At 39.4% G+C, this 70,725-nt stretch overlaps 4 protein-coding genes across 7 annotated transcripts; 2 read left to right on the top strand and 2 right to left on the bottom strand.

Moving 5' to 3' along the window:
- The first annotated feature begins 11,164 nt into the window (after positions 1-11,164).
- On the top strand, positions 11,165-35,339 carry LOC100694685 (beta-1,4 N-acetylgalactosaminyltransferase 2). 3 transcript variants are annotated; one of them, XM_019358285.2, is made up of 13 exons: positions 11,165-11,230; positions 11,438-11,464; positions 25,866-25,993; positions 26,791-26,946; positions 27,144-27,250; positions 27,921-27,958; positions 30,223-30,289; positions 30,624-30,737; positions 30,939-31,025; positions 31,194-31,375; positions 32,336-32,479; positions 32,999-33,227; positions 33,315-35,339. In XM_019358285.2, the coding sequence occupies exons 1-13, from the start codon at positions 11,228-11,230 to the stop codon at positions 33,506-33,508; spliced, it is 1,476 nt and encodes a 491-aa protein (XP_019213830.1). In that variant the 5' UTR covers positions 11,165-11,227; the 3' UTR covers positions 33,509-35,339. The 3 variants fall into 3 exon arrangements, with proteins under 3 accessions (XP_019213830.1, XP_019213829.1, XP_019213828.1); XM_019358284.2 differs by lacking the exons at positions 11,165-11,230; positions 11,438-11,464 and adding an exon at positions 11,495-11,678 and having other exon boundaries at positions 26,803-26,946; XM_019358283.2 differs by lacking the exons at positions 11,165-11,230; positions 11,438-11,464 and adding an exon at positions 11,495-11,678.
- Positions 35,340-36,034: 695 nt separating this feature from the next.
- Positions 36,035-39,076, bottom strand: LOC109202028 (uncharacterized). Of its 2 annotated transcripts, none has more exons than XM_019358287.2 (4): positions 38,138-39,076; positions 37,675-37,833; positions 37,540-37,596; positions 36,035-36,718 (listed from the first exon to the last, which is right to left on the bottom strand). In XM_019358287.2, the coding sequence occupies exons 1-4, from the start codon at positions 39,033-39,035 to the stop codon at positions 36,471-36,473; spliced, it is 1,362 nt and encodes a 453-aa protein (XP_019213832.1). In that variant the 5' UTR covers positions 39,036-39,076; the 3' UTR covers positions 36,035-36,470. The 2 variants fall into 2 exon arrangements, with proteins under 2 accessions (XP_019213832.1, XP_019213833.1); XM_019358288.2 differs by having other exon boundaries at positions 37,540-37,593; positions 38,138-39,075.
- A 1,123-nt stretch (positions 39,077-40,199) lies between these two features.
- LOC109202029 (N-lysine methyltransferase KMT5A-A) lies at positions 40,200-45,588 on the bottom strand. Its single transcript, XM_019358289.2, has 5 exons — positions 44,751-45,588; positions 44,505-44,667; positions 44,192-44,384; positions 41,948-43,362; positions 40,200-40,270 (listed from the first exon to the last, which is right to left on the bottom strand). Exons 1-4 carry the CDS (start codon positions 44,851-44,853, stop codon positions 43,234-43,236), a joined length of 588 nt encoding a protein of 195 aa, XP_019213834.1. The 5' UTR covers positions 44,854-45,588; the 3' UTR covers positions 40,200-40,270; positions 41,948-43,233.
- A 7,067-nt stretch (positions 45,589-52,655) lies between these two features.
- On the top strand, positions 52,656-55,938 carry LOC112846717 (uncharacterized). The gene is made up of 2 exons (XM_025906628.1): positions 52,656-53,376; positions 55,766-55,938. The coding sequence occupies exons 1-2, from the start codon at positions 52,656-52,658 to the stop codon at positions 55,936-55,938; spliced, it is 894 nt and encodes a 297-aa protein (XP_025762413.1).
- Positions 55,939-70,725: the final 14,787 nt, after the last annotated feature.

Genomic DNA, 70,725 nt, shown 5'->3' with positions numbered 1-70,725 from the left:
CTGTGTGTGACGAGAGCGTTGCTGTGGAGAGCAGATTTGGAGATCACTGGCAAGGGCAACTTTGGGAAGGGCAAACCCACACTTCTCCCATGTGGACCCCAAGCGGGTTTGGCCACACAGAGCAGTTTTATTCATATGAGATCCAAGACAGAATTCTGAGAACCCACAGTGGGATCACAATAAGAAATCTGTCCCATAACCTAAAAAACTTAAATCTACTTTATTTTTTAAATTTTAACTTACTGCATAGTAACCTAGTGTAAGTCTCTCCTTCTCCTTGTTTAGGATTCTGTAAACAAAATAAAATTCCCTCCATCCATTACTTTAGTAAAAGTAAAATATATATATATATGAATGATAATACTTGAAACTGCAATAAAAAACCTTAATAACTTTATTATTTACCTTCCCTTTCTGGGCTTAACAACATGAGCACCTGAAACTAAAATTGTCTTAGTCATGGTGATGGGTGCCTGGCGTAAGAACACGTAGAACAGCATGTTCAGGCAGAAGCCAAGTGTCAGCAAACATGGCCTGGGGATTAGTCTCTGATTGTTGTGGTGAAGAGCACTGACTGTGAGAGCCTCATTTCTTCCTGGGAGCTGAAGCCTCTGGAGCTCGTGCAGTGGATGCCTCTGATGAGCATACACTTCCTCAGAAAGAATACTTGAATTTGCAGGGTTCATGTTTAGGTCACATTCTTCTGTCACAGAGCGTGTGAGGCAAGCAGAAAGTGGACCCAGACAGAACTGAACTCAAAATCACAGCTTTTATTTTACTGGCAAAAGGAAGGAGAGAACAAAACTAATGAACACAAACAGACCAACAGAGGCTGTCAGCCAGAGATTATTTGTCAGGAGTTGGGCTTGGCCCCTTACTTCACTGGAACTAAGCATACAAGTATTTTCACTGACTCCCTTTTTTAAATTTATTTGGAACAATGTATCACACATTACTCATTGTTTTTAAACCGATTTATTTTATATTTGTACCTGGCAGAGAATAATTTGCTCCACTTACACATAACAACATGTGACTGTGGCGAGGTGTGATGTGTGGCTCGGCTACAAGGGACGGGTGGTGCAGTGGGTTCAGTGGGCACTGCTAGGGGAGGCTGGCTGACGCATTATTTCAGTCATCATTATTTCTTCTCTATGTCGGTATCATGCTGGGACACGGAGGAGGACAAAGTAAAAGAGGCAAGAACAGCCAGAGAGGAGGGCTGAGTCAAACAGCACAGAGCTGAAAAGCTAAACCACAGAAATCGCCGGTCCAAAGGAAGAGGCTCCATGGCACATCACCACTGTGATAGCCACTGCCGAAGGTCCCAGTGGCTATAAATGCTGAGCCCCACTCACTGGGAGCAGCAAGAACATCGAGAAAGGAGTGCTGGAGGTGTGGGTAGCTGGGACTTGTCCACTTTCATTTCACCAGAGTGCATGTGGGTATCGCGTTTTATTAGTTCTGGTATATTATTCAACACAATATCAACACAAGTAGTGCCGCACAGGTGCTGTTTCAGGTCATTTCCTGAGTCAGCATCCTGAAAGAGATATTGACTCACTCAGGCATATAAATCATGTCTCGCAATTTGAAGACTTGAAGAGCTGCTCTGCATTTTTTCAATTAAATGTTAACCTATTACTGAACTTTATTACCAGTAACTCATTAAAAGAGCTCAGTGAAGCGGAGATGGGATTGTTAAACTGCAGAACATTAGAGCAGAGTTTTTCGTAAGTCTCATTCGGCAATTTTATCCAGTAATGGCATGAATAATTAAATGCTCTATATAAAAAAGTGAGGTTACTGGATTCCATTAATAGATTAAATTTTTACTCAAGTTTACTCAAGTTTGAACTAATAAAAAAATGAGTTGAGGGCAGAGCCGCCCAGTCTTTGCTGGATTGTTGCCTTGCGAACAGTTTGGTTGGGAATTCCCCGACACGGAGTGATGAGCCGACCTTGTGTGGAATAAGAGAGAGGATTAAAAATGTAATCTATTAATGGACTCCCTGGACTGAAACTGTTGCAACTTTTTTAACCCTTTCAGACTGTTGTTGTTTATTCAGTGTAAATAAATTCACTGTTTTTGACTTGGAGCCCTCCTTTTGAGTCCACTAATTGGCCATATATGTCTGGGGCAGGAGCAACAAAAGTAAATACAGGAAAAAGGTGCTGTGTTTTGAACTACAGGAGAAACAGAAAATTTATATTCATTTCATAGCTAGCTGATAGCAAGTACAGACTGTTGCACACCTTTCAGGATCCCCCAAAGCCAGTATGACTACAGAAAGTCTTTTAGCTCAAACTTGCAGCGTACACTTAATAGTTGGTTTGGATCAGTGTCGATCAAGTTCCCACCTGCAACGAACTGCACTGTGGTTCATTTGGAACAACACCGAGACAGCTGCGCTAAAGGATCAAACAGATCACCGATTGCCCCGTGCGTGGGGCTGGATGGCGCTAACGTGTTAATGAGCTAACCGCTCTAACACGTTGACACCGTGCAGCCCCACGCATGGGGCAATTCGTGCCAACTCGCTAACAGAGATTTGCCGTGTTAATGCGGTTATGGCGTTAACGTCATTTTAACAAGATTAACACTGCCGGCACTAAATTAAATCAAACACAGTTTGAGGCCTATACTATAAAGGTGGATTGTATTTCATCCATATAACTTCAGGGTTAGCCCAGGGTTTTCTGTACTACAAGGTGGTTCACTTCTTCATGGGGTAAATTGCCATGTTGCGAACCTAGCCTCCCTGGGAGCAGGTTAAGATCCAGATTAGAGAACAACAGGTATTAAATCACTGCCAACTGAACAATAAATTCTCCAGAAAATAGAAACACCATTCCTGAAAGGTCGCCAGGACCGATTTGCGCTGGGCCTAGAAAAACTGAATTCATGTTTTTAATAATTTTGCTTCTATTTAGTACAAGCAAACACACACATACCTATAAAAATAATCATAATGATGATAAAAAACTCATGTATATCTAATGTTTCATAAGTATTTTTGCTGTGAATTGTGAAAAACAATTTAGACTATCTATCCACTTAAACACTTTTTTAGGCAGGGTACTGTACTTATTTAATGATTATTATAAAGAGAGAGAGAAACCGACTGCTGGGTGACCCCCAATGACTCATTAGGAGATTGACTGTGCTGTAAATTCATTAAATTACCTCAGCAGAAACCACTTTCAAAGAGAATAATACAACAGACAGAAATTTCTAATCAAGTGAAACAGCCTTACACATGTTAACAGAGAGAAAATAGTATTTGCTGAAGTACACTGTTCATTACAGACACAGTCATTCTGTTGTTGGTATATATTGTTAGTAAAAAGTGTTAAATAAAAGAGCTGAAATTAGGTCATTTGCATTCTTTAAACCAATATTTTTGTTTTGCATTGTATCAGCAATAAATCACCACAGTATAACCATCTGCCTAATATTGTGTAGGTCCCAAAACAGCTCCGTTCTTTTGACACAATACCTTTTTAGGCATCCCGCAGTGTCTAGTACTACAATGCTATCAGTTTGGTTCTGTGGATTGTGGAGTTTGACATTCATGGACTGGCCTTGGTCCAGCACATTGCACAAATGTTTGATCAGCTCAGGAACAGATTAGGGGTTTGGAGACCTCACCAATGCCTTGGATTTTTTTGTTGCTCATTGTGGTCCTGAGCAGTTTGTCTACACCAAGTTTATTTGGAGCTTATGTCAAAGCCAGATCCCAAGTTTTCCAAGAAAACTGCATTGTAATTGTCAGGGCAGGTGGGACGGACTCAGGCGCAGACTGAGGAATACAGTTCTTTTTTTAAACAACACCAGGTGCACTATCTACAGGTGGTGTGTGTTTTTGAGTGTGTGCCAACACTTCAAACTGCCAACACTCACGCACAGGGGCTTAGCCGTCCTAAATCCAAAGTTCAGGATTCAGGATGGGTTCGGCAACGAAACGAACGTTAATACCAAAGCAAGCACTAGGAGAAACAGAAGTTTGCAGAGCCGGGCTTTCACTAACATGAGTTACTCAATAATCCAGCGACGAGTAGTTCCCTGAATTATGAATAGGCCAGCAAACAGAGTGATGAATCACAGGTGGGTGATTAACTGCAGGTGTGTGGACCAAAGGCAGGAGCCCAACATGACCTCCACCCAGGCAGAGCAATAGGAGCGAGAGAGAGAGAAAAAACCAAAAGCTAGAACAAAACATTTGTAGCCGCGCTGGGCTGACGGGGGACACACAAGAACCATGACAGTAATTAGATTATTAGCAGATTTGATTTCAACTGTGATTTTAATTTTGTGGATGATCTGTGCTTTTTCTTCCTAGCTTGTTTCCACTATGTCCAACTATCTTAAAACTCTCTTAATATATGGTTTAATTGATTACACTCAATTGTTAAAAGTCTGCTTTTGGGAATAAGTCAGGTGAGAAGGCAACATGGGTAACAGTAAAATACATTTGGTTAAGTCTGCTTTGCGTCATTTGGTTAAAATACATCCTAACTTTATTATTTGTTCTCTCAGAGATTCTCACTGATTACCATCGTAAACTCAGAATCAACTTAGGAAAGAAATGTCAGCAGTTTGATGAAGACAAAATCTTGAAAGCAAACGTTGATCAATGAGACCTACACTGAACACAGTATCACAAAGGAAACATCTGACAAGTACAAAATACAAAACTTCAATATAGAAGATATCTTCCTTTTTACTTCCTTGGGCTGGCTATTTGTATATAGCTCAACACAAACCATGATCAGAGGACTCTTCTGTCTCGCTTTAGTAGAGGCTGCACTTGCTCAGGGTGGGAAGAATCGGATGCTGCTGCTGATGTGTGTGTGCTGGAATATCATAAATTTTGATTGCTTTTCTTGCATTTTGCTCCATCACAGGTAAAGTTTGGATGTTTCTTGAAAGGTCCACATACTGAACAGGGAGATTCTGTGAGAAATATGGAGGGAATGTGTTGAGAGATTTTTTAGGATTTGGGGATTTTTATTATGTTATGCTTAAAAGTACGTTTCATTATCTAAATGTGTTTGCTCTTTTCAGTATTCAGCTTAAACTCTGCAACTCTGTGCAGACTCCTAAATGGGGAAGTTACACAGGAAGCCTGCAGTTCTATTTTCTCTCTTCCTGTATGTGCTCTCTGAATAAAGACTCTTTCTTTTTATTGCACAGTGCGAGTCTCCCTGAGTCTCGACCGTGTACACGTTAAACCTGTCTGAGCGTTTTATTCCGACCTGAGTTGCAATACACTGACAGAATGAAAGGATCCACATCATTTTCTTTCGCATAGTTCAGGCGATCCAGTAACAGATGTGACCCACTGTTGTCGAAACATAGCAGGGTGGGTTTCCCCTTTGTCAACAAAATGTTCCATCTCCATCCCACCAGATACTTCATACAGGCCCATTTGAAACTTTTAAAAACTGTATTTCAACGTAATCTTTTCCACAATGTCTAAGAACATGGCATCATTCCCACAGGCTTGGTGATCAAATGGAGTGAGTAGGGTGTCATTTGAGAAAGCCAAATAACCAGTTTGGCTTGTTTAGTCTCACTCAAGGGCTCACAGGGCTTTGAGATTGTGACTTTCTGTGCCACTGCAAAGTGGTATGCAAGCTTATGGACTTTTGGATGCAAAACCGTAGATATCAGAAGTTTTAAAGATGTAGTTTTCCAGCTGTTTTTCTAGCTCCAAAAATATTTTTTATACTCACAAAATGATCACTGCAAAACTGACAGCTTGTCAGGTGAAATGTGTGATATTAACAGCATTTCAAAAGGGCCTGTAATGTGACAGTAACAAGCAATGTGACAACCAACCAGTGAAACAACCATCCACAACTGACCTTTTGATAAACATTTTAAGCTAGCTACGTCATACCTTTAATTTGCAAGTGAAAAATGATCAAACCTAAAGGGAATTGCTTTGATTTGAATCTGTGTCTAATATTTAACTGACTAATACTCTGTAAGCTTGTAATATAAAATCAATAACAACACAACAAATTATTCTGACCCAAGAAAACTGAAAAATACCTCCTTACTTCAATCTTTTGTGTGTTTCACAAAATGATCACTGCAAAATGGACAGCTCATGTGACAACCAAAACATGTGGCAACTCGCCCTGAACTCGCCCTGGTTTACGCTAACTCCTTATGACTGTGACTGTTGCTGCTATGACTGTTCATTTATTTCAAAAGGCAGTGCACAAGTTTCACAAGAGGATTTCACAGTCCCATTGTTTTGATTCTCTTTCCTACTGGTGTACACACACACACACACACACACACACCTACACACACACACACACACACACACACACACACACACACACACACACACACAAATTACTTTTGTGTAATCTGACTGTTCTCTGCCTGATTTGCACACATCTAAAATACAGCCTTCTCAGACAGGATCAAGTAATTAATTATTTCACAATTAAACTTTGATTTTACTGTTTGTTACACAGTGTGTTCGTAGCTAAAGGTTCAGCTGCTGTGTTTCCAGGGAGAGTAAAGAGTGCGAGATGGGTTCACTCAGAGATGTCACGTCTGACAGGGCAGAAGGAATGAGAGAAAGGACCCAAGTGCTGGCACTGACGAAGGACTTATTGTTAATTTTATTTACAGTGGGACGAAAATGAAGTAAAAACAAAAGCTGAACATGGCAGTGGCACAAACTGGGTGAAACTAAAAAGTGATACAAAGGAAGAAAAAGCCTGGGAAAAGAAAACTGAGACATAAAACATAAAAAAATTGACATGGGACACAGGGAAGGCATAAAGACAGAAAACTAAGACTAAACATACAACACACGGAGAACATAATTAGGGCTTCATGAAGAACACAGAGGAGGCACAGAACAGGACAGAAACCTAAAATCCAGGAGCTATAAATATAATACAAGCAGAAAACCATAATACAAAGAATAAAACGTAACCCCCAAAACACGAAAAACTGGGTCGTATACCCAGGACCATGACATTAGGGAAGGAAAGGGGATCAGCCAAGATAAGCTCTGATTCTTTTCCCCATGCTGAGGGGTTCCCCAAATGCCAAATCTCACTTTAACACCTCGCTGTCCTGTTTTTCCTGTTTAGGTGTACAGGCATTTTTTAATCATTGTAAGGTATGAGATACTGAAAAACAAAACAAAACAAGAGCTAAAGGGACCAGAATGTTAAGACTTATGAATTTGTCTTAGAATCCTCCAGTTTTTAAGATTTCTTCAGCATTAAAGTAATCTGGTGCTATTTGCTATTTGCCCTGCATCCACTGCTACACACCAAAAAATAATTGCTGATAGATAATTTGGCTGACTTTATATTGCAAAAAAATCCAAGAGAGTCCAAAACACTGCTGAAATGAGTGAAAAATTTGATGAGGAAAGTTTCAGGTCCATCATGAAAATTGCAGAAATGCATATTCACCTCAAGAACGAAGCAAATAAAGTGGCCGATCTCATTAATAAAGAATGGGGTAAGAAGAACAGCTGAATATCTGCTGAAAACTCTGCTAATGTCAGCTGTCATTCATCTGCATAAATGACAGCTGAAGCCTGACACAGCAACATCTACTGAAAGAAGAACAGTCAGCTAACCTGAATAATAACAACAAATGACGAGGATGCCGCTTTCCAGTTTCAGTTCATTAACAAGAACTCTTTTATTTAAGCAGAAAAAACAAATGATCCTAAAAGACTGGAGGCCATACAAAAAAGTGTCAACAACAAAATAAATCCCAAATATTACTCACTTCACCCTCAGCCCCCAGCCAGTCACGGCAGATGGCTGTCCCTGCCTGAGCCTGGTTCTGCTGGAGGTTTCTTCCTTTTAAAATGGAGTGCTTCCTTCCCATTGTTGCCAAGTGCTTGCTCATAGGGAATCACCCAATTTTTGGGCTTTTTCTGTAAAAGAGAAAACCCAAATGATTGGGTGAGAGTTTAAAGGGCTGGGAGGTGAAAAGTGATTTGGCACTATACAAATAAAATTGAATGGATTTGAATCAACCTGTGTTAAATAATAGAAAACGTGCTTTTACCTTTATGTACCTTTACTTCTGTGTATCTCTCCTGGTATGAAGACTGCTCATGCAGTGTTGACTGTTTTGCAAAAGCTTCTTTCAGTAAATTTCAATTTCATCCAGTGTTTGTATTGTTATGGAATAATTCAACTCTTAACCCGACTAACACAGAATAATGACCAGAATATGTGTACTAAAGTATAAACAGCGAATGGTAAAACATATTCAGTATCAATATGATTATTGATTTTGAAGCAGGTTTTAATCAGGTTGCACTTCAGCATGTGACAATAATTAAATTGTTACACTTTAGCTGTGGCTCATTGTGAAAGTAGCCTTTCATCTTACCTGAATCTTTAAATCTCTCCCTTCCTAATTATGCCCCTCCATCTATTTTTTTACCACGTTAATTTCATCTACTTCATCTATTCCTCACTTCTCCACAGCAGGTGCGAGCAGCAGCAGCCTCATGTGACTGCGGCCTGGTCACAAGCTGTTATTAGTTGATGCTGGTACTACTGTTCACGATGCAGCAGCACTAATAGCTGATATTGTCACGACTGCAAAGTGTGTGTGTTTAAGGAAAAGACCCAATACACAGACATGGAAGAAAAACAAAGTAAGGTTAACAAAAGGCGAGCCATTATTACGGCTGATAACAGGAATACAAAAACAAAGCAAGGCAAACAGGAGCGATAACTAAAACTAAAACCTAAACTGGGAAAACGAAACTGTGGTAACTAAACTAAGATAACTATGACAACAGACATGAACGTGATTCTGACCAGGAACGTGCGACAAACTATGATGAAGAAGAAACAAGAATGTAAATCATGAAATACATGGAACATGACGTGACGTGGTGGGAGGAAACACAGACGACCTGACAAAGACTGAAAGAAACACACAGGCTAAATACACACAGGTGATCAGGGGACGAGGAAACACATGGGGTGACTGGAATGAACATAATGACACCACAGGGGAAGTAAAACGAAGCACATTCAACATAGAAAAGCTTGACAATATGGAACACACAGCATGACAACTAACACAAAGGACCTGGGGGAAACATAACCGTGAATAAAACTTGAAGCAAACTAATAATAATCCCAGAATTAACATTATCTCAAAATACGAGCTAAATACACATTCGCATTGACGCCCTGCAGCCCCACGCACGGGGCGATCCGCGCTAACTCACTAATGGAGATTTGCCGCGTTAATGCGGTTATGGTGTTACCGTCATTTTAATGAGTTTAACGCTGACAGCGCTAGTTTTATTTATAAAGCGCCAAATCACAACAACAGTCACCTCAAGACGCTTCAGAATCAGAGCAACTTTATTAATCCCAGAGGGAGTTGTCATAGCAGCAAATATACAACAAACATAAAGCACTCATATAAAATAAGTGTAGAAACAGATATTGATAGATAAATACTAAGATTAATAGATAATAGGTATAAATATCCATATAAATATACAAGTATCTGTGCAAATATATGTCGTGGAGTACAAAAGTGACAGGGTGCATTGACATGTGATTAATTCTGTTCCACATGTGTGGACCTGACCCAAGTGGATTAATTAAAGAGTCTGATAGCAGCAGAAGAAACAACCTCCTGTAACATTTCCTCAGACAGCGAGGTTGAAGGAAGCTGTTGCTAAAAACTGCTCTTCAGATTGTCCAGTGTGTTGTGGAGGGGGTTGGAGTCATTGTCAATGATTGCCAGCAGTATCCAGCATTCTGTCACTGTTCACCTCCTCCAGGGTGGCGATGAGTTTGTTCAGTCTGTTTGCCTCCTTTGCCTTGATGCCTGCGCCCCAGCACGTCACAGCAAAGAAGGTGGTGCTCACAACAACAGAATGATAAAATGTTGTAACGTAAAATCCTACAACAATAGAAGGTTCTGTGGGTCCCTTCTATGACTGTTAGTTCTTGCCATAGTTTTATATTGGATTCAGGTCAGGTGTTTGGCTGGGCCATTCTAACAGCTTTATTTTCTTTCTCTGAAACCACCTGAGAGTTTCCTCTGCTGTGTGTTTGAGATCGCTGTCTTGCTGAAACATCCACCCTTGTTTCATCTTTATCATTCTGGTAGAGGGGAGCAAATTTTTATCAAGATGTCTTGGTACCTTTTTCCATTCATCTTTCCTTCAGTTATATAAAGCATGCCAGTGCCCTATGCTGAAAAACAGCCCCACATCATGATGTTCTCCAAACTTCACTGTTGGCATGTGGGGTAATCTGCAGTGCCTTTTGACCTCCAAATATCATGTTTATTATGGCATCCAAACACAGACTATAGTCCTATATAGGCATCCAAACAGCCTGTGACTATAGTCACAGGCTTGTCTAAATGTTGCTCAGCATTTTTTTTTTCTTTAGCAATGGAGTCTCGCTGCTGGTGAGGGTGCATACAGGCCATGGTGGTTGAGTGCATTACTCATTGCTTACTTTGAAACATTGCTGACTCATTCTCATTGCTGATTTCAGGTCTTTCTGTGAGCTCTCCACAGTTGGTCTGTCTGTGTCAGGCATGTACATGTCTCTCTCAGTCTGATTTTGTAATACATTAACCAACTGTTTTGCCAACACTCAGCCTTCATTTTCCATTCATATTTCAAACCCCCTGTAGATTATTATCCATGTCACATACTGCTCAATGCTTTTAATTCAGCTGATTTTTTTGCTATTAATGTATTTTAATATATTTATTATAGTTGTACTTCTAATCAACTGTCTTTTTGGTTTCTTTGTTTTATCATAGCTATGTGGTCCTCACAGGACAGCCACCACAAACATATGCTTGGATGCTGGACATTAAACAGAATACAAGTATTTAAAATGAGCTCAATCATAAACAGCAGCAATATTAATCCATTTAACACTGATGGAGAACATTTTTCTACAGAATAACTATTTTTACTTTTGGTATTTTATGCAAAAATTATTCAATAATACAGTTTTATGTGTTAACTTTAGTGTGTACTGTTGTACTGTACTAAAGGAATGCTTTGAAAAATTCCTTCACCACTTGTCATTGTCAGCTGATCTTTAGTAATACGGTAGATATTTATTTAACTGTTGAAGTAATAACATGTTACAGTTCTTCAGTCAGGAAGAAACGCAGGAAGGTGAAGATTACCATGTAGAGTGCAGATGGGCAGTATAAATGGTATGTTTTATTCTGATCCTATTTATTTTGAACTGATAAATCACAGAGGAAGCAGTTTTTGTTTGTGTGTGTATGAGTTGATGGGGTGATGGCATCTCTGCTTGTCTTTCTGTAAAAGTCATTTGGATATGTATTATTTTGGATTTCACAGTCTACTGTTGCTTTTTGATATTTCTTGACTGTAATTTCTACAAACTCTTTTTACAGTGCAACAAGGGGAAGTCTGTGGTGCAGGTAGGCTGTACATTACACCTTAGCACAAAGGAGGGTATTTGATAGAGGTGTGCAGGCAGGTAGCACTGACACTCCCCTAACGGGTTTGTCGTCTGTCTTCAAACAAGTGTTGCTGGACATTTAACATGTTTGGATTTGCTTTTGTCTGTACATGATTGAAATTACCTGTGGTCAGGCTTGGAGACTCAAACACACCCTGCTGCCAGTGGGAAAGGTCTGTATTAATTCTGTATCTTTCACAAGGCGGAAATTTCTCATAGTGGAAAGCTGTGTTTACGCTTTAACACTAAGGCTATTTGACTGAGGTGCGCATGCAGATAGCAACAGCACTCCCCTCAGGCTCTGTCTTAAAATAAGTATTAGTGGATATTTGACATATTTGGATTTGTTTTTCTACCCACATAGTTGAAAGCACCTGTGTTCAGACTTGGAGAATTAAAGGCAAAGAAAAACGCTGCTGCTTATCAGGAAAGGTGTGTATTATAAGCCAACTTTTACTTTACTGAGAAGAAACTGGTGTTAAAGTACGTCTCTATGTTCACATTGTGAACTGAACATGTGGCTGAATATGAGGTATTCTTGTAAGTCTTGTTGTGACAAGCAGAAACATGTTGTTTTCTATGATTTTTAGGCTTCTGTTCCTCCATGTAATGCATTTTGTAAGTGAGAGAGGAGGGAACTGCTAATATGCTGATTCTGATCTTGTGAAAAACATTCGTAATCGGTTTAGGATTAAACAAGAATAGTTTTATGTCTATTGGTCTTGTAGTCAGAACTGAAACTAGTATTTCTTGACTGCTTGACAACAAAAACGAGGGTTTAAGATTACATTACATTGTCCTTCCCCAATGGAGAGGAATATATTTATTTGTCAATGACTCATCATTTTTTTTAAATAATTGTGTTGACCTCAATATTACATGATTGTTATGTATCAAATTTTACATCCACACAATAAGCAGAATTTGAAAATCCTTATCTTCATGTGTTCTTCACCCTTATTTTGTCTTTCTCTGAGGAGCCAGGCAGAGGAGCTTTTTTTTGTCTTTCTCACTGATTCTCCTCCCTGTTTAAAAAGAACAGGATACCTTACGCTGTAGGCAAAAGCAGCCCCATCTTAAACCAGTTTTTCTGGCTTTAATTGGAACCCGTTACAATTTTTCCGTTACAGATATTGTATGCAAGTTCACAGAATTTTTAGTGTAGGTTACTTACACTCATGGTTAAGTAATGTAATAATTACTTATTCTAAGTCAGATGTACCCTTGAGTTTGAAAAGACTTGTTCGAATTGCTATTTTAAAAAAAGTAATCTTGTGCTTACTTAATGTCGAATTTGTATCATGGTTTTCTCCAGTGTTCTGAATTTCTACCACAAGGTGTGTCCAGTGGGGCAGAGTGAATGTGCATACTTGGCGAGGTGAGGGAGAGGCCACTGATTTGTTTTTATATAGGAGCAGAGAGATTGAGCATGTCAGCAGGCAGGTGAGTTGCAGAGGTGAATGTTCTGAAGAAGGGTTGAAGGATACGGTTAGGTAACAGGTAGAGGATTCTGCCAAGGAAGTTTTACACTGAATTCAAAGTCAAAGAAGTTACTACAAAGAAACAGTGAGTTATCAGGAGAGACACAACTAAGAGTGATTTTCACACATAGAAGAAAGACAGGTGGGCGCTCAAGCTGGTCCTTTACTTTTATGTTCTAGAAAAAGAGTTTCAACCTTACCGAGGTAACAGGCTCTGTGAACCTAACCTGCTCGCTGGCAGGTGTACTTCAACAAACTTTGAGTCTCTCGCTGACTCCTTCCCTCCTGCTGCATCTGAACCAGCTGAATGACATACCCATTGATTTCCTTATTTATAAAGTAGCTGTTAAAGCTCAGAGAAGAGTGAACTGATATTGAGAAGTTTATATTTTTACACAACTAAAATCCTAATTAGACATAGTTTGCTACTTTGTGTACTTGAGTACTTTTCTAGTCTGTTGCAGCTGGGTCTTGGAGATCATGCGAGCATCTGGGCAACAATGAGACTGAAATGACTTTTAAGACTTGAAAATTGAACCAGACATATTTTAGGCTGAGGTTTTAAATGCAGGAGACTAAGAGTCTGTTATGAACATTTGATGCTAGAATTTTCAGTAGTTATCAATTCAATTCAATTCAATTTTATTTATATAGCGTCAAATCACAACAAAAGTCGCCTCAAGGCGCTTCATAGGTACAGAGAAAAACCCAACAATCATATGATCCCCTATGAGCAAGCACTTTGGCGACAGTGGGAAGGAAAAACTCCCTTTTAACAAGAAGAAACAGAACCAGGACCAGAAGCAGAACCAGGCTCAGGGAGGGGCGGGGCCATCTGCTGCGACCGGTTGGGGTGAGAGAAGGAAAACAGGATAAAGACATGCTGTGGAAGAGAGACAGAGATTAATAACAGATATGATTCAGTGCAGAGAGGTCTATTAACACATAGTGAGTGAGAAAGGTGACTGGAAAGGAAAAACTCAGTGCATCATGGGAATCCCCGGCAGCCTACGTCTATTGCAGCATAACTAAGGGAGGATTCAGGGTCACCTGGTCCAGCCCTAACTATATGCTTTAGCAAAAAGGAAAGTTTTAAGCCTAATCTTGAAAGTAGAGATAGTGTCTGTCTCCCGAATCCAAACTGGAAGCTGGTTCCACAGAAGAGGGGCCTGAAAACTGAAGGCTCTGCCTCCCATTCTACTTTTAAATACTCTAGGAACAACAAGTAAGCCTGCAGTGTGAGAGCAAAGTGCTCTAATAGGGTGATATGGTACCACAAGGTCATTAAGATAAGATGGGGCCTGATTATTTAAGACCTTGTATGTGAGGAGCAGGATTTTGAATTCAATTCTGGATTTAACAGGAAGCCAATGAAGGGAACTCAAAACAGGAGAAATGTCCTCTCTTTTTCTAGTCCCTGTCAGGACTCTTGCTGCAGCATTTTGGATTAGCTGAAGGCTTTTCAGCGAGTTTTTAGGACATCCTGATAATAATGAATTACAGTAGTCCAGCCTGGAAGTAATAAATGCATGAACTAGTTTTTCAGCATCACTCTGAGACAGGATATTTCTAATTTTAGAGATGTTGCGCAAATGGAAGAAAGCAGTCTTACATATTTGTTTAATATGTGCGTTGAAGGACATGTCCTGGTTAAAAATGACTCCAAGGTTCCTCAACATTTTCAATCTCAAAATGTTTTCCACCAAAATCCCTTAAATCAGTTTCAGTGGAACCAGAACCAGATCAACCTGATGCTATTATATCATATCTTCAACGGTTCAGCAAACCATGTCTGTGCTGGTGTCAAGTGCACAGTAGGGTGGATACAAATCAGATAAGGATTATATACAAATCAGATCTGGCCCAGATCCAGTTTAAATCCAGTCATTTCCCAAGTTATCACATCTATTCAAAATCGCTTCATTTTCCCCTCTCAGAACAAATTCTAACATCTAATATTTAAAATATATTTAAAAGCTCTGATATTTCTCATAACATGTGATGATGACTTTCTTTCCCTGTGCGCGAGTAGGGAAAGAAGGTGTGAACATAGTCACACTGTAAAATCTAATTAGTTCACAGAACTCAAAAAAACTATGTAAACTCGTTGCCTTAAAAAAATTGAGTAAAGTTTTACTTAAGATGATTAAGCTAGGGCAACTTACCCATTTTGAGTACACTGTACAGCCTCATTAGTTCCCAGAACTCAAAAAAATTGAGTAAAGTTCACTTAAGATGACTAAGTTAAGGCAACTTATTCACTTTGAGTATAGAGTAAAAACCTATGTAGTTTCCAGAACTCAAAAAAAATATGCAAACTCGTTGCCTCAAAAAAACTAAGTAAAGCTTAAGATGACTGTTAGGACAACTTATTCATTGCAAGTCTGCAGTATTAAGAATAACTTGATATTTCTGACTGTACATTACTAATTGTTTACCTACTGACAAACATTTTAAGTTCAACTAAATGAAAAAACAATTTGTGGTAACCTGATTATGACTAAAAATAATTAACAACACTTTTTGTAATGATGTTAAAATCAGCCCAACTTTTATTTTCAAACACAACAAAGTATAACAGCCAACATACTGGACACTGTTCTGCTGAACAACAAACAATTATATTGCCATCACTGTTATAATCTTACAATGAAACAAAGTCTCAGATTTAATTATTCTGAAAATAAGTTTAGGCCTACCTAGAGCTGGGCGATATAAGATTTTTTCATATCATGATATGTTTTTTTCATTTCAGACGATAACGATATATATCACGATATAAGCCAAATAACTATATTTGTAAGATTTAAATGTGCCGTTGCTCACAAGTAAAATGTGAAATAATTAGCAGCTTGTTTTGATTTAAATATTTATTTCCCATAATAAGTTCAACAGGGTAGATGTACTTAAGGAACATGAGACTTCAGTTTCAGATAAATAAAGGCAAATATTGCAAACTACACAAAAGGCAGCCGCTAAAGCGTTTAAGTTTTAAAATAGAACAAACAAAACAGACTACTAAATTGTCAATTCCACTTAGAAACAAAATATTAATTCTAAAAATAAATCTTAGTTTGTTTTATAGAAGAACAGACAAAATTGAGTAACTTGTATAATATTGCTTTGGAAGCGCTGTCTGAGAGAAATGTTTATGTCCAGGGAGTTGGTAAGGAGGATCCATTACCCTAATTAGCTGCTTGAATCCTTCATTTTCGACCGTGTTTATTGGTAGCATGTCTTTAGCAAGACAGTAAGCTATGGCATTCATTATGTCGCTATGTCTCTTAGCTTTTTTGTCATATGGTAAGACGCTGGAGAAAGCCGACTCAGTTGACTGTTGCTGCTTCACAGGGATCCCCCTGGTTGTTTTCAATGACGAATTAGCGCTTTCAGTCAGAGATTGAGCGTGCTCTAGTGGGTGGCACTGCTTCAGGTGATAAAAAAAAGGTTTGTTGTATTTCCAGACTTTGTGGGAACATGCTTTCGGCACAATTTACAGTGCGCGCTTTTTTCAGTGTTTTTTGTCAGACTTCAAATAGGCGAAATACCTCCACACTACGGAACTTCTCTGGCCTTTCCTTTCGACAATCTCTCCGGCATTGGAACGGTCATCTGTTCTCTTCGGTAACCTGGTCACCCAAGCTCTCGGTTGATTTTTCTCTAGTCAGCACACTCATTTCCTCCATTACACGGCGGCTGGCTGCTTCCCAAACAAATACACATGTGCAGCTTGGCACTTGTGCTGTACGTAACAAGTTACGTGACGTGACGCTGCGGCTGTGATTGGTTCGGCTCTGCGCTACTTAATTTGGATTGGCTGTTCTTCTTTTTTTTTTATATAAGAGAGGAAGAGAGAGAGATGAGGTCTATCGCAATAGTTTCATTTTTCTATCGAGAAAAGTTATTTCGCAATACATATCGTTATCGTTCTATCGCCTGGCTCTAGGCCTACCACAAGTTTGTTTTGTACTTACTTTATTTATATAATCAAAATGAAATATATTCATTGTTCTGTCACAAGTGCAGTCTCTAATTTAAACAACACATTTGTTTTCCATTCCAACACATGAGCTGGAATGTTGTATTATTTTAAGGATGGCTTGTTTCCAGTCCAGGCATTACTGCCTGAATGACTGTCATGGATCGAGGTGATCCAAATGTAGGTGCAGAAGAAAGTCTTTAACTTCCCTTAAGTACAGTGGCAGTGGATGTGGGTTGGAGATGCAATGAGCTTGAACCTGCAGGCGACCATCTTCACTGACCACACCATCTGTGACGGAGGACTCATCTCTCCTGGTGTCCTGCAAGCAAACAATCATATTTTTTGGAACATGAACTTAATTGCTTTCTTAAAACATTTTTTCTGCATTTGGTATAAAACAGACTCCAATTTAGACAATCTCAGGCTCCCTCCCCACCGGAGAGGTGACATTCAATGTCCTACTTGTCAGTCTAGATAGCCCTGACCACCACCCAACATACAATAATGTCATGAAAGCATCATTTTAAAAAGGGCTATGCAAACATGGCCAATAACTTTCATTCTAATGATGTGCAAAATGATTTGGGCACAAAAATTTTGCTGTTAGAAAACTTGCAGACTTCACTATATACAGTGTAGACCCTCTAAACCAGGGGTGTCCAAACTTTTTTCACTGAGGGCCACATACATACAAATATAGTAGGGGCTGGGTCACTTACTAGAAATTAGGTATATAACCTTAACTGTAGCATAATTAAAGTTAGAAAAATCATTTAAAAGTGGTCAAATGTGTTATATTGTTGAATATAATTAAAGACAAAACTGCCTTCATCACAGCTTTCCATAAATGGATCTTTATTGATTTATTCAGAAAAAGCTTTGGTAGCTCATTCTCAGACCAGCAGCAGATTTCTTCTTGGACAGAAGATTTACAGTACAGAGAAAAAACAAAGGGGAAAATGGGACGGGTACATTTCAAGCTTGTTATTTAAGTTCTTAGGCTTAGCAACACACCTATTAACGGTTGTTTGAAACGGTTATCAACATTAACAGACTGAACTGGACTTAACGACTGCGGGCCGCCGGACTTTGGACACCCCTGCTCTAAACTAAGTTTGGGGGATGTGATCTTTCAAGAAATGCAGACCAAACTGTTGTTGTTTGTTTACTTACACAGCATGTCTTGTAGAATTAACTGGAGTCACCAGAAACAGCATAGTGCAGTCATATCTCAAGTCTAATAACAGAAGACAGGAAAAGATCAGTAAAAAAACAACTTCCCCAAACCAAAGCACAAATAAAACGATAAATAAAACAGGCGGATCTAAAGTATGATTAAAGTTCAGCCTTGTTAATATAAATGTCACTGACAGTTGCTAATATATTGGAAAACCAAAATACTTACCACCAGTGTTGAGCAAGTTACTTTGAAAAAGTAATTCAATTATAGTTACTTCTTCAAAAAAGTAACTGAGTTAGTAACTGAGTTACAATATTCTAAAAGTAATTAATTACTTGGAAAAGTAACTATTGCGTTACTTTTAAAAAAAACAAAGAACATTTAACCCTCTGGGGTCCAGGGTATAATTGGCCATTTTTTTACTACTCTTGATTTTCTCTCCACATTTTACCTTTAAAAACTATTTGCTTTGCCTTGTTTGGTATCATTCTTTTTAGCACAACCTCACGTGCCTGAATTTACAGTTATGTTCTCATTTTGTCATACTGTATAACCAGAATTGATCTAAAATCAGACAAAAAACATAAAATCAGAGTAGAAAAAGTTATATTTTTACTGTAACAACCATAAACATGTTTAATGAATCATATTTCATAACTTCAAATGCAAATATTAATTGTCAATTTTAAAATCATATGCACAAGTTTTGCAAACAACAAAGTTATTTGCATCCATTTACCTTATACCCTTTTTTTAAATAACCATTTCAAACTATTTACAGAACAATCAGCTGTTCTTCGATAAGATGCCACACAAATTATTTGTGCCACTCCAAAAACTAGTTTGTGTCCACTATAAAGGAGAACATCACAGCCTGATACCTGCAGGTCTCACAGCAGCAGGTGTATCACTGCTGTTTCTACCTGGAGACAGCAGTCGCCTCATTGTTCTGACACACAACACAAAACTATCCACAACACTACACACTAACTACACAAGACAACACATTAACTACACACTCCAAACACGCTAAACGTCACAAATCTCACATCTCAAAACTCTCTCTCTCTCTTTTTCTGTTCTCTCTCTCTCCGTCAATCTTAAAACTTCCCCTGTTTTGTTTTGTTTTTCTGCTCATAAGCAGAGAGTGCTTGCTAGCGCTAACGTGGTGAAACTATTGAGGAAAAAACGCCGCGTATATATTGTTTATCATGACTCTGGTTTTACGTGGCCTATCAACACAATTTAAAAACTGGTATATATCACCTTGTTGCTTTGTCTTTAAGTGGTCATGTGATTGACTTACCACGACTACTTTATTCTTCCTCAGTCAAACAGCAGCACTGATGCGATTGTTTTACCCCCTGAGCTCCAGGTGTTGTGCTAGACAGTGATCGTGATTGCCGTCCGCGGGAGCGCGCAGCTGCTTAAAGCTGTAGCGTCCAGATTACTTACAGCTACTTCCGTGCAGCTGATATAAGATGCGGTAAGCTGAACACAGCTTCAACCGTCTGTTTGTTGAAAAATAGTAACGGACCGTGTTTTCTTGTTAGTAACTGTAACGCCGTTGTAACGATAGGAATAGTAATTAGTTAGATTACTCGTTACTGAAAAAAGTAACGCCGTTATTCCCATCACTGCTTACCACTGAGTTGATGTCTTTCTGTCCAACAGCAGGAGTGCTGGTCCCGAGCCTCAAAGACAGTAAGAAGCAAGCAGAGGGAGAAAAAACAGAAAAGTTTTTAGAAGCTGATTTGATCCTTAATGGCTGTGCAATCATTATAACTTACAACACAGAGGGTCAATGTAGACCCCATACAACCAAATTAGACTAACACATATAGTATTAAAAACATCATCTACTACTGTGTCTGAATGTGTGGTATTGGCACTGTCAGCTTAGGCCTAAAGAGGTATGTGTTTAAAAAAAGACCACCTAATTTAAATATAATCATTACATGCTTGTTAAAAGTTAACTTCCAATATATAAAGTTTCTAATAAGCAAAATGACCAGATCTAACATGTGGCAGGCTTTATATGTAACATAATGTTTCTTATGATTCAACTGTGGAATTTAACTTAGTTCTTTAGAAGGACAAGCTACATTACTTTATTCTCAAGTATAAAGCCAACCTAGACTTTAACCATTTAACTTTTAACCACTAATCTGGATTATAGCTTTCACAACAAAACTTGTTTTTAAACACATTTTTTTAACAAAATAAATACTATTGTTATTATTATTATTATTGTTTAAAATGTAATAAAACAGAAAAGTCGGTTAAATATAAAGGTAGTTTGCTTAACTTGTTATAGAAAGGCTAGATTTGACATTAATAGATGCCACAGATGTTCAAAAGCTGACACAAAGCATGAAAAAAATAGAGTCTCTGAAAACGGAGCATTTTTGCAAATATGTGATGTCTTGATAAAGCGAGCAGATATTTGAACTTTACACAGCTACATTCTCGCCTGAAAATATCTTAAAAGTTTATTTTGTGACCCAGAAAAAGTAAGATTTAAAAGTTTTTTAGCCGTGCTTCTCCGCCATTGCCGTGCTTACAAGTACGCACAGGCTCCGACAACCGCGGCTGACAAATGCGATCCTCCTTTTCCCCAGACTACCCTTTCTGGGTCACAAAATAACCTTTTACGATATTTTGTATTATGTAGCTGTGTAATGCTCAAATATCTACTTAATTTATCAAAATATCACATATTTGCAAAAGTGCTTCCACGTTTTCAGAGAGCTCCGTTGTCCACCAGCATGATAGCTGACCGGGAGGTCAAGGGTCGATAGAGCCGGCAAGCACAGCCAACTCCTGGCATATTGTTTTCAACCCCCTGCGGTCTTTTGCTACTCAGGTTAAACATGATATTTATAGTTAGTTAGTTATGGCTATGGATTGAAAATATCCCCCACACCCCACCCCACCCATAACGGCTGCACCTCCCGAAGAATTTTGTCTGGGCTCTTATCTCACTTTTTTTTATTTCAAACAATCAACAGAAAATTTCACAGACATAGTTTTATGTAAGGTTTTGAAGGCTGTGGTGTTAATTTTTAAGTAACATGAGCCCAGCGGCAGCAGCAACGCTAGGCTAACACTAACTAGCTAGCAAGATTATAAACCTGGTGCTAAACTAAGAGAAGCCACAAAATCAGTTTGAATAAGAGTAAACATTTACTCACCAAGTGAGTGTATCAGGTAAAGATCCACAGCAATGACAACAATAATATCTTGAGCTGAAGCTTCTCCAGGTTTGATCAACATATTCCAGAAAAAATGCACCGTGAACATGCGGACTGATCCATGCAAGGGAGGAGGACGGTAGTGGCGTGGCATTTTCAAAGCACATCTTTCATCTTTCATTTCAAAATTAAGTTCAGACTACTTAATATTTTTAATTAAACACAATATTAGATTTTACAGTGCAGAGTTGATTAAACTTACTCAGCTATTCTGGATCAAAAAACTAAGAATTGCTGGTCTCAGAGTTAATTAACCCAGAGGTGATTTTTAAACTCAGAGTTTGTTGATCATGCTTGCTGGAATAGCGCCCCGGAGATGTAATGGCTCACTAGTACAGCCCAGAGGTGATATGCAAACACCGAACAGAATAAATGAGGAGAACTCAGACAGTGAATAAAACGATATAGACCGTAAAAACAGTCTCTAGGGATCGTATGATTTTTTAAAACTGTGACATCTATACACCAACCTTTGTCTTCAGTCTGCATAGAGCTTTCAATGTGAACAAACGACATAACACTAAACACAGGCATAAGACCCACAGTAGACATGAATAATAGATACAGGAACAGACATTACCTGAAAGATGAGACAGAGGCTGAAACAGAGAACAAAGAAATCAAGAAGAGGAACCGAATTACAGGAATTTTCTCTGCTTTGGCTTTTATTCAGATTTTTTGCAGAACTGAATAACTGAACTGAATAATTGAACTGAACTGAACAATTAAATAACCATAAAGTAAAACCATCAAAACAAGAATCCAAAACTGAAAAAACAAAAACCATATACAATAACACTTTATTTCTACAGACACTTTCACAAGTATTTGGACAGTGACACAATTTTGGCAATTTTGCCTCTGCCCAGTACAATATTGGATTTGAAACCAGACTTTTAGTTTCAATATAGCAACAAAAATACTTCACTGTTTAGGAATTACAGTCATTCTATACATAGATGTCTGTTCCCTTGTTATTAATCGACACATTAAGCTGATCAGAAACACACAGTTGATCCCAAGTGTTGAAATAAAATTTGGCAAAAAGAAAACATCTCTCTGGTTCAGCAATACCAGGAGGCCAATTACAAGAATAGCATAGTGTCCACCAGTGTTGGTCAAGTTACTTGAAAAAAGTAATCAGTAACTAATTACTGATTACTTCCCCCCAAAAGTAATCCCGTTACTTTACTGATTACTTATTTTCAAAAGTAATTAATTACTTAGTTACTTTTTAAAAACAGAATTTACAACCTGAATAGGTGATAAAGTTATAGATCTTTCAGTCCAATTCTACTTTTTCTGCATAATCCATCATACAAAATGTAATCAAATGGAAAAGTCTCTTTTTAAAACTTGTTTTATTAGTTTTAATCTTTTAACTTGATGCATCAAGCAAAAATTAAATTATATGCAACATTATCTGACTGGAAGAAATTTGTTTAACATTTAAACCTATTTTCTGCACATTCCAGCACATAAAATAAAATATTTTTTTGTGTTTACACTCAGTCTTTCAAATAAATGCAAGTGAAACACAGCAGAAAATAAATAAAGTCAAAGACTAGTTGCTCTATTTTCACCTGTAAAGCAGGACTGGGGAAGGCGGAGGTTTGCCCTGGTGCAGGTGTGCCACAGCGGTCAGTTGAAGACTCCACGAGTTTCTCTGTGAATTTCCCATTACAGTCGTAGTGCACTCGGTGCTTGCTTGGAAGTTTAGGGGTTTTTTCGTTGTAAAAAGAAGTTTTCTTCCCACGCACAACGGACACTAATGTTTTTGTCACTTTTTATGGAATCAAACTCAAAATAAGGTCAATACTTCCACGCTTTAAACTCTGCATGCTCATACTCTCTCCTGCACTCGATATATTATCCATTGTTGATCTGCAGACAGCTGTTGTCACGAACGTCGCACTCGCTTACGTCACTATCATGAGACATTCTCGCAAAAAACTCACGGTTTTAGTAACGCAGTAACGCAGCGTTCCTACGGGAAAGTAACGGTAATCTAATTACCGTTTTTGCAATGGTAATCCCTTACATTACTCGTTACTTGACAAAAGTAATCAGATTACAGTAACGCGTTACTGCCTATCTCTGGTGTCCACATCATTAGGGGCCTAACTGGGCCTCTATTTCTATTTTTTTTCCCTTTGAGATTGTTGACTAACTTAACTCCATCCTGGCTCTCTACAAACTTTAAATCTGTTTGTGCATTTATGTGGAGAGTCTACCATATAATCTGTTTAAAGCATCTTGCCTTAAATAAAAGTGGGTTATTAATCCCTTCAGCACCAATCAAATTCTGTGTAACCCTGGATAGGATACTGAAAAGAAAAGAAAGCTTACTGCACTCATAGCATCTGCTTTGAGTCCAATATAAAGGTAATAATAATAATAATAATAATGATGATGATGATGATGATGATGATGATGATGATGATAATAATAATGATAATAATAATAACAATAATAATGCATTTTATTTATAGGTGCTTTTCAAAACATTCAAGGAAAACTTACAAGTAAATTAATAACAAAATAACATATGCATGTAATAAGTATCCATAAAATAACAGTTGAAGACATCATAGAATTAAAGTCAAGCAGAATAGGCAAACTTAAAAAGACATGTTTTAAGGCTGGCTTTAAAGATAGGGACAGAATCAATGTTGGGAATGTGGCATGGGAGAGAGTTGCAAAGATGAGGAGCCACTTAGCTAGAAGCTCTAAAGCCTGTGGTATTTAGGCAAAAGCAAACAGTATAATAAAAGTAACAGAAGATCCCAGAGTAATGGAGGGAGTGATGATGTGCAGACGATCAGAAAACATGCAGGTGTGAGATAATGGAGAGAACTGAAAGTAAGAAACAGAATCTTTAAAGTAATGTAATATTTTACAGGAAGCCAGTGAAGCTGTTTAAAGGCAGCAGTAATATGCTCTAGGGTTTGTAACAGCTCCATTTTAGACAGCTGAGGTCTATTGACATGTTTGTGTGGTAAGCCAGAGAGAGAATAGAATTACAATAATCAATATGACAGGTAGCATGCAATATGAGTTTCATGTGGTTATTTCAGGACTGTCACACCAATATACTGAATAAAACTAAAAAGATCTGTTTTTATATTATTGTGAAGCACTTTATGGTTTTTATCCTGTGAAGAATGCTATATAAATAAATTGAATTGAATTGAAAAAAAAAAGACTATGGTGATGTAGTGCATGCTTTTGAAATGCCCCTCTTAATAAAATTTATATTCTTCTAATTAAAATTATAGTTTCAAATAATCACAGAAAAACACAACTATTGTGATACAAAAGCTATAGGAAAGGATAAATATCAGTTTGACTTGAAGTCACAGAAAAAATGGAATGCAACTTAAAACTTTTAACCTGAAATATTATTAGCACTTGATCTGAATGGATACAGTAATTGTGATCATAATACAAAACTGCAATATAAAAAAGTTAGATTTCATGTGAGTGAACATGGTTTCTGCAATTCCACTACCCATAATGCTCACAAGGACAAACCCAGATATAGATTTAACTTAAGCAATATGAAAGCCTTTATTCTTTCATACTGACAGAGCAAAGCACACAACCTACAGTGGCCCAAGATGCTGCTGTATCTGGGCATCAGCAGCTGGCACTGCTCTGTGAACCACTTTGCCCCATCCTTCTTGTTAATATAGAGCAAGTTGTTATAAGGTTAAAGTCAACCAATGAAAATCCCATTTGACTGAAATGCTACATGCTTAACAAATCCTTATCTGTCAATTACCTTGGCCACACCTATCGCTTCAGATAAATCATTTTTCAGGTTTCATGACTGAATTTATGTTTCTTACTAGCTTTCACTTTGTCCACACAGTAATCAGATACCTTGAGCAGAAGTGAAATTCAATTCAATTCAATTCAATTCAATTCAATTTTATTTCTCCAGCACCCAATCACAACAATAGTTTTGTAAGGTAGACTCTACAATAATACATTCCAAGAAAAAACCCAACAATCATATGAGCCCCTATGAGCAAGCGCTTTGGCAACAGTGGAAAGGAAAAACTCCCTTTTAACAGGAAGAAACCTCAAACAGAACCAGGCTCAGGGAGGGGCGGGGCCATCTGCTGCAACTGGTTGGGGTGAGAGAAAGAAGACAGAATGAAAGACATGCTGTGGACGAGAGCCAGAGATTAATAACAAGTTTGATTCAGCAGAGAGGTAGAGGCAGAGAAATAATCAAACCTTAAAATAATCTCTAAAACTCTTTGGCAGCGCATCCACAAATTCAACTTCTGGCACATCCTTCTATACCTCATAGTTTAGGATTATTCATAAAATCATCACTCCATGCTATCGCCACTGATTTTAATGTGTTTAAGCAGTTACATTTTACAGATCATTAAATGTCCTGACAGCTAACCTTCTGTAACATGAGTGCTTTTGTGTGTCTGTCTCCACAGATGTTTTTCAACAGATTTCAGCTGCTTTCTGCTGTTTGCCTGATGATCCTGATGGCGTTCTATTTCATAGATTTTAGTAAATATCTTGGAGAGCCACCCAACATCACTCCCACTACACCAGAACGAAGGTATAACCAACTCTGTGTGTGTCTCTGTGTGTGCATATGAATTCAGCCTGTCTCTCTTTTATTCTATGTAACATTTAAAAGTTTTTTTTTTAAAGAATTTATATAAAATTGTTTATAATGATCAAAGAAACATCTCCAAGCACTCCTTTTTCATAGTCATATTAATAGTTTCAACAATGATGAAAGCAATGATAGACAGGCACAGGTAGCCAATATCAATACTATGAAATGCATTTTTTATAACCTGCTTTATCTTGCATGTCCATTCAAATGTATTTGCCAACCATATCAAGTGCCTCAAAATGTCTTTGCATAGTTGATGATGGAGAATTATATAGGAGGTCAATATGTCAAAAGTTGCACTATGTGCTTTATGACGCGAAAGAAAACATGATAGGATGCTGAGAGAGAAACTATTGTATTTTATGAGGACAGAGAAGCATGCATATGAAGACAGTGGGACACTGGTGAGGTGTGCGATTGGAGTGACTGAAGCATTCAATGTGGAGATAGGAATATATTAAGGATGAGCTCTGAGGCCCTTCTTGTTTGCAATGGTGATGGACAGGCTGATAGATGAGGCCTGCCAGGAGTCTCCGTGGATTTGTATGTTTGCAGATGACATTATGATCTGGGGTTAGAGAAGAGATCAAGTTGAACTTCCTTATGTTGGGTCTTTAAAAACTGAACATCAAACTAATCAAACACTGATTTGAATTATAATATATTATAGAATGGAGTGGTAACCACTCAGGATGTCTATATAACAGCCATTCTTCAGTATCTTTATCTTACAGCCATGTTTCCAGGTCACCTGTGACCAGACACCTTCCTCTACCTGGTCCCTGCACCTGTCATCAAGGCTCAACGATCCTAAAAGATCACCTCCCTAAGGAGCAAAGTGAGGAGCTGAAGCAACGACGAGCTAGGGAGTTTCAGCAGAACAAAAACAGGTACCAGCTCCATGGATGGAATGTTGGAAAATGTTATTTTCCAAAACATCAGCATGTCAGGAATAGAACAGCAGTATAAAAGTTGAGGGTTGTGACCATTTAATCACAAATGACAGAAATTAAATAGGTTTATTTTATGTTAGTAGTCAAGAAAGTAATCTTTGTTTACCTCTGCTCACGCCTCGTCTCTTCAACAGGACAACCTCAGTACTGGCCAGACTACTGTTTGCCTTGCCTAACTCTCCTCTGCAGTATCCTATCCAGGGTTACACAGTGCAGCCTTTGACCTCCACTGTCATACCAGGTATACTGGGCTCAATATGCAGAGCACTTTGTTATTGTTTACTGTTATTAAATTGATTAAATTGATCGTGCACAAATTGATCCCTTTGTGCACGATCAAACATGGCAAACTCATGTTTATTGTGCTCCCCCACACATATGCATTTGTCTGGCTGTACCCTTTCCAGCGAGCTCATTCCCACTACTCTCCAAACCTTGCACACTTCTTCCGGGCCCTGGCAGATTCTGAATTAAGGCATGGTTCGCATGGCTACACAGACACAGTCAAATGAATCTCACTTTGATTTCCAAATCTCTTTTTTTATGCAACCTTGCTGGTTACATGAGATTGTGGAGTTTTCCATGCTCTCCTAAAATGTACACTGTACCCTGGGCCTGTGTCGGTTTTCTCCAGATTTTTCAGCTCCTTCCCACAGTCCAAAGAAATGCTCGTTAGATTATCAGGTGGTTCTTAATTGGACATGCATGTGAGGTAAAGTGCTTAAAGTATAGAGTCTAAAGCACTGTATGAATGTGTGAAATACTTCTTAGAAAACATACTCTATAAATCTGAATACCCAAGATCATTTGCCTTACCAAATCTACTTGCTCTGCAAAGTTTAGTCTTATTGAAAAGTCTAAACTTGAGCTAATTATATGTCTTTTCATAAAAGAACTGTTTTCATTTCCAGCTTTAGGGCTGCATGCAGAAAAAAGAAACAGTTACAAGGTTGGTGTGACATCATAAATGTGGGATTTCTCACCCAGATTCCACTATGGAAGCTTATTTCCACCACAAAAAAACAAAAACAAAAAAACCTACAACCCAACAAACAAAAAGAAAAACAAAAAAAAAAAAAATGATGCCATCTATGAGTAAGAATGATGGTCTTAAAGTCAAATTTGTCATCTCAAAATTTTGAAGTTAGGCATTTTTTGTCACTGTTCTGGGTCAGTTTGGACCCAGTATTTTGAGTTTGTTATATTTTGGTTTACTTTTGCATTATGGATTGTTCCTTATGTTTCTCTGGCACTTTGTGTTTCAGTTATCTTGGTGTTTTGGATTTTCTCATTTTGTGGTGATGGTGGTGATAATGATTATTGTTATTGAGTTCCATGTTTCTGTTTATTGGTATTTAGGATTTGTGTTCTCATGTTTTGTGTGGGTTTAGTTCCATGTGTCATTTTCTGTCTGTCTCTCAGTGTCAGGTCTGCGTCTTGGTGTAGTGTTCTCATTTCCTGTTTTATTGTGAAGGTCCGCGTGAGTGTGTTCAGTTTTACCCCTGTCTCGTCTTGTTGATTGTTCCCAGCTGTGTTCCCCACCTGTGTGTAATCTCCTTGTGTTTCTCTGTGTGTATTTAAGTCGCGTCTTCTGTGTTTGTAGTTGCTGGTCCGTCTGTGTATCCACCCTGCGTCATCTGTGTGTCTCCCTGCTGTCTACCGTCATCCACCTCTGCTCGCCGTCTTTCATGTTCGTGTTCAGGTTCCTCCTCCGTAGTTTAGCTGTTTCCAGTATAGTTTAGTCTCCGTTTGCCATGTTTTCCCTGTGCCGTGTATTTCAATAAACCACCTTCTCACCTTTACAAAGTGCCTGCATTTGGATCCTACTTCATTATCTCTACACGGCTCATCTCACTCGCCGTGACATTTTTAACGTATTAACTTCTGAGAAAAAGTCACAATTTTGAGATAACTTAAAATTTCAACTTAGCTTTGCCAATCAGGAAGTTGGCAATATTTTTAATTCATTAATAATTTTTTTCAGTGGTGGAAACAAGCTTTAATATCTAACTGATGGTAAAGCATAGTAGAGGTTGCCTGGTTTATTCAAGGTGGCTGCTGAAAGTGTAAAGTTCATACTTCAAGGGGGATTCTGATGTATTTAACTTTCAAATGCCTAAATGTCATTAAATGCAACGATTGTGATCCTACAGTTGTTGCTTGCTTGATCCTTCTCCTCTTTGTGAAACAAGGACAGAAAAAAAATAACTTTGCAAAACTAATTATGGACAAGACACTATTTTATACCATTATTATTTTACAGCAGCCATCTTGGTGTTAATCTTGGTAATCTAATAATATATTATTCTAAGTTTGCCAAGCTTAATTTTATGGCATGGACTACTTAAAATATTGCACACTATTACTCAAATAACTGTAATATTGATGGCTTTGTAGTAAATAGATTGATATACATAATCAGAAAAATCAGAAACAGCTTTCAAAAACATGAAAATTTCACGTGATTTTAGTTGAATCTCAGTGATCATAAAGGATATTTAGCATTAGTGTCATTTAAATAAATTAGCATCAGTTTCCATGCTATTTTCCCCATTTTGCTAGTTGACACTTACCTTGACACCTATATTAAAGTCATACAACATGCCTCATTCACCCATTCACACAAGATCTTTTACTATGCATGAGTGCTTTTTATATCTAACATTCACACTCCGAGAGACTTGGAGAGCACCTTGGGGTCAGCATTTTGCCCAAGAATATTTGGCTTGCAAACAGAAACCGCCAGGGATCAACCCACCAACCTTTCAATTAGCAGATGACCTTCTCTACCTCCTTAGCCACAGGCATTGTCATCAAGTATTTCATAACAAACATGATTTTCATTGAAATGCTTTCTGGTGTGACCCCGCTTTGAAACCTGAGTGTGAAACCTGAGTTCTGCACTATCTGCACACTGTACCAATAATAGTATAGTTAAGGGTACCAATTCTCTGGTTTTGTGGTGTAGGCGCTTGGGAAATTAACAATGTAAATAAATAGTAATAATTTTTATACAAAAAGATACTCATAGTCAGGTGTTTAAAGAACTTTTTTTAATTGGAGGGGTTTCGCCTTGCTTTCAACCTGGAATACCTAAGAAAATTAGAGTAACCTAAGCCTGTTTCATATACAGCTTACTGTAGCTATTATTGTTTAGATGATTGTATAGGTATCAATATTCTGCTTCACATTATTGAGGTCTTTTTGTTGTAGGTGGTCTTAAGTGTGTCTAAAGGCATCCTCACAACAGATATACCACATCAAGACGCGACAGTCAAAGGTGAGAGTCAGAACTAAAGTTTATTTATAAACTGGTGAAAAAATCAAATAGTTTAAACTCTAAGCTGTATGAGACATTTTATGGGTCAATAAAAATGTTTCCTTTTTTTAGTGGTTGTCAAACAAATATGGCTAAAGCTGATCTGGTTAAGCAAACTTTCACACTGCCTTAAAAACTTAAAAATTGAGTATCATGTCTGTGATAGTCATACCGTGTTATATGATCGTTACAACACAAAGTGAACTTGCTACATCTATTGGCTCTTACACATTAACATATTAACCAAGTTATTGTAAGACTGTTGTGAAATTCTTGTTTTTTTATTAATTCACAGGTTCTGGTGAGAACAAACTGATTATTGAATCCAGTAACCTGGTGCTCCTCAACAACTTGCTGGCCAAAGTGTCCTATACCAGCACTGTCTACCATATAAACACTGGAGACCTTGGTATATGTCTAAGAAATGATAAATGACCTAAAATTTCAAATTTTGATATCTGTATGTTCTTTTGTTTATGAGCATTAATGGCTTTCTCTTTGCTCTGAATGTAAACTTCTTTAACATCTTTAACATTAAGCACAAGTGGATTCAGGTCATAGTGAAAAGTGTTTCCTTAATTTATTTTTGTTTTCTCTACTTCTTCTATAGCCACATTGCAGTTTGAAAACCATGAAGCGGTGTTCCCCATTGCCATCAAACAGCCTCAAATACCAGTCCTGTATGACATAGGGACAGGTGCGCTTTTTACCAACATTCAGTCATGAAATGCTTATTATTTGTAAGGACTAGATACAGCCTGCTCTAGCTGTGCTATCCTTTTCTTCTGACCTTTTTCTGTTGCGCTGTTTAGTTTTCTATTGACTGAAGAAAAGTGAAAATAATTTGCTTTCTTTTGCCTGTTAGACATTAGTTCTCACGTCACCATCACCACAAAGACTTTCCTGCGCTACAGAGAGCTGAAGGTGTTGTTGGACAGCATCCGAAAGTTCTACAACAACATAAAAGTGATTATTGCAGATGACAGCTTAGAACCAGAGCCAATTCATAGAGAAAACATCTTACATTACCTCATGCCTCCAGCACAGGTATGTGTGGTATATCCAAGAATTTGAACCACAGTGGTGTTTTACTAAATATGTAATGTTGGTACAAACTGTTAGTTTAAATTTTCTACAAAACCAGATGAATCTTTGAGTATAATTCAGATTTCCATATGTATGAATTTAAAATAAGTCTGAGCCATGGTGGGTGATGGAACGGTTCACAGGCGAGTGTGAATCGGTGGGAATGAGCACCTCCAAATCTGAGACGATGGCCCTCAGCTGGAAAAGGGTGGAGTGCCACTCCGCTGACACTGTACCGGTCTGTTGTGGTGAAGAGAGACCCGAGTGTAAAACCAAAGCTTTCAATTTACCAGTCGATCTACGTCCCTACCCTCACTTATGGTCACAAGCTGAAGGTAGTGACTGAAAAAATGAGAAATGGGCTTCCTCCGAAGGGTGGCTGGCCTCTCCCTTAGAGATAGGGTGAGGAGTTCAGCCATCCAGGAGGGGCTCAGAGTAGAGCTGCTGCTCCTTCACATCGAAAGAAGCCAGTTGAGGTGGTTCGGGCATCTGACAAGGATGCCTCCTGGGCACCTCCCAGGTGAGTTGTCCTGGGCATGTCCCACCGGGAGGAGGCCCCGGGGCAGACCCAGGATACGTTCGAGAGATAATATCTCTGGGCTGGCCTGGGAATGCCTTGGTGTTCCCCCAGACAAGCTGGAGGAGGTGGCTGGGGAGAGGGAGGTCTGGGCTTCTCTGCTAGGGCTGATGCCTCCATGACCCAGCCCCAGATAAGCAGATGAAGATAGATGGATGGATGAATTTAAAGTTTGGTTTTTGGTTTTGGTTTATAATTTTATGAATTAAAACAAACAAACAAACAAAAAACAGTGTTGCTTTACAATGACTTTTATTCTACTGGTCACCTGAGGGCACCATTACAACAGACTGTAAAAGATTAAAATGTTAAGATTAAGGTGTGAAAGATGTTTCCTTCCTCAGGGCTGGTTTGCAGGCAGAAATCTGGCTGTTTCCCAGGTAACAACTAAATACTTCCTGTGGGTGGATGATGACTTTGTCTTTACAGAGAAGACAAAGATCGAGAAGCTTGTGGAGGTGATGGAGGCGAACCCTGAACTGGATGTGGTAAGAAAAATAGCTCACTTAAAGCTTTTGCAGTTTATTTAAAATAATTTGAATAGAACATTAAAAGGTAAATATAATACACCCATAAAATACACATGTTAGACTGATGTAATCCTTTTGCCTTTATTACATCTGACCTAGTTAGGCCTTTTGGACCATGTAGTATTCCCCCTATATGCTAACATTTGGGGTCTTAGCTTCACAGTAACTTCTCAGAGCAGCTCTGAGCAAGCATGTAGCAGATCCTTTATAATCAATGAAGACAAAGGTTATTCTAGATTTTTGGGTTTACTGTAACATAAGCAGTTATGACCAGGCATGATAAAGTAAAGTTGGTGGAACCAGCTTCTGGACAGAGGCATAGGTTACCTGGAAGACTAGTCTCAGTTCTAGATTTGCTTTTTAAAACAAAAGGATGACAAGTAGGGTCTATCTGAACATCTATTGAACGAAATTGGATCTTGCAGTGAAACAGTAGCCATTTTGTAACAAGTTGTTTGGTTTCTTTATTCGTATTAGGTTGGTGGGGCTGTAGAAGAGAACCAGTTTTATTTTACTCTTATATATGAGGAAGGAGAAGAAAATGAAGGTGGCTGCCTATACAGGATGTCTCAAGGGAAATTTCACTCACTTCCTGGCTACCCACAATGCTTTTTGGCTAATGGAGTGGTCAACTTCTTCCTGGCTCGTACAGATGCTGTACAGAAGGTGGGTTTTGACCCTAAGCTACAGCGGGTAGCACATTCAGGTAGGTCCAGATCTCAAAAAAGTTTAGATCACAAATGACAGTAAGAGAATTTTATGTTATGTATTAAATGCCAATTTCTAACTCTAGAGTTCTTTATGGATGGTCTGGGCTCTTTGCTGGTTGCATCATGTAGTCACGTATCCATTGGTCATCAACCCAAAACAGCCGACAGCCAGAGTTCTACATATGACAAATATAGAATCCCGGGAGAAAATGATGAAGAATTCAAACTGCAGCTTCACTTTTACAAAAACAACCTTAAGTGCATTAAATATGGATAGAAAGAACACAAAGGACATCAGTGTCACTTTTATTGTCTTTATTGTTATTGTTTTGTCATGATCTCAGGGTTATCTGAGTTTAGGATTCTCAGTGAATATAGCCGAGTTTGGCTTTCTGTTTGCATTTTATTCATCCTGATTTGTTTTTTTTATTATTCTTAGAGTTTAATATCTTGTGATGTTGTTGACAATGAATTCTGTTTTTACTTATTTTCTTTTGCTCTTTTGTCATCCTTGGTTTTCATTTATATTTTAGATAGATAGATAGATAGATAGATAGATAGATAGATAGATAGATAGATGTATTAAAAAAAATGCCCTCTCACCCCTGCGGGCGGTCTATCCTTCAAGCTCGGGTCCTCTGGAATGGGAGCACCTGGCATGGGAGCTTGAGGGTCCTGTGCAGTAACTTAGCTGTTCCTAGGACTGCACTCTTCTGGACAGAGATCTCCAATGTTGTCAACTAGCAGCTGGTTCATTTGTGCTGCCAGGCCCTCGTGGAGTGCAGTCAGCTTCTTCAGCCTGTAGGCGTGAACCTGGTGCTGTTTAACTTTTCATATTGGATACCCTTTCTTGGATGTCTGCCACTGTGATGGTTACTGGACCCTGTTCGGGGAGGTTGCTGTGGTCTGCCCTCAGATCCGCTAGCCACTGAGCATTGCCATTATGGGTTGCGTTCTTCTCCCATATGCTCTTCCAGTATTGTTCCATCTTCAGCCATGGTGGTGCTGTTCTCATATTGTTCCCCTGCCACTGAGAGTACACCTTTGCTGGTTCTGCGGAGAACAACTGGTTTATTCTCCTACCTTCGATCTCTCTAGTGTACCTCTTCAAGCGGCTGGCCAAGGCTGTGAGTCGTTGCTGGACAGGTTTCTGTACTTCTTAGGCACCTTCTACATCACACCTTTCTGCAGCTCCGATAGTTGGCTAACCTCCCTCCGTGCTACCTTGATCTTAGCCTCTAGCCTCCTTCTCCATGGAGGGTACTGCCCCTTGTGGCTGTTCAACTTGTAGTTGTGCATCTCATTGATCACTACTGCCGTGGTGTAGATCAGCTTGTTAGTCTCGGAAATGGTGGCTGTAGGTATCATCCGTACAGCTGCATTAACATCATCTAGAAGGAATTGCAACTTGTATCCTAAACATTAAACCATTTGGTTGATTTGGATGGTTGCCATGTTTTTAGCTGGCAAAGTATAAAGCTTATAGCTGTACGTCATCATGAAACTGATACTAGCATGAATTAGCATAAGTTTAATGTAGCAGCATTAAATGAGTCATATAAATACCAATGACTGATCAGAAGGGTTTTTAAGTCTTGATTTCAGTTCACTAGCGTCAGGTCTAATGTTTACCATAAATGGTCAAATCAACCATTTGGTAGAGTATGTTTTTAGAAAATGATTTGGCCCTCATAAAACTTTATTTCATCTTATCAAACAAATGTTTGGTGAAAATTATATATTTTCATCAAACACAGTCATTTTTTTGGCATGTCAGTCCACATTTTTTAGCTTCCCTTTCCCGTTGCTAACTGTCTGTAAGGAAGCTAATTGAAAAGGTCTACTAATAAAAGACAGTTTGACATTTAGTGGATTTTTTGCGAATAACAATTTAAAGATAAGTGGTACAAAAGGCTCAAACAGGTTAAGTTAATTTTAGTGCCTGTTTCAGAAACATATTGGAACTGCTTTTATTTTGGTCATCTGTTGGCTCTTGTGCTTTGTGTTTATTTTCACTTCATTTATCTTATTTCCACTGATTTGTTGCACCTGTTTTTTTTACCCATCTGTTCCCCACTATCCTAATAAACGTGTGTGTGTTTACTGCCTCAGTTTTCTCTTTGCCTTTTTGTCTCAGCACCTGTTACTCTTACTCAACACCTCTTTCTAAATCTGCAGCTTTGCTCAGTTTACCAGTGTTAACTCAAATTGTTGAATGTGTAATTGTGTTTCTTAAATTTGTGAAGTCTTAGTTCAAGCAGTAGGATCAAAGCCATTCCTTTGATCCTGACCACCTCTCCAGCCACTCTGTGCTGAGGGAGGTTTTATTGCAGATACATTCTATCTGAAAGATCTGTTTCTTGTGTTGTAAGCTTCCTGCTTTTATGATCCTTTTGGTGAGCAGGAGGTCACACACACACACACACACACACACACACACACACACACACACACATGGGTCTATGTGGTATGGAGGGACTATACTACGTCAATCCGCCCGGTGGTGGTTTAAGGGGACTACCGTTTCCAGAGGACTTAGAGCCAAGGGAGCGAGGTTAAAATGTTTGAAAAAATCTGAAAAAAATTTGGGTCACTTCAGACCTCATACACTCCCTATCGAAGTCTAGATACACTGATACACACCAGCCAGACTCTATTGTGTTTTCTGGAGACATTGTCCACTTGACAACGATATGTTTTATGAGGTCCAAAAAAAACACAATATTGGGTCTTTAAAGGGACAATGATGTCATTTTTAAATAGCTCATCATTACCATGAATACACATCTGACAGGACACAGGATTACTGGAACATCATTTTATTAGTGTTCTTGGATCTGAACATTAATTTTAACCATAAATAAAAAAGAAATCTATGGACAAAAATGCCCACGCTTCCCACAGAAATATAAAAATATAGAAAACAGAAAAATTAAAAATATTTAAAATGAATTTTAATCGTTTAAAGGTAAATATTAAAGGGAGAAAATATGCATTTATATTTTTTTATTTTAAATATAACCTGTCAAAAAATATATATTAAAATAAGAACCTGTCAAAAAAAAAAACTAAATAAATTTTAAAAATTATGAAATACAAACTACTTCTGTAATTAACAAGAACTTTTTTTTTCTTTAAACAGAACATCAGTGAGGCAGCCTGCTGCACAATAAGTCAGTTTCAACAACAGTTCGGCAATCTGACCAAGATGTAAAACCACATCTGGCTAAACAGTTATTTTAGTTCATTTTTTTCTGCCTTTTTGCAGTTAATCCTCTGTTTCTTACAAAATCTCTTATGTTTTGAACTGTTCTTCCTGCCAACACCGGATCTTCTACCAATTTGCAATGACTGCATTCATTTTTGGTGGCCAGTTTCCCTTCGTTTATGTGGTCTTTAAAATGCCTCATCACTGCAGCAACCTCAGCCTTGGACCACATGTTTTTGGGAGCTCTTCGGGAATTGTGGGATTGAGCAGCATTTTTATCTGGAAGATATATAAAGTAGTAGTAGTTAAAACAAACAAACCAAACAAAAAAAAAAAAAAACTCATTTGCTTGTTAAAAGAATGGATGCTACCCTGTCCTAACTTCTGAAATGTGTTGGTACCATCAATATCAAAACGAGCTAAAATTCTCTTTGAAAATTTATCAAATTTCTAAAATGAGACAACATTTAGTGTTCCACTGTGAATAAAAGACTGAATAAAAAGTTGAATAAAAGTCTCTTGATGCATGCTCAATCATCCAGGTAAGTAAATCCCAAAATGGTGATTCTGTTAATCTGGACGTAGCGTTTTAAGTGGGAGAAACATTTTGTCACTCATCCAAGTGACTTTTTGCCACCACTCTGCAGTTTGCCATATGCTGCAAAGTGATGAAACAATAGATGATGAACAATTCAAGAACCTTAAAGCACAAACATCTAAGTGACGAAACATTTCTCCCACTGAAAAAACGTTCAGATGAATAGAATCAACCTTTTTACTTACTTACCTGGATAATGAGAATGCATCATGCAAGCACCATAGTATGTCACATGAAGTAGTCTGTAGACAGGCCTCACCCAGTCATTAAATTGTTTGTCGGCTATACAATTACCCTTGAGCTTCTGAGAATAATAGACTACACATAATGGCTGTGATGTGATGATTCCGTCTGATCCCTAAAATTAAAGCAGGAAGTCTACTTTAACACATATGGATATTGTTTGATTTTAAAATCCATTGTGGTGGTGTACAGAGACAGAATTGCAATGAAATTACAAAGAACATGTCCATAAGCTTAGAGAACCAACCGCACCCCATACCTTCAGAGGGAGCAGCAGTCTCACTTGCTGCAGGCATTGTGAGTGGTCCTTCATCTGCTGATTACACAATTTGATTAAGTTTTAATATTTGTAACAAACATTTTATCCACAGAAACCAAGCTAATGGTAACTTACCACAATCTACAGTGTCTTGGAGCTGCGCTGTGTTTGTGGAATCAGCTACTGCATGTACAGGCTCACTGGTGCCACACGCCGACATTGTGAGTGCTGTGTCATCATCATCTGATTCACTCTTACTGTCCTTTGTTTCATCATCACTTAATGCAATTTCATCTGAGAAATTGTGGGGGGGAAAAAAACCCAAACACAAACCCCCCCAAAACCTCACATTAACAACAAGATATGACAAAATACAGAACAAATACTGGAAATTATACTTTTTCCACAGTACATAGTTTTACTATTTAAGGCCACCAATCTGCAGTTTGCCAAATGTTGCAAAGTGATGAAACAATAGACTTCAAGAACCTTAAATCATGGACATTTAACAGAATGGTCTGTGCTTTTAGGTTTTAATTCTGTTGATAAAGCATAATATTCAACTACTGCCCTAATATTTGCTCCTTTCAATACAAACCTTCAATTTCGATCTCATCCAGTGATTTCCCCTGGATCTGGGAAAGATGTCCTTTTTCCGGTGTTAAAAGCAGTTTGGAAATCTTGGCCAGCTGTGTTGTGGGAATTGGTAATCTGTAGAATTCGCGGTGAACGCGGATATCATGACCCAAGAAATCTGCAACCTGATCAAGTTCATTGTTTTTCAAATTAAGGACTTGTGAGAGTGTGGCAACATGTTTTCTGAGCTGTGTCGATTTTAGATACTCAGGCTGCTTTGCTCCACACTGGTGTGCATGAACACGCAAGGAGTCCATTCCTCTGTAATGACTCATTGATCGGGGTCTTGCAAAGAGGTAGATATTAGTGGCACAAATACCACAGTCAGGCCTCCTACTAACCAGTAGTGACAGAGCATCCAGCATGCTTGGTGTTAGCAGAACTGGAACATTTCTGTCCCTTTTTCCCATTATTTCTATTCTACAGAAATAGTTACAGAGTCTCTGTTCCATTTGTGAGAGCCCCATGGCAACATCTGTGTGGAGTGCCGTTTTGTCTCTTTCAAGAAAACTTTTGAGGCGCATCTTTGAAACCTCTCCAGAACGTCTTCGATTGAACACAATGATTTGTGAGAGTGTAACTTGTGCAAGTTGGGCATAATTCTGAGCTGTGGCTTCATTCTCCAAGCTGCAAAAGGCACTTACTGCAGATTTTTGAAGGTAGTGATGGAGAATCCGAACATCTTCTGTAAAGGGCAATGTTGATGGCTTGTTAAACTTTGCCTCACTCAATGTGTTCAAGGCATGGTGAGACACCATCTCGGACCATTTGGAGACATACAACTTCTTGAACGCATCAGTGGACTTGATTAGGGCTTCATCCTCTGTCATGAGGGCACGACAATGGATAATGTCAGACATTTTATGCACTGTATGTCCCAGTTTCAGCGCAAGGCTTGGAGTTTTGTATGACAGTGTCTCTTCATCAAAACCTGAAACTTTACTGCTTGCACAACTCTCTGGAAGTTAGCAGGCTTAATAGCTTCTTCCATGTTATGCACTGAGAATTCTGTACGCAGACACAACAACAAACGTCCCGCTTCACGAAGCTTCTGTCGTATATAATCATACTTTGTAGGGTCTTGTCCATGTTTATTGTAGAGGGACTGGGCAAACTGAATAACAGTAAAGTCATTTCACACAGCTGAGGCAATCTCATCTTGTTTCATAACAGCAAGAACCTTCCACACTCCACTTGACACCTGCGGATAACACTGAGACTCCAGAGTTAAAGCCAGGCCGAGTACTTTGGTTCTTCCAGGTTCTTTATCCGTGTCATCTTTTGTTTTGTTAGGACATCTGCGGACATGTCTCCAAAGATCCTTGCGAACATACATCCCTTGACAATAAAAGCAATGAGCAAACTTTCCCTCTACTGTTTTAATCTTGGGTCTTCTCTTCACCTTCAGTGGTCCCACTCCACCATTCAAAACTGCAGCATTATGCTTAAAATTTCCCTTATTTCTCATTTTCTCTAACAGGCTTTTACGCTCGTTTAAGTCTCTAGGCAGGGAAAATGCATGCACAACATCAGGAGCTGTTTTGTGCGTTTTCAGATGGTGGGAAATTTTAGCTTGTGGTTTGCCACAAAAATAGCAGTAATTTCTTTTACTTAAAGTCATTTTTTCTGATTCAGTTTCGCAAAGCTCACTTTTATCTTCTGGCTTGTCCTTTGTCAAGTTGTGGATTAAATTCGTTGAATCTGATTGTTCATGCGCTTTGGAGATGTCATCTTGGCATAGCAGACCTTTTGATGTGCTTGGCAATAATGGGATGTCTTCATCTGAATCTTCATCATCTGACTCTGAATCTGGCATATATTCTTCTTCTGATATGCTGTGGTTGCCATCATCATCGCTTGATATTTGATCCAGAACTGAATGTGGCAATCCATCCTCCCCTGAATATTCAGAAATTTCTTCTTTCTGGAATGTAAGAATAAAAGTTATTTTAATTGATCAATACTTTAGACAGGTAAAAAATAAAGTGAAAAAAAGTCAAGCCAAATATGAATGGGATACACACCTGTGTTGACTGGTGACAATTCTGATTTGCCAATTTTGCAAGGCAGGATTTGTGCCAGACCCCCAAACAAACTGAAACACATTTTGATAGACTTAATTTAGCTTTGCAGTTCTATTTAAGTGAAGTAGTTTTTTGTCAAAGCATTGCAGTAATGTCAAATGCTGAAAAAAACAAACTGTTCACACTTAAGGATATTTTAATGACTACACATACACTGCTAACCCCCCCCCACCACCACCAAAAGGACATCCCACATGTGAATGAATGAATTATTCTTATTAAATACTTTGTTCTTTAGGTAGTTGAATGGCATGAAAGTGTGTAGTTGAATGTGTGTGGCCTCCAGATGCCTGTATGACTTCCCTACAATGCCTGGGCATGCTCGGGATGAGGTGGCGGACGGTCTCCTGAAGGATCTCCTCCAAGACCCGGACTAAAGGATCCGCCAACCCCTGGACAGTTTGTGGTGGATGGAGGGAGACATGATGTCCCAGATGTGCTCAATTGGATTCAGGTCTGGGGAACAGGCGGGCCAGTCCATAGCATCAATGCCTTTGTCATGGAGGAACTGCTGACATACTCCAGCCACATGAGGTCCAGTGTCGCATTAGGTGGACCCCAGGGCCAAACGCACCAGCATGTGGTCTCACAAAGGGTCCGAGGATCTCATCTTGTTACCTAATGACAGTAAGGCTCTCTGCCAGGCACAGAAATGCCACCCCACACCATTACTGACCCACTGCCAATATGATCATGCTGGAGGATGTTGCAGGCAGCAGAACGTTCCCCACGGCATCTCCAGACTGTCACATGTGCTCAGTTTGAACCTCCTTTCAGCTGTGAGGAGCATAGGGTGCCAGTGCCGACGTTGCCAAACTTTGTGTTTTCTGGCAAATGCCAAACGTCCTGCATGGTGTTGGGCTGCAAGCTCAATCCCCACCTGTGGACGCTGGACCCTCAAGCCACCCTCATGAAGTCAGTTTCTGACCATTTGAGCAGACAGATGCACATTTGTGGCCTGTTTGAGGTCATTTTGCAGGGCTCCTCTTGTTCCTCCTTGCACAAAGGTGGAGGTAGCGGTCCTGCTGCTGGGTTGTTGCCCTCCTATGGCCTACTCCACATCCAGGTAGCACCTCCATGCTCTGGACACTACACTAACAGACACAGCAAACCTTCTTGCCACAGCTCACATTGATGTGCTACGCTAGATGAGCTGCACTACCTGAGCCACTTGTGTGGGTTGTAGACTCTCTCATGCTACCACTAAAATGAAATCACCGCCAGCATTCAAAAGTGACCATAACATCAGCCAGAAAGCATAGGTGCTGAGAAGTGGTCTGTGGTCACCACCTGCAGAACCAGTCCTTTATTATGGTGAATTGACTATAATTTCCATTTGTTGTCTACTCTATTTGCAAAACAGCATGTGAAACTGGTTGTCAGTGTTACTTCCTAAGTGAACAGTTTGATTTCACAGAAGTGTGACTGACTTGGAGTTACATCGCATTGTTTAAGTGTTCCCTTTATTATTTTGAGCAGTTTATGTTATGGAATGAGGAATTGAGGACAATCCCAAGTATACCATTTTTACAAGGTCCTGCACCAAAGAAGTAATACTACATTTCTTTAATTAGACGTGACCACCCACTGATTAAAAAGGGAGCAGTGTTCATTTCAGCTAGTCTTAACTTGTTGAACTCTATTAATGCTTTTTACTATATACTGTACCTATTCACTAAATGTCTCACCTTTGCACTTATAGCCAAGCCACTTGAGGGAGGAAACCGGTCCCACACACTGAATGCATTTGTCCAAAGATGATATTGTTGTGCACACCAGACGATGATTGTGACACTGTTAGCAAAATATTGCAACATTTATTTGTTTTGGACAGTTGGAAAGGTGAGGTGTTTTCAGTTCAGTTGCAGATATCAACTAATACACTTCATCCCAGTATAAAATTTGAACGCAATCGACCTCTTCACTTTTTTCTACTGGAACCATTTTACTGGGATTAGGGGAATTGATTCTTTCACTTTGTTGTTATCTAGAATAGCAAATTGAGTTAAAACACTGCAGCTTCTTAAAAACGGCACATGCATTCTTATCAGTGTGGAGTGGGTCAGAGTAAAAAAAAAAAAAACAATAAAAAAACAATCCTTCCTTATTTGCTTATCCTTGCGGCTGGAACCTATTCCAAATATGATAGGTGTACAATGCCTCTCACCCGAGTTGTATCTGGCAACTACAGCTTCGGCCCAAAGACATGCAGTTAGTGGGGTTTGCTGGACTGGTAATTCTAAACTGCCCATAGGTGTGAGTGTGGTAGAGTCTGTCAATGTGATACCCTGCGACAGCCTCTCACTCCAATGAACAACTGATTCCTTTGCAATCATCCATCCTCTTCCACTTATCCTTATCAGGATTGTGGGGTAGCAGGTTTGGGGCCTATACCAGCTACCATAGGGCAGTACAACCTGGACAGATCACCAGTCTAACATGGAAGGACAAGCATTTGCATTCACACCAAAGGGCAGTTTTGAATCACCAGTTAACCTAACCCCATAAGCTACATCTTTGGACTGTGGGAAGAAGCCAGAGTACACAGCCAGAGAGAACCCATGCACTACAGCAGTAAAAAGTGCCTAAAACAAGTTAAGAAGTTGTATAGTACTATCTATCTTAATGTTCAAGCCTGAGTTTCAAACCATTTCAACATAGAAACAAAGCACATGCAGTCAGTTCTGCATGCTGTAGGTCAAACTGTCAAAAAATAAGAGAAGACCCCTCCTAAAACCAGAGTGATGTCACCATGAAGCTTTGACGGAGTCCCCCAATAACAGTGTGGTCCTCCTAAGTCACATTTGGGTGGTTAACACACACACACTCAGATGTTATCCAGACTTGCACTTTGAAACAATGAAAAGGACCTACAAGCCACGGTCCATGTAAATCACATCACACCCAGGTGACTGCCAAACACACACACACACAGCATCCATAAAGAATGATGATAGATTAAATTATTAGTTCATTAAGTGGTACACTGGATTATATTTACCCTATCAGGCTCTGGATGTTTCAGGTCCAGATCATTGTTTGGAATGCTGTTTGGTTGCGGCTTTAGGCAGCTCACAGTCTTCTGAATCTGGCTGGTCTCAGTCTTCGTGTGTAACAGATAGAAAATGAACATACAGTGCATTTTTGAAGAGCCTTTTGAAACATTAAAGAAACTGTATGAGAAAGATAAGTTTCAAGCTAATGTCTTTAAAATATTCACTGTCATGTATAGAGAATTTAAGGCCCTATGATTAAGAGAAAAATAGTCCGTGTGATTTCTTTAATCTTTTTTAAGCCATTGCTAAAGGAGTAAAACAATCACCTGTAGCAGCAACGAACTATCACTAGGGCCCATTTATCCTCGAGTGACAAAATTTTAATTTTAATTTAGAGGGCTTTGATGTGGCAGCCATCACAATTGCCTGTTTTCCATTAGTACCTACCCCTGTTTTTCCAGTAGGTTATAGTACCATGTAGTTTTTCAGTAACTACTGCACCAAGGTTCCAAGTGATCCAAAGTGATCAGAAAATTTGACATAGACAGACTGAATGCCACCAGGTGGCTGGTCAATGGTGTCACTCGATAAGTTATGAGTGCGCCTCCTTCATGAAAATCCAAGCCATCATTTTTGAAACTCTGAAATGTTTGAAATGGCTACCAACATTAACAGCGTGATCCCTGAATTGAACACTAAAGTATAGACTGAGCAGCAGGCATTTTGTCACCTTGACGTCCATGCTTGCTGTGGCATTTATATCACTGGATGCTCGGCTGCATTGCTATAGTGACCCCAGGCACAGTAGGTGATACTCAATTTCAATGGAAAACTAGATGCCCTAAGTCACGTTAAGCCAATTTGAGTAGGTACAAATGTAAAAATGGCTTACGGTATGCAATTTATCAGTTCCAAAAAGTACAATTGTAGAAATACCTTGCATCTCCAGGGCCAATCCGAGTCACCATAATTATAGTCTATTTCTTCGCCTGGACTTATGTCTCTGCTTGCAAATAAGCATAGATGGGGCTTTCCATTGATATTTAATATTTTCATTTTAGCACTTGGACTGATGTGGTTGTCGTTGACAAGTCTGCCTAATGACCCATCTTCTTGAGATGCATCCACACTGTGGGGTTAGGCAAAAAAGTATTAGTTTAACTAGTTTTTGTTAGGAAGCTTTTTTTTTCATAAATCAAAAGCAATGTGTAATTTAATCTTAATCAAACTACACTGATATAATACGCACCACCAGAGTTTTCCATCAAACTTAAATTCAAACATGAACACCTTCAGGCTGTCATGATAAACGCTGTGTCTCCGCTCACATTCTTCTTTTGTTATGAGTTTACCTTTGTATTCCAGAAGGAAGTCTCCTTTTTGGAATGGAACAGTCGTGAAAATGCCCCGACCTGAATTGCAGAGGCATACCAAGTGAGTGACAAAAGACAAAGTGACAAACTCCAAATCTAATCCAAAGTAAAGACCAACTTACCTTTGAAGGCATTTATGTAGTGGATATCAAGTCCCAGTTTGTCCCTTCCAGCAGAAACATGACAGACTGCATCCTCCCGTGGAGGAATGCGTCTCCTTCGCATGTTCTCCTGTACGTTTTGATTGCCTGTATTACCAAAGCATATAAAGTATTACGATTATCGTCATCATTGTCATCATCATCAGTAGTAGTAGAACTAGCAGTAGTGTAGTTTACAGCATAAACACAGCTGACTTATTCATAGTCCTAATTTATGCCTTCTTTTAAAATGTTAAAGGCCTAGTTCTCAAAATGGCGACATGTGACATTTCTGTAACGGCGACTGCAGACAGTGATACAAGTACTGAGAAAGCTTAGTTTTTTCTTCAGGCATATAAATAAATACACGACTAAATACACTTATACCCCTTGCTTTTATTTTAGGGCTGTCAGCAGAATGGACAGACATTGGACAAACTGCCCGAAATTAGCTGACAGCGACATCAGGGATTTTGACTCAGACTGCGCTGGTTTAATTGTTAATCGCGTTAGTCGCGATGTCGGCATTAACACCTTTAAGCCACAATAATGCTTTAACACCGAGTAAATCCTAACACGGGTTAGCCCGCTTTATCGCGTTGACACGGTTAGTCGTCAGCCCTATTTTATTTACTCAATGACAAACGCTGAGGCAGTTTTACTTCTTCAAAGACTAACTAACAGTCCATAAAGCATAAATTAAACCTGTTTAATATAGACCTGTGCACCTATAATTTCATATAGTATTAAACTCATGGGGCATTTTACATTAAAAAAGGCTTACCTTTGTGTTTTTAATCAGTCTTCATATTGCCGTCGACATATACTTGTTAAAGGGCACGCGCGCGAAGTCGTGGCGCCGTTTCCTGTAGGTACCGCCTATATATATAGCCTACCAATCACAATGACTTCTGGCCGTGTGTATTGAAAATGTGTATTAAATTGGAGTAGTTACACACATCCACTCTAACTCAAAACGTCGCTGTGCAATACACTGGAATACATAAAAATCAGGTGAGGGGTATAGGTGGACTTTTAAGAAAATCAGAAGATCTTTTAATTATAATTTAATAAATGAATTTACACTACAGTTTAAGCAAATACAGGTCAAAAGATAAATAATGACCTCATAAGAAGTAGAAAAAATTATTATTTAGACACTTAAAAATGCATTTACAAGTCATGTTTTAGGGGGACACATGAATACACAGCAAAAAGTCAAAATGTCCCCGGAGCCCAGGTACAGTGTCAGGTCAAATGTCCATCCATACCACATAGACGCACGCACACACACACACACACACACATACCCACACACGCATACACGTGCTTACACATACACACACATAGTGCCTTGTCTTAGAACCATTGGGGGGTTTTACGGTGGGAGGTGCTTGTGTTGTGTTGTATTGTGTATTGTAACTGTCATGGGAATAAATAGCTGCGAGGGAAGCTGGTCTTTGAAGGATTTGGGCTAGAGACAGGTGAGGAGCGTGAGCTCCAAGAGCTGGTTCTGACCAAAACTTCCCTCGTTAGCGAGTAAAAAGCCAGTTGAAGATGTTCTGTCTTGTTTTCTCTAAACTAGCGGGGCTTGTGGAAACACAGACCCAACAACCAGAGTTTCATATTGTACTTGTTACCTGTTCCCAACTGTGGCTGACTCACCATGTTTATGATTTTGGATACGGCAGGAAGCTGCTTTCAGTTCTAAAGCATGACCTAATCGTCACCAAACACAATAACATGTTTAGATCCAGATACTCCCCTTAGGAGTTGGTAGAGAACAAAATCACAGCTAAAAGAGAGCAAAGACATTCAGATGGCCAGAAAAAAGAAACAGCTCTGTTTAAAGATATGCCTGCATTATCCAGCAAAAGGTAAGCATAACTACATCCAGTATGTATGAGGATCTTTTTAATTGAGGGACAAGAATTAAAAAACAAATCACTGTGATTCACTGTATTTCATTTGGGGTGCACCATAAGAAACACATAACTCTTAAAAACACATTTGCTGTGCCTACAGATGGTATTGCAAAGAATGATGTGAAAATGAACGGTAGGTGTAGGTGTGACTAAAAACTGAAAGCTTTTTGTGTTATAGTAATATTTTTCCATTTATAAGAGAGTAAATCTCGTTTACTTATTTAAGTCCACTTTGCACTGGTTTCATAAAATGAAATTGTAGTGCTCATTCTGAAGAAGGTACTAAGAAAACCATTTTTTTGAGCTCAAAATATTACCTCTTTTAATTATGAATCATGATTAGTTGACATTATATATAAGTTGCTGCTTTGGGGGGGAAACTGTGACATTATGGTCATACTGAATGGAGTTATGATTTAAATCTCTAATTCTGCTCAGTTTGACAGTCGCATATCGAGTTTCAGCTCATTAGCTATTCTGTCCCCAACTGTGGTTCATCCGTCATGTTCACAACATGATTGTGGCTACAGCAGGAAGCTGTTTTGTGTTCTAAAACATGGCCTGTTCAGCACAAAACACAATAAATCCAGTAAGAGGTAAACAACATAACTTCTTTCTGTATGGTTAAATATTAAGCTTTTTGTAAATAGCGACAAATCTGTAACTACATGCAGTACTGTATGTATGAAGAACTAACTTTAAATGAGGAAGTTAAGTTCAATCAGAACTTGACTGGCGTTGTTGAAGAAAATGCACAAAATGGTACTTCGAATTTATGTTTAAATACAGGGTCAGGAATTCACTATTAAATAATATGAATAAATATGCTGAACTGTAGTTATGCTTTCTGATCCCTCAACAGGCATTTTGATGGCAACCACAAGTTGATTAGATGGCACTTTAGATGGTGTCTTGTCATTATTTTTTGGGAAGAATACAAAAATAATGACATCTGATTCTTAAGGGTTTGCCATTAAGAATCAGGTGTGATCAGGGTATGGAAAATATACAGGTTGTTCATTTTCTGTTACAGAGAAGAGAAGTAGGCAGTGTTATTACAGGTGTTTCATCACAAAACCAAAGAACTGAAAGACTGTGGGCAGAAGTCAACAAATGTATCAAGACACTTTATAAATATTTTTTAACTTTATGGAACAATGGGGTATGTTGGAATCACTTGATATGATACGACATAGAACAACAAGAGCCATTGCTGCCCTCCAGGTGGACTTAAAGGAACACAATTGGAATGAGGTTTTTGCAAATGAAGATTCAAGTAGTGCATATGATGCATTCCTATCAACTGTAATTTTACTATATGAAAAACATTGTCCTTTAATGAAAATCACTAGAAAGCATCACAGATCAAATAAGCCATGGATCACAATGGGGATAGAAGATGCATGTAAAAAGAAAAATAATCTATATAAGAGATTCATAAAACAGAGGACGAAAGATGCTGAGATAAAGTACAAGTTATATAAAAATAGATTAGTAAATATTATAAGAACAAGTAAGAAAGAATATTACCACACATTATTGGAGCAAAATAGAAGTAATACACAGGAAACATGGAGGATATTAAATAGCATAATCAAAAAGGGCTCAAAAAATAAGAATTATCCAGACTATTTTAAAAAAGATAAAGATATTGTGCTTGATAAAACTAAAGACATTGTAAATGAATTTAATGATTTCTTTGTAAATGTTGGCTTTAATTTAGCAAAAGAAATTCCAGAGTCAAGAAATAATAATGACCTAAATAAACATATTACTCAGAATGTGTCCTCCATGTTTATTGGTGCTGTAACTCATAGAGAAATAATTAACATTGTGAAGACATTTAAAAATAAAAAGTCCACCGACTGTTTTTGTATTGACATGAAATTAGTTAAGAGTATTATAGAATATATAGTGCAACCTTTCGCATACATTTGTAATCTGTCCTTTCGAACTGGTGTGTTTCCCTCACAAATGAAAATAGCAAAAGTTATTCCAATCCATAAAAACGGAGAGAGATGTCAGTTTACCAATTACAGGCCAATATCACTACTCCCACAGTTCTCAAAAATTTTAGAAAAGTTATTTGTTAATAGACTTGATAAATATATGGAGAAGCACAATCTCCTAAGTGATAACCAATATGGCTTTAGAGTGAAAAGGTCCACTTCGATGGCAGTGATGGAACTTGTAGAAGGGATATCTAATGCAATAGATAATAAGACTGTTGGTGTTTTTATAGACTTACAAAAGGCGTTTGATACAATTGATCATTCTATATTAATGAATAAACTAGAGAGATATGGCATAAGAGGGATAGCATATAAGTGGATGAAAAGTTACCTGGATGACAGATATCAATATGTTGAAATCAATAATGTAAAATCTAATCAGTTGAAGGTAACTTGTGGTGTTCCTCAGGGCTCTGTGCTGGGCCCTAAATTATTCATATTATATATAAATGACATATGTAGTGTTTCCAAACTGTTAAAATGTGTATTGTTCGCTGATGATACCACTCTGTATTGCTCAGGTAAAAACCTAGAACAGCTTCTGACTACAGTGGAAAAGGAGTTAAATATATTAAAAAAACTGGTTTGATGTAAATAAGTTATCATTAAATATAAAGAAAACAAAATTGATTATTTTTGGCACTAGACAAATGAAAAATGTATCTAAAATCAGGGTTAATGGAATTGAAATTGAAAGAGTGTATGAAAATAAATTTCTTGGAGTGCTAATTGATGATAAGCTGAGCTGGAAGTCTCATATAAATCATGTGACAACAAAAATGTCAAAAACCATTGCTATTCTCTACAAAACAAAGCATGTCCTGAACAAAAAATCATTATACACACTTTATTGTTCTCTGTTGCTTCCATATATGACTTATTGTCTGGAAATATGGGGTAATGCATATAAAACAAATACTCTTCCTATTTTCAAGTTACAAAAAAGAGCTATAAGAATTATAAATCAATCAAACTATATAGAACCAACTAACATTTTGTTTATTAATCTGAATACCCTAAAATTTTATGATTTAGTCAAATATAAAATGGCACAGATAATGTATAAAGCACAAAATAACTTGCTTTGCCGCAGTACTCAGAAGCTGTTTAAAGTCAGAGAGAGTCAATATGACTTAAGGGGAACAGATGTCTTTAAAAAACACAAGATAAGGACAAACATAAAGCAAAGATGTGTTTCTGTTAGAGGGGTTAACCTGTGGAATAGTTATGACAGTGATTTAAAAAGGTGTAGTTCATTTTCCTTGTTTAAAAACATGTTTAAAAATAGAGTATTAGAAAAATATATTAATCAAGAATGAAAAGAGCAAAAATAATAATTCTGAAACTCTTGATTGTTTTGCTTTGATGTAGTTATCTAAGGTGGAAAGTTTTTTTGTTTGTTTGTTTGTTTTTGCTTTGCTTTGTTTTATTCTTTGCTTCGAGCCCTGTGTACAGGAGCTGCATGCAAAAGATTTTTTGTTAAAAGGGTTGGCATAATAAGCAAATGCTTCAGCCAATACCTTTTGATTAGCCTTGTCTCATGATTTTTTGCTTTGTGGTAATCTTTATTCTGTATTCTGTATTCACTGAGATATTTGAATGCTAATCAATAAAATCAAATCAAATCAAACTTAACCTTCTTCTTATTATGTTAAGGGTCAATTTGACCCATTCCAGTTTTTGTGTTGACCAAAGTACTGGTCATCCTTTCTTTTTCTTCATGAAACCTTATGACTTTTCCTTATCTGGGGTCATGAACTGGTGTGTAAAATATGGACACTTTGATGTGTCCTGGAATGTCTCTGCAGTGTTTGTATTAGGGATGGGTATCGAAAACCGGTTCTTGTTGAGAACCGGTTCCCACTGTTTCAATTCCTTGGAATCGTTTGCCATTTTTGCAAACGATTCCCTTATCGATTCCAGTCGCCCCGAATGACGTCACCACGTTGCGGCGCGTCGGAGCGTACCTGGCAGGAAACACGGCGCCTAAGCGGCTCAAACGCTCAAAAGTTTGGTTATACTTTACCAGAACGGATGACAACAGGGCAACTTGCAATACTTGCAAAGTAGATATTTCATTTAAGGGAGGAAACACTACGAATATGCAAAAGCATTTGCTCACAAAACACGCGATGAACTTAAATGAATGTCGTGTTTTTAATTCCGCTCCGGACTCGTGAATCTCAACCCAGCAGCAGCAGCGGTAACGTTTGCACGTCATCTCCCGTTAATGCGGCAGGTAAATAATCAACTAACAGTGCATATTATGTTAGCGCGATCTGCCTTATTATAAAACCTGCCATTACTGTGCATTTAGGTGACCATGATGAGACAGACAGACAGAGTCTGGCTGGCGCTCGCTGGCAGTTGTCGCTGCAGTCCACCGGTAGCGTCTCTTTTCAGGCCCGAATGTCACCAAGCAGTGACTAGTTTGTGGTCAAAACCTTGCAGCCATTTGCCACAGCAGATGGTAAGTGAATGTGTTTAATTGTAGGCAGGGACATTACTGAATATTCTTGTGTAATTGCTACAGAATAATTTATGTTATACTTTGTTATTGGTACAGAAGAATATTTATTTTATTATTTTACATTTACAATTTTCCCCGGGGACCCTGTGACACCCCATTGAAGAGCCATAGACTGGATCTCTTAAGATCTCACTGTTGGGTTTATAAGGCCATGTTACTCCTAAATTTCTATCTTGTTCAAAGAGAAGATATAAAACAAAATTCTAAGCTAATCGACCTTAGTGTTCTCCTTTTTAAAAATAAGAATCGATAAGAGAATCAATAAAGAATCAAATCGTTAAACAGAATCGAAAATGGAATCGGAATCGTTAAAATCTTATCAATACCCATCCCTAGTTTGTATACAAAGATGATGTTGCGGGTCATTTTGACCCGCACACTTTTATGTAAGTAAAAAGTTGTTCAGATCCAAAATAAACATTTCCCTTTGATGTACTTTGTTTTGACTGCTTCTGAATATACATTCAGACCCAGGTGTGTATGCAAGACACTTTCTCTCCCCTATTCTTGTCACTGTTCTCATGTCATTTCAACACACCAAAAATGAGCTCCAGGAGGTTGACGACTGAAGAAGCTTTATCACTGCTTTTCAACTGGGATAGTGATGAAGAAGAAGATGTTTCAGAGACTGAGGATCTTTCAGAGGCCGAGGACAATGTTATTGATGATCCAGACTGCCAATTTTCAGACAGGGAGGAGGATTCTGAGGGAGAGTGTGCCGCCATCTCTACATCAAATGAAAACCAAGGAATCCAGCAATCATCATCCACAGAGGAGACATGGACATCTAAAGATGGTAATATAAAATGGTCATTATCACCACACCGAAGTTAAGGCAGGCTGTCATCTTCTAATGTCATCAAAATGACTCCTGGTCCTACAAGATTTGCCATCACACGAGTTGATGATATTCAATCAGCATTTCAACTCTTCATATCCCCTCCAATAGAAAGGATCATACTGGACATGACTAACCTGGAAGGGAGGCGTGTATTTCAAGAGAAGTGGAAGCCACTGGATCAGACTGACTTGCATGCTTATATTGGAATTCTGATATTGGGTGGAGTATACAGGTCCAAGGGAGAAGCAACTGCAAGTCTATGGAATGAAGAGAATGGAAGGCCAATCTTTCGAGCAACAATGTCTTTGGAGACATTTCTCAAGATATCTCGTGTGATCAGATTTGACAACCGTGAAACCAGAGCTGGTCGACGTGAAAGAGACAAACTCAGAGATGTATGGGATAAATGGGTGGAAATTCTACCTTTGTTGTACAACCCTGGTCCCCACGTTACTGTTGATGAGCGCCTTGTCCCATTCAGGGGTCACTGTCCTTTCTGACAGTATATCCAACAAGCCGGCCAAGTATGGCATCAAAATATGGGCAGCCTGTGATGCAAAATCTAGCTATGCATGGAATATGCAAGTGTACACTGGAAAGCTACTTGGAGGAGCATCTGAGAAGAATCAGGGGATGCGTGTGGTGCTGCAGATGAGTGAAGGGCTGCAAGGGCATAACATCACCTGTGACAATTTCTTTACATCCTACTGGCTTGGAGAGGAACTTCAGAAGAGAAAGCTGACTATGTTGGGAACAATCAGAAGAAATAAGCCAGAACTTCCCAGTGAAATTTTGAAGATGCAGGGAAGATCTCTGCATTCGTCATTATTTGTTTTCACTGAGAAAGCAACAGTTGTTTCATACTGCCCAAAGAAAAACAAGAATGTTCTTGTCATGAGCACAATGCACACAGATGCATCTCTGAGCACAAGAGATGACAAAAAACCACAAATGATCCTAGACTACAACTCCACCAAAGGAGGAGTAGACAATCTTGACAAAGTCACAGCGACATACAGCTGCCAGCGCAAGACAGCTCGTTGGCCCTTGGTAATTTTCTACAATATTTTGGATGTGTCTGCTTACAATGCCTATGTCCTGTGGACTGAAATCAACCAACATTGGAATGCGGGTAAATTGTACCGACGTCGCCTTTTCCTGGAAGAACTGGGAAAAAGTCTTGCCACTCCCAAGATCCAGATGCGAGTCAGACCAGCTCGATCCCCAGCAGCAGCAGCTGTCATTGAAAAGGTCAAGTGTGCACCATCCAACCAATCTGCAGTTTATTCAGTGGAACCAGGTATAAAGAAACGGAAAAGATGCCAGGTCTGTCCCTCACGAGAAGACATTAAAACAAGCACTGTTTGTGAGAAATGCAAAAAGTACATCTGCAGAAAGCACACAGTTACATTCTGTCCATCATGTGAACAAAATTGAAAATGTTGAACACTGAAAAACTGAAAAAATCAGGCAAGTTAAAAAGAAATGTGTTTGGAAAGAAGGGAAAACTTTTACTAAATTGTTCTTAAAAAGAGTTATGGTAATTCAAACTGTGTTGTATGTCTGTGTTCTAAATGTTTTTCTAATGGAAAATAAAGTTGCTATTGTTTTATTGCAGTTTTTTGACAATTCTGAGTGGATTTACACAGTGCGGGTCATTTTGACCCGCAACATAATCAATGTGATTTTTTTTCAACATAATACATTAATGAGCTACATCCTTTTTGTCTGCATTATGTTTATTTGCCAAAGATTGAAAGAGCATAAACAGAATTTGTCAATCAGTGGAACAACCATGGTCTCTCTACACAAGGAGGACAGACGTCTCTTCAGCTGTGGCATACAGATGTCACAAACAATCTGTCATGGTCTGGGCAGGTCTGAGTAACTTTCCACTGCATCGGCTCCCCTCCTCTGGGTGGAGTCCTTGTTGTTCCTCACCTGATGACAATGACACCGGCAGTATTTATGATCAGCGCGCACAACTAGGCTGTGTCCCAATCCAGTGACCACACTCTAAGTAGTATGCGCACTTCGCGGACTACGTACGGCGGGTACTACGAAGTGCGAGTAGTGCGGAAGTGGGAGGCCTGTGAAATGGGACGATCTGGCCTTCGTTGCGCTGCTGATACTGACCGCAAGAAACGTTTCATACAGCATTGTTTGACAGAAATGAAGGAGAAAACATGTTGTTTTGTTCGTTCATTTTTTTAATGACATCACTTTGATTTGTTGAGTATCTGCGGCTGAGACCACGGGACTGTAAAAACATGATTTCTGGGCTCCATTCTGTACTGAACAGTCATTTCAAGAATAACAATTAGCTTATGTTGTTCTTGAGACTAAAGTCATCTCATTTTGGCAATGTAAATATAATATGGCCAATATTATAGTTATTGTGAGATTATTATGATATATTAGAGCAGTGAGCTTGAACTCTGTGTCATTCACTGGGCTTCAGTAAAGATTCAAGTTGCATTCATTCAGATTTCCAATTACCTTAAATCTTCACTCAAAGACAAGTATCTTTGACAGTGTATATATAGATGTATTATATATAAGAGACAAATATTGTTTGTTTAATATGTTGGCATTACCAAATTTGGCCCAATGCTTATATATATGTGTAAAAAGAAAATGTCCGAGCTGTGATAACTGTTTCTGATAGAATGAAGATCAGACTGATATATTAAATATTCCTTTATTGGGTGAGAAAATCAGACCATGTCATAACTGCGTTAAGTCTTACAGAATAGGCTGACTTCTGCTAAATGGGTCAAACTGGGCAGAAACTATACAAACACATAACATCCTTATAGAATATGATGTAACACTATAGATCAACTTACCTCAGAATATATAAAGCATATAAACAATTACAGCAATATGATACAACAAACACAGCAGTACTACTAATCCAAAATACTCAAAGCTTCATAGAACTGAAACAAACATTTATTTTTAGCTCCATTCTGCTGCTGATACATACTTTAGGTTTCTGAATATTAAACTTGTTGCTGCCTTTCATAGTGTGTAACTTGAAGGCCCTGAGTACTTTCTCCCACACTGAAAACACTGGGATGATAACATTATTTGAACATTACCTAATAAGACTGATTCAGGACAGACAATTAGTTCTTTTAAACTTTCCTAGCAGTCCTTCACAAACAGGGAACAGTCTGTCTAGAACAGTCAGGTGTATCCACTGCTACAAAACAGCACAAGAGAAGGAGGATTTAGTGTTTGTGTTATTACGAGTGCTAAACAAGAAGAGTTCCCAGATGGTCCAGTGGACACATGTGTGACTCCTGTGATTAAAGCATCTTTCTTTCAGCTTAACGAGTGAACCGTCAGCTCGTTCAAACACACGTTAAAGTCCGTTTGGCTCGACACCACCAAACAGAGGCAGCAATATAAAATACAACACCTGGAAAAAGAGATTGAATCACTCAAAAAAGATAATGACGACATTAAAGATCGTGTATTGAGCCAGGAAAGATACAAAAGAAGATGGTGTCTCCGTATCAAAGGGAAAAAGGAGAAAATAAATGAAAATATCAGAGAAGAAGTGGTGGGAAGAGTGGGAAGAGCAGCGGAGAATAAGCATCGACAAATCATTATTCTGTTTGTGAGATGTGCCATGAGAGATGACATCTGGAGGCAAAAAAAGGCTTCTCCCGTATGCAAAGAAGAAAGCATTCGCTTTGCTGAAGACCTGACCCTGGAGGACTGGAGATCCAGACAAGCATTGTGGCCAAAAATCAACCAGGCTCAGAAGGAAGGCAAGGCTGCGGGCTTCAGGGGCCCTTTTGGTTTCATAGAAGGCAAACGCATCAGGGAAGAGACCCCAGGTACGGGCTGACATCTGACTACGAAAGGATTATACAGTGGAACATTTCGGATGATGGGACTTTTACATCAAGACTTTCCTACTCCACCTCCTAAACTTCCTCTTTAAAGCTGTTCATGTGTTCCGTGTTCCAATTGAAAACTAACATTTCTTTTTTTTCCTTTAACACAAGGGGACTTAAAGACTCAATTAAGCGCAAAGCTGTTTTTCTGCAAGGGGCAACAGGCAAATTGTTTTTTTCTCCAGGAAACTCATTCTGAGGAATCTGATGTGAAGTTTTGGTCACAACAATGGGGAGATAAAAATTTTTTTAGTCATGGTACAAACAGGTCGGCTGGGGTTGCTATTTGTTTCAACAGATGTCCTGGTAGGTTTTTGTGCAACATGGCAGACAAAGATTGACATTGGGTTGCCTGTGTGTTAAACACTGATAATACTCTGATTATTTTGGTTAATGTTTATCGATACAACAATGATCAAGAGAATAAGAACCTGCTGCATCAAATTTCTACAGTTATAAAGGAACTTAATACCAAATTCCCCACTGATTATAAAGTAGTTGGAGGTGATTTCAATGTGACTCCCGATGAATGGTTGGATAGATGGCTGTAAGGAGTAAATATTTAAACAAGACATTCTTCAGGCGAAATAAAGACACTCAAAACAGTTTAGATGGTAACAACGTGCGCACGCTGGGTGAGCGCTGCTGTCTCAGGCTCACAACCAGCATTTGTGGCAGTTCTTTATTTATAGCGTTTCAGAGTATGTGTGTGTGTGTGTGAAGTTTATGATCTCAGAGTGTGTGTGTGTGTGTGATTCTGAAGAATGGGCCCCTCTTTGTATTTGGGAGTGTATAGATAAGAACGTCCTGCTCTCCCCTTCCTGGGAGTGAAACGGCTCGTAGAGAGCCAGGTGCAGAGGAAATATACTGGGTGAATCATATCTGAGAACACTATGCTTTTGTCTTTCATTTAAGCTTCACTTCAGCGAAACAGTAAAATCATAAAATACGATTAAATGGAAAGAATAAATGGGTAAACAACTATTAACACTAAAATTAAAGATAAACTTTCAATAACATATGAATAGAAGTGGGAATAATACTTGAAACATTTGAAAATCTCTTAACATATCCCTCCTGTTGTTAATTTGTTTTACACATTTTAACTTTTATCAGCATACAGTCTCTTGACAGTGCATTTTTAACTGTTGCTTCATTATTAACAGGAGTGTCTTTTCCCTTTTAGTTACAGGTTGTTTCTTCATCTTCGTCGTCGGTGTTTGAGTCAGTGTCGGCGTGCTCCAGCAGTGTCATAATTTCTTTTTGGCCGACAGGGTCCGGTGTAATAGCTGTGGCTATCAGTCTGTTGATCATGGATCTTATGCAGGGAATACAACAACAACCACATAGGGTCAATATGGCTGCAAAAACCGCTATTGACACTAGGATTGATGACACTAGGCTGCGGTACTTTCCAACCATGTCCATCCAGCTGTCCCACATGGAAGTGTCCACTCCAGAATGTTCTTTCATTTTCTCGTTCAGGGTCTTCAGGCCCTCCAAGGCCCTTGTCAGGCTGCCATCTGCGGCCGTGTTGTTGGGGATATATGTGCAACATTGTTCTCCAAACATGGAACACACACCGTTATTCTCACTTAGCAGCATATCCAAAGCTATCCTGTTCTGGAATGACATCAGTGACGTGGCCCTCAGTTGTTCAGCTACTGCATATAGGCCAGCCTGGGTTAGATTTCCAAGGCGTTGAACATTGTAGTGGATGTAGTTTATTCTGTCCACATTCTTGTTAATTGTGCACCACCAGCATAGTGATGACTCGAAACCTGCGGCCACTTGGTCTACCAACTTGTATTCGTCAGGCACTCCTCTTGGAACACCTATGGCGTCAATATAAGTCGGGTCCGGGCCCGGTTCCTCTGGTGCAGCTCTTTTTGTACGTGTCGTCTGCCAGTAGCCTTGTGAGGTTATGGTTATGTCAGTCACTGAAAGTTTAACAACTTGTATTGGTAAAAGCAGGGACACCAATCCGCATACTCCCGTCCAGTCACTGGGCATGCGATCGTAGATCTGTGGGTCTCCACACCACCACCATACATCTGCTCTGCTTATGGGCTTAAAAGTCTCATTTACCTTTGTTATGGTCAGGCAGTTTGATGAATTCAGTCGTCCAATTCGCTCTCCTGAGCCAGTCATGTTAATGCAGGTGTGGTTTGCTGACGTCACCTTATTGTTGAAAATAGGTTTCTTCTTTTCCTGTCCAGTGATTGGGAAGGTTCGGTCCCATTTTGTGCAGTTAGGTTCAGGTATGTTAGTCCAGTTCATTACTGCAATTAAACAATGGTCTTCTACTGGCGCTGGTACTATCCTCAGCGTTGGGTGGGGTCCCAGGCAGACCACGCAGTCATCATTTGCATCCTGGGCTGCCTGTTCTGCCAAGAGAAGCCAATTGTTTGAATGTCCAGAAATGCCTGTGGTTATTTTGAACCAGTCGTCTGCTTCCAATTCGGGCCCCACAATCGCCACCTTCGTCATATATGTGTGGGGTCCCACTGTTAACGCAGGGATATCCTTGGTTTCTTTTGTTAAGGTATTGGTTCCAGTATTTGTGATGTTACTGCATATTGACAAGTAGGTATGTGGATCAGATGCGTGTTCTCTGTATACAAACAGTGTTAGATGATAGCATGGAGATTTGTCCTCGTCACAGCACTGCATGGTTTTATGATATGCCACATTCTTTGGGGTTGCTGCTAGTGGGAATCTCTCCGTGTGGAAATTCAGTACAAGATGAGTTGATGTTCTGGTCATATTCATGGTTCTAGACCAATTTTTTGCTGACTGGTCTAAGAAGTCTGTCCCATAGGGCGTCCAGTCGTTGCCAGTGTAGGTGAATACGGTATCCCAGTTCTGGTTCCAGTCGTTACTTGACAGATACCATTCGTATCCACTCCACTCGTCACCTCGATAACCTCCAATATGAAACGAGTTTAGCGGGATCCATACTGTTGAAGAGAAGCTGGTCTTGTTATAACACAAGTATAGATCTTCGGTCTTACTCAACGTTGTAGTCTGGCTGCAGGGATTCTTTTCATATTTTCTGGCGCCGGCTAAGTCTGTACATCTTATACAGAAAGTGCTTCGCTTTCTTCTGGTGATTTTTGTCACTCTTGCTTCTGGCACTAGGGTGGCTTGTCCTGAGCACGTTATGTTTGGTTGTCGTCGATAGATGCTGGGGCAGTGCGGGTCGCAGGGGTTGCCTGTGCAGATATTATTTATAATCACAAGGGTAATTGCCAGGAACACGGACCAAATGGACAGGAAGCACAGGGTCGTGACTGCTGTCAACTGGCATCCTTTTGTCCAGCATCGACGTCGTCTATATGGTCTTTCATTTAACATTTCCATCTCCACCCGGTCTCCCTCTGTGAGCGTTTCTCCTCTTCTCGACCGTGGACACACCCTTGGCCTCCAATGAGTAGACACCCAGCAAGAGGAGCGAGTGTCTCAGTGTTGCCACTGATAGCCCTTCTCCCCACCGAGTGAACACCAGAGGTTAGAGCGGTCTGCAGTCTAGACTTTACTGCTCACTTTTCTATTCGGGAGATTGTGGTTCTCGGATTGGTTCAACCTTTTTGGTGTGGCTTTGATGAATCCACGAGGGTCGTTCAGCAATTTTGCATGCTGTGGGTGTGGTGAGCAGGACCTGGTAGGGGCCTTCCCACCTTGGAGAGCTCCAGTTCTTCCTTTGGAGTACTTTAATCAGGATCCAGTCACCTGGTTTCAACCTGCAAGAAACTGGAAGAGAATCACTCGGCAGTTTGTTGGCCAAGACTATTTCTTTATTTTCTAACAGTCTTGTCATCCATTCGGCTAGAGTCGTTTCTCTTATAGATTTATCTATGGGTTCACTGATGATTGGCAGGGGAAATGGTCTCCCGTGTACTATTTCAAATGGTGTTAGTTTCTGTGAGTTTTGTGTTAATCTCATCCACATTTTTACCAGACCTATGCATTCAGGCCATGGTCTTCCTGTTTCTTCCATACACTTTCTTAATCTTTGTTTTATAGTGCCATTAGTTCTTTCTACTAATCCTGCACTTTGTGGGTGGTATGAACAGTGGTGTTTTATGCTGAAGCCTAAAGCTTCAGACACTCTGTCTATTACATCATTCACAAAGTGGGTGCCATTATCAGATCTTATAAGGCTTGGTATTCCATATGTTGGAATAAAATGATTACATAAACATTTGGCTACAGATATCGCATCAGCTTTCTTTACTGGGTAAATTTCTGGCCATTTTGAGAACACGTCTATTATTACTAATGCGTATTCCACTTGTTGGTGTTTATGTAATTGAATGAAATCCATGTGGATTGTGTGGAAAGGATGTGGCGGCGTTGGAAAATGACCTCTCTTAGGTCTCAAATTCCCTTGTGCATTATGCTTCTGACATATCATGCATGTTCTTACAAATTCTTTTGCTGAATTTTCAAAATTTTTGTGTAGAAATATTTAGAGAGTATATTGATCATGCCCCTGGATGACACATGTGTACTCCCATGTGTCACTAATGCCGCTGTTTTATGTAAAGATTTTGGAAGAATTGGCTTTCCATCACATGTCATAATGTCATTTTCCAACACTGCTCCATCCCTTAACCATGATAATTTTCATTTTGTGTGGCTGCTGTTTGTTCGTCTTTTAACGCTTCCAGAGGAATCAGAGTGACTGGTTCTACGTTCAGAACATTGTTTGTGTCTCGTGCTGCTGCTTTAGCTGCACTATCTGCAAAATTATTTCCTTTTGTGATGTCAGAGCTGTCCTTCTGGTGTGCTGCACATTTACACAGGGCCAGCTTTCTGGGTAGCATTATCACCTCCAACAGGCGTTTTAAAAGGCTCCCATGTTGTACTGGCGCTCCAGTAGATGTTATCATGCCCCTATTTTGCCATATTTTTGCAAAATGGTGAACTGCTGAGAAAACATATTGACTATCTGTGTGGATGTTGATGTCTTTGTCTCTATGTAGTTCACATGCTCGTATGACTGCTGTTAACTCTGCACTTTGCGCTGAGTGAGAGGAAGTTAGAGGCTTGGCCTCTATAATCTTATCGATAGTGGTGACAGCATAGCCAACACAGTTTCGCCCTGTTTGATCTTTTGTTGCTGAGCCATCCACGAAGATGTTAGTAAAGCTCGGTTGTGGCAGACTGTGAATATCTGCTCTTGGTTTTGTTTCCTCATCTAGTTTGTGCAAGCAGCTGTGTGTGTCACCGTCTGCTTCCGTTGGGAGCAGGGTGGCTGGATTCAGCTGACCACACTTTTCAATTGTGATGTGTGACTGTGAGAGCAGAATGGCTACATAAGACAGTTGTCTGGCATGTGTTAGATATGATAGATTAGCTTGCAGCAGTATAGAGGTCACGGCGTGTGGGACCTTCACTGTTAGTGTGTGTCCCAATACTATGTCTGCCGATTTTTTAACAGCCTCCGCGGCGGCCGCGCAGGCTTGTACGCACGTCGGTAGGCCCGAGGCCACAGAATCTAATTTGCATGAATAAAAGGCCAGAGGCCGCTGTTTGTCACCGAACGCTTGAGTTAATACTGCTTTCATATAGCCTGAGCTGCCGTCTACATGCAAGTGAAATGGCTGTTCATAATCTGGCAGTGCTAAAACGACACTCGTCTGTAGTGCTAATTTCAGCTTATCAAATGCAGCTTCAGCTTCGGGCGTCCATTCTATCTTGTCTTTCAGGGCCAGATCTTTTCCATAGATTAAGTTTTGCAGTGGTTGCGCTAAGCGGGCGTACTCGGGGATCCAACTTCTGCAAAAATTACATAACCCTAAATGACTCATCATTTGTTGTTTTGTCTGAGGCTTAGGGGCAGCCTGTACTGCAGCCTTTCTGCTATCAAGCAGTTTACGGCCTTGCCCTGTCAGTTCGTGACCCAAATATGTCACCTTTGACTGCCACAGCTGCAGTTTATGTTGTGACACTTTGTGGCCTTGCTCCGCGAGGTGATTCAGCACCTCGAGAGTGTTCTTTTTGCAGTCTGTCTGTGTGTTTCCGGTTACCAGGATGTCATCTACGTAAAGCAGGAACTGTCCTGGAGCAGGCAGAGTGCAAGACGACATTGAGTTCTTCAACGCTTCTGCATACAGGGTCGGACTGTTTTGGAAACCTTGTGGTAGGCGCGTGTATGTGTATTTTTGTCTGTCAAACGTGAAACCGAACAGTCCTCGTGACTCAGGGTGCAGTGGCACAGAGAAAAAAGCATTTGAGAGATCAATAACTGAAAACCACTGTTCCCTTGGAGTCACCTGATTTAGAATGGTGTGAGGGTTTGCTACTACAGGTGGGATTTGTTCTGTAATATCATTTATGGCCCTCAGGTCATGCACTAGCCTGTACTTGCCAGTATTCGCTTTTTTCACTGGAAAAATAGGCGTGTTACAAATAATTTTATTTGTTTTTATCAAAATGCCTGCTTTTTCCATGTCTGCTATCACTGGTCTGATCCCGTCTCTAGCCTCAGCGGACAGTGGATATTGTGGTTTTATTGGTCTATGTTTTGAAGTGACTTTTACTTTTACTGGATCAGCGTTTTTTATTAGTCCTACGTCTGTCGGTCCGGTGGACCAAAGTGAATTTGGGAGTGATTCGATCTCTGTGCCATCCACCGTAGTCAGTAAGAGTCATTCTGCCTCCTCGACCGTTAGGCATGAGTTCGGAGGAGCAGTCAAGTGGGTGTTTGGCTGCACTGTTAGAACCCATCCTAAAGTGTATCGCATACAGCCTGTGCGTCGGCCTTGGAGCCAGCCCTCATGTGTGTGTTCGGTTTTTTCATAATGGTCATTCTGTACTCGTTTTAAAATTGTGCCTAAATCTTTCCACTGAGTTTGTGGATTTTTTGCCACAGATACGTGTGGGGTGGGCATTCTGTTTAAATTTATAACCTTTGGTGGTTGTATTACCGAGCAGACCGCATTTCCGCTTTTCGTGACGTATAGATGTTGTAGCGTCAGTTTTTGTGGTCCCAAACGGTGGACCTGATTGTCATAATTTGGATCTGGGCCTGGTGTCTGTTTAAAACGCAACGTGTTGTGCAGTTCGTTAAAGGGCACAGTGTCTGAGGAGCGCAGTAAATATCGTTCAGCTGTTGTGATCAGCTGCTCGGAGGCGGAGAGATCTAACGTCCAATAGTAATGCGGCTCTCTGTCTTCATGACACACGAGTGCATGTGTGTCTGATAGCATAAGCTCTGCTCTCATGCCGTTACATTCTGGGACGACGCCTATACGTAAGTTCATCAATCCATCGCGTCCGAGCAGGTTCACTGGGCAGCTTGAATCGATTATACACTGTAGCTTGCATTCGCGACTGGTGTCTGTGTGGAGGAAATTCAATTTTTGTGTCAGTAACTGCGTGGTTGTATGCCCTGACGCGGAAGTGGTGAGACGGGCATCTTTGGAGAAATATGTGCGTGGTGGCTTTTCGCGCAGGACAGTTATACATGCTCCGGTGTCACACAACATGAGATATGGTTTTCCATTTATGTGGATGGTGACTTCTGGTTTATGTTCAGAGCCCAAAAGCAGCTGGTGAATATTGAAAATTTCACTATCACTGTCACGGTTTTGATTTTTTGGGACTGAGCCTAGTCACATTTCATCATTTTCTCTATCACTTTCTCTGTCACGACGGTCGCGTCTGTCATCTCTGTCATTTCTTCTATCCTGTCTGTCCCTTCGATTTTCTCTCCTTTTGTTTCTGCACTCCTTTGCAAAGTGTCCGTCTTCACCACAGTTATAGCACCTATTATGCCTTTCACGATCATTCCTTTTGTCACCTGCTTTGTACCTTTGCCTTCCTCTGTTCCTTTGTTGTGGATCCTTTCCTGCATATGCAACTATGCCTCCTTCTGTAGTTACTACAAAAACGCCGGTTTGTGCAGTCTTATTTTTCTGTACTTTTACTGCATGCTCTGCATATTGAAGTGCATCGGCTAGGCTTCCGGTGTTTTGAGTGACCCAGTGTTTATCTACATGGGCGCGAACTTTTGGGAGGAGGCCCTTTAAGAAAGCATTTTTGAGTTGCTGTTCATATGGGGTGTTGACACCCTCATTGTACTCTAATCCTGAGTTTTGTCGGAAGATTGGGCGTAATCTGTCTAAGAAGTCAGACGCAGATTCATCGTCTTTTTGTTTAACTTCCCCTATCTTTCCATAATCAGGCCTGGGGGCCAATGTCACTCTTACTCTCTCGTACAGGTCATGTAATGTCTGGTCGAGATTTTGGTCCCCAGCGAGGAGTATATGGCCGTCTTGGTCTTGACCTGTATAATTTCCGCGCACTCGAGCTAGTTTTAGGCCTAAAAGATCCTGTAAAACTTGTAACATTTCGCTGCCGTTTAAGTGCCAGTTAGTGCGGATTAATTCTATAGCATCTCGCCACTGCTGATGTCCCTCATTTAAAGGTGGCACGTCTTTTAACACATTTTTCCTATCCTCCTGAGACCATGGACGGTAAGTAAATATTAGTGGGTTCATATCTACAGGAACTTGTCCGCCCTCTCCTGCTGGGGCCCCAGTGGGTCGCCCGTAATTTGGGTTTGGCAGCTGGATTAACGGAAATTGCCCTATTGGGCCTGGGGGCCAAGGCGGGGGGTCAGGTCGGCCCCACATATCCCTCCCAGTCGGATCTCTCCCTAAATCTTCTTGCTGTTTATGTGACGGGCCTTGAGCCATAAGGTTTAATTGCTGTCTAGCTGAGGCATAAGGGTCCTGTGGCTTCAGGAAGGGATTTTTTTAAATGGTTCGGAGGGTGCTGCTCTGTGTCTGAGGGGCTTGGAGCAGAGGGGGGGGTTTGATAGGGAGGTGGGTTTGTAACTTGAGTTGGCTGTTTTTCACTTTGTTTGCTTTGCTTTTTATTTCTCTTTTCTTCACGCTGTTTACTTTCCTCCTGCCATGGCACGAAGAATCCTACGTATTCAGACAGGCGCAGGCCTTTCTTTTTACCGCTGCTTTTTTCTATTTCTTCTTTTAAGCGTTTATTCAATTGTTGAATTGGGCCGGGACTACATTTTCCCTCCCAAGCGGTACAGTTAGTTTCTTTAGGATTTCTCCATCTGTTTGCGCTTATTTGTCCTGCACCGGGGCATTTCTTCTCTAACCATAATTCATCTGCAGTCAATTCAGGCTTTGCGGGTTTATTTCCCATTTTTTGGGCTTAGAGTTATCAATAATGTTTATTGTAAATTGCTTATAATTTTATTTTGATTTATTATGTTTGGAAACACCTTGTTTTGCTTTTATTTATTAATACTGCCAACATACACTCTGTGTGACCTTCGCTGATATTAGAGTCGGGGGAGGTTATTAAGGCAGCCTTCTACCCTGGTCTAGACCCAGGGCGGCCTTAATTTTATGCGTTGAAGCGCAACCTTTGACCCCTTCTCACCAGTACATCGGTCAACACAGGAAACAGTAAGAGTGGTGCAGAAACCTGTTGTTTCTATTCAAAAGGTCACTCACTCTTCAACAACACATAAACTTCACACGCGGTACTATAATCCTATTTCAGCTGACACGTTCTTTATTTACCATTCACTCTTAGAGTGAGATCCCTGACTTCCAGCCTTTTAATTGCGGAACGAGTCTCCCAGGGGACTGCCAGTTCCGTCTTACAGGCGAGTCTTAATACCCGACTTCCAGTCCTTAAAGGACGAGTCTTTTCCTGACTTCCAGTCCTTAAAGGACGAGTCTTTTCCCGACTTCCAGTCCCTAAGGACGAGTCTTTTCCTGACTTCCAGTCCTTAAAGGACGAGTCTTTTCCCGACTTCCAGTCCCTAAGGACGAGTCTTTTCTTAAGAACCGTGTCAACCTAAAAACCGATTTTAGCCGCAATGTGTTCTTGAGTGTTTATATTCACCTGGTTCGGATGAAAATGCCGGTCAGAGAGAATCCTCCTCGCTCCCTGGGATCGTGGACCTCTTACTAAAAACGCTGGCCAACGGCGAATTCACGTAGTTGGTCTTTACTGTTTCACTGGAAACAGGCTGTCCGGACAGACTTTCAGCGCGGGTTCACGATTCCAGGAGACGACGAGGTCACTCTGTTGGAGCACAAAATTAGTTAAAATTCAATGTCCAAGATCCGGCTCGAAGGACCAAATAAATGTAAGGAGTAAATATTTAAACAAGACATTCTTCAGGCGAAATAAAGACACTCAAAACAGTTTAGATGGTAACAACGTGCGCACGCTGGGTGAGCGCTGCTGTCTCAGGCTCACAACCAGCATTTGTGGCAGTTCTTTATTTATAGCGTTTCAGAGTATGTGTGTGTGTGTGTGAAGTTTATGATCTCAGAGTGTGTGTGTGTGTGTGATTCTGAAGAATGGGCCCCTCTTTGTATTTGGGAGTGTATAGATAAGAACGTCCTGCTCTCCCCTTCCTGGGAGTGAAACGGCTCGTAGAGAGCCAGGTGCAGAGGAAATATACTGGGTGAATCATATCTGAGAACACTATGCTTTTGTCTTTCATTTAAGCTTCACTTCAGCGAAACAGTAAAATCATAAAATACGATTAAATGGAAAGAATAAATGGGTAAACAACTATTAACACTAAAATTAAAGATAAACTTTCAATAACATATGAATAGAAGTGGGAATAATACTTGAAACATTTGAAAATCTCTTAACAATGGCCTTCAAAATTTTCAAGAGAATATAAAAACCCAATATTTGAAAATTTTGCTAATGATACTAAATTAATAGATGTATGGAGATTGTTAAACAAAGATATCAAACAATTCACCTGGCACAAACCTAATGGTCAAAGCAGGTCACGTATTGATTATTGGTTGGTATCCAACTCAATTTTACAATATGTTAAGGAAACAGTCATCTCTAATGGTCCCTTAAGTGAACATTGCGCTATTATTCCAAGACTACAAAGCAAAGACCAAAACAACACATTTAAGGATTATTGGAAATTTAACTCTCAGATGCTGAGAAATGAGAAGTATTGTAATTCTATTAAAAAATTAATTTTAGATATCCAGAATGATGAAGCCATCAATACACCAATACTCAAATGGGAATATCTTAAATTTAGAATCAGAAAAACCTCAATCGCATTCGGTAAAAAGTTAAACAGACATAGGAAAGAAGAGGAATCAAATGTACTAAAAGAACTTATGAATCTTTATGGCAAATTGAGTTGGACTGAGGAAGAAAAAGGAAAAATTAACAACTTACAATCTAAATTGGACAAAATGTACCTTTATAGAGCCAAGGGCGCTTATTTGCGATCCAAAGTCAAGTGGATAGAAGAGGGTGAAAAGAACACTGCCTATTTTTGCAATCTAGAAAAAAGTAGACAAGAATATAATTCAATATGTAACCTAATAATCAACGGAGAGGAATGTACAGACCCTAAATGCATTTCAAATGAAGTATTTACTTTTTACAGTAACCTTTATAAGTCTTCATACTCAGAACAAAATGTCACCTCCTTCTTTGACAAAATCACTAATTGGATTCCAGTAATTGATGATAATTTTAAACTTGTGATGAAGACCTAACTATATAGAAAAATTTGATTTTGCTATTAATGGCATCTGATCACTCACTGGGACCAGATGGAATAACAACTCATTTGTATAAGCACTTTTGGGAAGATCAAAAATTACTATTATTCAGTGCGTTAAATGAATGTACTAATCAAAAGGAGCTCACGGCAACAATGAAACAAGGAGTTATAAAATTAATTCCAAAACCAGGGAAAGATAAGAAAAAACTAAGTAATGTAAGACCTATAACACTCTTAAATACAGACTACCAAATTTTTACAAAGGTTTTAGCAACAAGACTAAAAACAGGTATTTCTGAAATAATTAGCCCAACACAATCAGGATTTCTCAAAGGACGGTTGATCCAAAATAATATCCGCTTGGTTTTGGACCTTATCGATTACAATTACCTAATTAAGGATGATGGTTTTATGTTGTTCTTGGACTTCCATAAAGCATTTGATTCTATCGAACACACTTTTATTATTAAGACATTTAAACATTTTGGGTTTGGAGATACATTTCTGGACATGATCACTATGTTATACACTGATATTAATAGTAATGTTTCACTTTCAGAAGGCACATGTCCCAGGTTCAGGGTGGAGAGAGGTATCAGGCAGGGCTGCAGCATCTCACCTCTTTTATTCATTGTAGCCACTGAATTACTTGCTATTACTGTCATAAATTCAAACATCAAAGGATTAGACATAAATAATGACAAATTAATAATAAGTCAGCTTGCCGATGATACAACAATCTTTCTAAAAAATAAAGCACAAATTCCATTGGCCTTAGATACAATAAAGATCTTTTCTGATCCTTCTGGACTACGCCAGAACCTGCACTGTTAAAAAAAAAAATCATAAAAAACCAGTAGGGGAGAGTGAGGTAAGATGAGCCACTTTTTACTCATGTTGCCCTGGATGTGAGAAAAAAATGACACAGAAATAGAATGATAACATATTCCTTTATTTCAGGATGTCTCCTTTCAAATGTAATGATCAGAATCTATGTCTGATGAAGCTGCCCAAAATAATGACCTATTAAAAAAAAATGCTCCTTTGGCTCAACTTGCCCCAGATTAGGGGTAAATTGAACCTAGTCAGTGGGTAAACTGAGCCATCTTGGGGCAAACTGACCATGTAGTTTTTAAAATGTAAAACTGATCATATTGTGAAAACAAACCATTTTAACAGTTGTAAACCTGTGAGAACAAACCTGGAAACTGGTGGTTTCTAAACAAACCACCAGTTCAAAACCATTTATTCAAAAGAACTATTCAATATTCCAATGATCAAGGTTGCAGGGGAATATGAACTGTTGCTCCCTCCTTGCAGTTCCTCCAGCCTGTTGAGGTTGAGGTAGCTTCTTCAGCACATCCTTGCGTGGGAAAGATGCCTCATCATTTTCCTTGAACACAAATGTGGGTTTCTTACTGCTAGTGATCCCTCGGATTCTTCTGAGAAATCTGGCACTCACTTCGTTGTCTGCAAAGCTGTCAACCAGGCCAATGTAATGGTGGCTCCTGGATTTGGATGCAAATCTTACGATGACAAAGTCACCAACTACCAGGTCTGAGACATCTGGTTCACTTCTTTCATCGCTGGAACTCTCATACTCAGAAGTGTCTTCGAATGGGATGGGAACATCACTCTCCTCAGAGCTGCTTTCCACTGCAATTTTTGTCTGGGTTTGTTTCCTCTTCCACATTCCTTGCTTTTTGTGGATTATTTCTTTTTTGCCTTTCAGTTTATTTGTCCTTTCTTCATGGGCTCTCTCAATTGCCTGCTTTTCAGGTGTATCAGTCAGGATTCGTGTCTTCACACGCTTTCGATTTGTTTGTTTCCTGGGCTGCTGACTTTTGGGTAAGGGTAGAATATCAGTGGGAGACACATATCGAGCATGGTTGGGGTCACTTCGTGAACCACATGCATGTACAGGGTCTGGTGAAGGTAGCTCAGCAGAAAGAGAGGCTGAAACCCCAGGTGCAACACCTTCAGCGGCAGGCTGCTGCTCCAGGTTGGGCCTGTCTGACACCATGGATGGCTCAAACTCTGCATCAGAGAAGATATCTCTGTTGTAAGGGAAAATCCCAGTGGCTCTAAATCCTGAGGAGATATTTCGTGGTGTCATTGCTGACATGAAAGCATCATTCACACAACCAGCAATTTGGTATATGCTGGCAGTTTTGCCTGGGTTGGACCTCATCCAGCCATCAAGAGCTCTGTTCTAATAGGTTTTAAATGGACCATACACACACTTATCCAGAGGCTGAAGGCGATGGGAAGTGTGGGGTGGAATTGTGAGCATTACAATACCACTTGTTTTTGCTATGTCCAAAGCCTTCAGTGAAATGTGGGCTTCATGGTTATCCATGATTAGCAGCAGTGGCAGGTCAGGGGAGCACTTGGTCTGCTGAACCAGATGTTCAAGGAACACAACAAAGACATCTTCACTGATCCAGCCTGATCTTGTAGTGGTACCAATTGATCCCGGAGGTGCTCCTGCAATGAAGTGGTCTTTGTATCTAACCCTTGGGAAGATAAACATCGGAGGGACTGCGTTACCAGTCGCATTGACAGCACAGACTACAGTCACCAGTTCGCCTCTTTCAGCAGATGTGATGGAGCCCACTTGTTTTTTTTCCTTTTTCTGCCACTACCTGCTTTGGTGTTTGTACTGTTGTTACACCTGTTTCGTCAACATTAAAAATCATGTTTGGGGGGAATTTATACCTGTCAAACAAAAAAAGAGCAATGATGATTAGTTAAATTTTTAAGTAATGCAAAAAATGTTAGCTGAGAGTACGCATATTTATTCACTTAACTGTTCTTTGTAGTTGTCATAAATAGTTATTAATGTTTTCAATTAGATAACTTCTGTTACCTGTCGATCACTTTAGCCAGATTGTCAAAGAACTCCCCAACTGTAGTCTTATTGAAGGCTGTAGCTCTTCCCAAAGATGTTGCCTCAGGCATACGGCAAGAGAGATGGTGGCGTGCCAAAAAATTCTTGAACCATTCTTTACCTAAAAAATGTAATGGTAAAGTAGTAAACTACACAAAATACATTAGTCTGTGCCAACCTACTGAAATGTTGTTTCTTGCACTTCCTACTGGCTAAACCTTTCTCTGTCCAGTTGCTGGGAGTAGGAATGTTGTTTCTGCCTGCCAATTCTAATGCCAGTTCACGGCATTTCTTTGG

The sequence above is a fragment of the Oreochromis niloticus genome, linkage group LG4, assembly GCF_001858045.2.
Source record: "Oreochromis niloticus isolate F11D_XX linkage group LG4, O_niloticus_UMD_NMBU, whole genome shotgun sequence".
Lineage (NCBI taxonomy): Eukaryota > Metazoa > Chordata > Actinopteri > Cichliformes > Cichlidae > Oreochromis > Oreochromis niloticus.
The sequence above is the reverse complement of the archived record's forward strand: the minus strand, read 5'-3'. Positions and strand labels throughout refer to the sequence as shown.

Excerpts from the sequence above, each read along its gene's own strand:
- LOC112846717 (XM_025906628.1), top strand. The coding sequence starts at position 52,656 with ATGCAAGTGTACACTGGAAAGCTACTTGGAGGAGCATCTGAGAAGAAT. Across the intron at positions 53,377-55,765 it reads AGTTTATTCAGTGGAACCAG|AAGAAAGCATTCGCTTTGCT; the intron begins GTATAAAGAAAC and ends CCGTATGCAAAG.
- LOC100694685 (XM_019358283.2), top strand. The coding sequence starts at position 11,616 with ATGATTGAAATTACCTGTGGTCAGGCTTGGAGACTCAAACACACCCTG. Across the intron at positions 31,026-31,193 it reads CCTGTATGACATAGGGACAG|ACATTAGTTCTCACGTCACC; the intron begins GTGCGCTTTTTA and ends TTTGCCTGTTAG. Across the intron at positions 33,228-33,314 it reads ACAGCGGGTAGCACATTCAG|AGTTCTTTATGGATGGTCTG; the intron begins GTAGGTCCAGAT and ends TTCTAACTCTAG.
- LOC109202029 (XM_019358289.2), bottom strand. The coding sequence starts at position 44,853 with ATGCGAAGGAGACGCATTCCTCCACGGGAGGATGCAGTCTGTCATGTT. Across the intron at positions 44,385-44,504 it reads TTTGATGGAAAACTCTGGTG|TGTGGATGCATCTCAAGAAG; the intron begins GTGCGTATTATA and ends CTAACCCCACAG. Across the intron at positions 43,363-44,191 it reads ATTGGCCCTGGAGATGCAAG|ACTGAGACCAGCCAGATTCA; the intron begins GTATTTCTACAA and ends TTACACACGAAG.
- LOC109202028 (XM_019358287.2), bottom strand. The coding sequence starts at position 39,035 with ATGTCTGACATTATCCATTGTCGTGCCCTCATGACAGAGGATGAAGCC. Across the intron at positions 37,834-38,137 it reads GGATGAGATCGAAATTGAAG|ATGAAATTGCATTAAGTGAT; the intron begins GTTTGTATTGAA and ends ACAATTTCTCAG. Across the intron at positions 36,719-37,539 it reads GACTGCTGCTCCCTCTGAAG|ATAAAAATGCTGCTCAATCC; the intron begins GTATGGGGTGCG and ends TATATCTTCCAG.